A 61,744-nucleotide genomic window follows, 5' to 3' on the forward strand; every position below is an offset into this window, starting at 1 on the left:
AAATATTTGATATTTGAAGAAGGATCCGTTTGAAAATTTGGAAATATTTATTATTGCAACAGATGATCATTATCGAATAGATATAATCTAACATTGGGTTTAAACCCCGAACACAATGAAATTTAGAAATATTTTCTCGTCCATTTACTAATCGTGTTCCGAGAAAGTTCCTTTTTTATTTTAAAGGATCCACCTTTGATCCTTTTCAGTACCTAATCCTTTTTATAAACGTTCTAGGTGGCCCATAGTAATTGAGAGATACCCCTTTTAAATTTCGGTATCTTTAATCTCGTAATCCTTGAGCTTATCCTAATAATTATCTTGTAATAATACTACATATACATATATATATACAGATATATTAAATAATATATAATAAATATAAAAATGAAAGAGAACCTCGTAATGACGTAGCAAGCAGCAAAGACTGATAACAAGGCAGAAATAGCAAGTATGACAGCAGCAATGTGTAGGGGTCTTATCTGATGTCGAAAAATATCCTCATCTATGTTAGAATTTTCGTTGACAATTATCGATAACGAATCCGAATTCATCGAAATAATACGTTCTCTGTTACCTGAATTATTTGTTGATCGTCCATCCGAATCAATTGATTGTAGATGGATAGGATTATAAAATTCAATTCTACCTGACAATTGGGGACTGTTGTTAGCTGGTACATTTGTTTCTATATTTTGATATGTTATATTATTATGGCCATTCATTTTTTTAATAAAAAAGTCCCCTTCCTTTTCTTCAACTTCTTCTTCTTCAACTTCTTCTTCTTCTTCTTCTTTATCGATTTTATTTAATTTCTTATCTTTTTCTATTACTTGTAAATATTTTGATATGTCACCAAGATAATCAGCGTTACAATAATCTTGACTGTCGCAACACTTCAATCTTGGCCAGGACATTCGTATCCAAGGTATCGTTGATGATAAACGATTATTTTCGATAGTATCGTTTTCCTTATTCCCGTCTTTATTATCAAAAGAAGATGACGATAAAGATGACAACGATGGTGATAATTTTGACCTCGTGATCCAAGACTTTGTCTCGCACAACAATGGCGTCGGGCTTCTGGAAAATAGCAATATTCTATTTTTTTTCCATACATATATACGCGTGTGTATAAATGTATTATAATAATTAAATTGATTTATCATTCGTTAAACTATTTATACATTTAATTATTTCATCTAAATAATTATTCTTTTCTTCTTTTTCGAATATTATATTAAACGTGACTTCTCATTTTGTTTTTCTTTCTTTTTTTATTATACGTACGATCGAATAAAAAAAAGAAAAAAAGAACACACTCGCGAGTTTATCTTATTTCACATTTGACAAATATTTGAAATATTTTTAATCAAAGTTAAATATTCTTCTATTTCGATATAATATATCCGTTAACGTATTATATTTATGATAAAATCGAGAAATCGCATCATTAAAGTTTATTTTTATTATACATTAATGATGAAATCACTTATAGGCGAACTTTCTATTCGTAGCATTGAATAACTGTCATCTCTAAAAATGTTCTAAAGATAAGAACAAGGTGAAGCGTAGAAAAACGAATTATTCGAATTTTGTTGTTCGGGTTTAATTATCTCGTCATAGGTCAGAATAACGTTACTGAATTTATTATATGGCAATATAATATAACCAAAACCAGAAATTCGGCATAGAGAGAATCCGTTTTTCAATCCTTATTGTATATACTAGTTTAGTTTAACGATTTATTACCCAATAACGTAGAAAGGTCGAGAGTCAAATCTTAATTTATTCCAAATAAATTGATATTTTAATATACTAACGCACACTCTCGTATCGATTTGTGTGCGAGTGTTTTTCTCTTTCTTTTTTTTTTAAATATTTCTAAATTCAACGCGTTTCTATTTTATCATAGAAATATTCTCAAACATTTTTAGTATCTCAATTGTGAAATATTCATTGAAATTAATCCAAATATTAATCGAATTTGTATAATAAAAATATTAATTAAAAAAAAGAAAAGAATACGAACTGCGTGCATCCTCGGGTTGTTGTATTTTCACCAATCTTTCTATCACTTATCGGAATCAACTCGGTGTAACAAAAATATTTAGTCTCGCAGGTATTTTCTCCAGCTTCTTTACAATCCTTACTCGTGCACACACATTTTCTACCTGATGGGATTTACAACAACGTTAAATATTTATAAATAATTCAATAACAAGTTAAACTACATTTGTTCTATCACCATGTGACACGTATATCATTACAAAATAATAGTAGCAATATATTATTTGTGTTACAAGAGTATATAAATTCTCTAAATCTAATATATTTATAGAACACTTACCTATATAAATACACACACACACACATACACAAATATTGTTTACATAATATTCTTGTAAATAAGAATACACTTACCCTCGACACTGGTAATATTGATATTAATAATAACAACAATAATGATCAGAAATCTTCCATGATTCGATATAAGAAACATTTCGAATATATTTACAAGGTGGTTTTAATTGAATCCACACTTTTAAAAAAAAAAAAAAAAAAGAAAAAACACGTGTCATCGAACTTTCATCGATTATTTAATATCGATTAAACGTTATCTATCGATCGTTCGAAAAGAATTTTGTTATCTTGGTTAATTCGATGATTCATTACGAAGATGATTAAAATAATCGATATATCCGATCACTTTGAATTAGTTGAAATTATTTCTGTGGCACGTGTGTTGTTATAATATTATATTTCTAATCGAGAAACTATTTCTTTTTTTTTTTTTTTTTATTTTTATTTAATTATTATCACAAAAGACCCAGGGTGGTTGGATGAAACGCGAAAAACGTGTTATCTGTAAGAAGAACTATTTGAAAGTGTTCGAAAGAAGCTTCGAAGATTGGGACGGGTTTCTCATCGCACGGTCTTTTCTAATTTTAGTGCCTCCCACTAAAAGAGGAGAAAACTTCTGAAGAAAGATGAGGAAGACGTCAACGAAGAAGAGAAGAAGAATATATATATATATATATATAAAAAAAAGAAATAAAATATATACAATAAGAAAGAAGAAGGAGAGTAGGAATAAAAAGAAGAATATGCTTGTGTCCTCTTCTTTCTTCTCAAAAGAAACCCGACGACGACACCTCAATGACTCCGTGTCGTGTGCCATCATCTTTCTTATCTTTTTTTAGTATGGGGTTTTTTTTCTTCTTCTTCTTCTTCTTCTTCTCATTTCTCTCATATTTTTTTTCCTCACACATCTCTTATGCGATAATATATTATAGAAAAATATTTCAAATATATGTTATAATAATTATTGTTACATTGAAAATTTTCTATTATTATAATATATCAACGATTCAATTTCAATTGGATAAAATGTTCCTGTTCGAGATCCTTGAATTATTTATATTTAAATTGTTAATATAATTAATTTTTTTTTCTTTATATTATTATTTTTGACAACAATTTTGTTACCATCTAAATTTATCATAAATTTATTATATATGATTTATTTGTCTTCATTTTGAAGAAGACTTTGAATATTTTCCATTTTATCGATCCCTCTCTCTCTCTCTCTCTCTTTCTTTCATTCGTTCGTTTATTCGTTCTATCTTTCGAGTGACTTAATTTATTGAATTTATTATACTCGCACGATCTTTCGTCGAGGCGCCTCCTTTTTTCGTCGTCGGAAAGACGACTACGACTAAAACGACGACGAGAAACTCTTAAAGTCAACCGATTTATTGAAAGAACAACATCTTTGCACGGACGACAGGCGCCTCTTCCTCCCCCTCCTTCACCTCCTCTCCCCGATCCTCCACCTCTTCTTCTTCTTCTTCTTCTTCTGCTCTTCATACAACCCTCGAATATAGTAATACACTTTTCTTCGAATGTTTTCGACGCGAACGCGTTTTATCTCTTATAATACTTTGAAATCATTCCAAAAATTTTTCAAACGATCCAACAACAACACTAATCCAAAATATATTACATTCGGTTCAATGCTTTTATCATCTTCTTCTTCTTCTTCTCTTTTTAGTTTCTTGTAAATTATAATAGCTTCGTGGTAGGAATCGTTCAATCCATTTTTGGATATTGATTACTTGCTTACTTTGTTTTGTTTTGTTTTGTTTTGTTGCGGAATGCAACTTCTCGTTGCATTCGAACGAGATCTATTTTCTATGTATTTATTTATTTATTTATTTATTTTTCAATAACAGTTCGTAAGAAAATTTCTCTGAAGATAGCGACAATTTCTTGAAACATTAATATTATTCTTAAACATCGAATTAATGTACGTGAACGAACGAATGAAAGAAATATAAATAAATCATCAAATACGAGGATCGAATAAATGTTATTTAAAACGCGATTCTTCTCAGAGTTTTCTTCTAATAAGATTGCTTTCTACATTGATATACAACAAAGAATTACATGTAATATACGACATTATTATTTATCTATTCACAATTTCCAATTGGGGTGGAGGGGATGGATCAAGATGAAATTAAAATTTATTCGAATACGTTTCGATACGTAGGTAATTGTTCCTAGTAATAGTAATAATAGTAGTAGTAGTAGTAGTAAAAGTAAAAATAGAAATATAAATAGTAGTAGTAGACTATTTCAATGGTTTTCTCTCTCGAAGATTACTGCGATTTACCTTTTATCATGAGTAAGGATCTCGAGCAACTTAGGGTCTTGCAGTAGGGATAAGAAATCAAGGATAAGTGGAAGGAAGAGAAAAAGAAAGAGAGAGAGAAGGGAGAAGGAAGAAGAAGAGAGAAAATAAATGTATATACCTTGCCACTCACACAATTGTCCTTTTTAATTAGCTCCTATGTTCTTTTTCTATGTTTGTTTTTCTTCTTCTTCTTGAAATAAAAAAAAAGAGTACGTAAGGTAAGTATGTACCTAAGTAAAAGACTTGAATAAAAAGAGGACAAAAATAAAGGTGATTGAGAAGGAATAAAAGAGAGAGAGAGAGGGTTAAGAGATGAAAAGATTAAAAAAGGAGAGATTAAGAGAAAAATAGAAAGTGAATAAGAGATAGAGAGAGATGGAAATACAGAAATTCACGGAAGTCAAGAAAAAGAATGACAGAGATAGAAAGATCTACGAAAGCAAAAAGAGAGAGATAGAGAGAAAGGGATACAGAGAATTAAAGAGAAATGATTGAGATCAAGAAAAATGAAGAAAGGAAAAAAGAGAGAGAGAGAGAGAACTATATAAACTACGAAGGTAGCGTGTCTTCTTAATTGTTAATGGGAGTAACGCCCATCCGATCTTCCAACGTAAGAGAACGAGTTTTAAAGTAGCATGTAACAACTGATGTGAGAGCGAAGGTAAGCTTCTTCATCCTCTTCTTCGACGATGGAATTTCTCCTTTGCCGTTTAACAAATCCAGTATCTGTTCTCTTCAACGTGATATCATACTCTCTTCGAGTTTTCTTTTCTTATTTTTCTAATTTTTCTAATTTTTTCTTTTCTTTTTCTTCATAGAAAGAGAGAGAGAGAGAGAATATGACTTCTATTTATTTGATTAATATTTTTAGACATCTCTTCGATCAGCATTTTGTAAAATAATAATATTTATTACAAAATAATTTTTTCAATTATATCATAATTTAATTAAAAAACAATTCTAAATATTTTTTTGTTTTCATTTCAAATAATCGATCCGATAAATATCAATCAAATAAATAATACGTCGAATAAAATCTATGATAGTCGTCGCAATTATTTTAAAATGTTATTATTATTATTATTATTATTTTAACTCGTTAATCAAATTTTTCTCGATCTCTAAATTTATCTCTCTCTGAAATCTAAATTATTTATTTATTATATACGTCATACGAGATTGACAATGATTGAACATTTTTAGCTTTCTTATTCTTATTATATCCTAGAGAAATGTAACATTCACGTATCCAATTTGATATTCAAATCCGATAACGGTATGTAAACTATGACTTTCATTAATATTGTTTCTTTTTTTTGTATCTATTCTTGTTGGGGCGTATGTGTGTATTTTTTTTTTCTTTTAATCTTTACGATCACGATATTGTAGAATCGACCTCGTATCGATAACATTTATTTTTCTCTCTCTCTCTCTCTCTCTCTTTTTCTCTTTCTTTTTATTTTTGAATACTTAATACTTTATAATATAACTTGAAAGTCAATCTTCCAAGTTCGAAATAATTGTAAGAAAAATGAAAAAGAATTTAAAACGTATCTTCCATTAAATTGAACAGAATTCGTTCAATTTCTCAGCACAAGATCTCTTTCCTCATAATCATCGAACATTAAAACCGTCGTACTACCACATTATTTCAAAGATCGTACAAAATAATGCACTTACGATAAGTATACACATACGTCGGTCAGAGCAATAAAATGTCTACCTTTATACACTCCTCATCGATAAACGCGTCGACCGAGGTGTCATAGTAACCGTGCATTCATAATATTGAATATATTCAACCGTAAAAATTTTCTTTCTCAAACCCTCTCCTTCCTTCGATAATATTTTAAATTATTATTTTCTTTTTCTTTTCTTTTTTTTTTTTACGCTACGATCGGAGCTGCAACATATAACCAATTATTATAATAATAACTAAAAAATAAAAACAAAAATTAATATGTAAAATATTGAAATACGATAAATATATGCGTGCGTAAACACTCTGTTTTACTTTATCATTTATATCATGAAAAATAAATCGTAAATCGAAAGGTTTTGCTATTCTTTTTTCCTTTTTTCTTTTTTTTACTTAATCCACCGGAGTAGCAATTACCAGCTAATAAAAATCTCGATATTAACCACGACGATGAGTTAACAAAAGTAAGAAAAAAATAGATGACCTTGATTAAAATCTATAGTTAAACAATAATACCGCGTGGTAATTCTCCATGCATTAGAATTGATTAGATGAATAATTAAACGATACCGAATAAAAATGTCGAGAATGTGTGTTTAACGTGTTTTCTTACAAGTATAAACTTACTCAAATGAGCTATATTACTTTGTGTGGAAATCATGACCATTTTTTTGTGACCTGGTAGCAATCCAGATGTTGGGATTATGCTTATAGACACCTCATTTTGTGTTGGCCTATTACGATTTGCTCGTTGGTTTCGTCCGTTATCATTAATACGTGCATTATGTTGGAACGGCACACCTTGAACGTTATGCCTATAATTACTGACTACGTAGCTGCACACCTAGTTTTAAAATGAATCAGACGTAGGATAGTTTTTTCAAACGACGAGGCAACGCGTTCGGCCACCACGCTACCGTTATTGACTATTATTGTTATTATTATTATTATTATTATTTGGAACCTTAATTAATAATTTTCTATTGCGAAATAAGAACGCGTTTACGTTTATACGAAGCTATGATACAATTTTCTTGCTCTAACATTTTTTTTAAATTTTATTTATTAGAATATTTGAACACCCCCAATTTCTATAACTTGAAAATTTAAAGTAAATATAATACTTTATAAACGTACTGGGGTATTATGTTTATAGAGATGTGACTTAAATAATAAAAGAAAAATTAATAAGATAAAAACAATTAATAGATTCTGTTAGAACGAACAAAAAACATGTTTTATAATGTCAATTTTTAGTCAACTCAATCGGCACTCACCGAAATTAGAATAAAAACAGCCAATAATGCAACGCCCAACCAAAAGTACCAAGTCTCCCAAATGTGTCGTGGTGGACGTTTCTGTACTACGAGACAACACTGCCAATTGCAACAACAATAAGGACAATATTTGTCCGGTGGGCAAATGAATGGTTTTAATTCAGCATTATTGTATCCACTATCGTTCTTCAAATCGAAATTGCATTGATAATAAAAACGAGCCATTATACTATTAAAATAATAGTACTCGCTATCTTATCGTATTTCATAGTTAAATTTAAATTTATACAAATGATATTCATTTTTCACTCTGTTGAAATAAATTTTATCGTTCGTTTCAAACGCTATTGTAATTTGAAAAATATTTGTTCGTTTATCAAATGCAACAACAGACACGATTTTATCGATGAAGAAAAGAACAAAATGAAATCAAATTGGAATAGATTTTTCGAATAATTTAATATATATGTTTTCACTGTGCAACTTGTGTAGCAGTCGACGTACGGTGAGCCGATGATCTGCCGAATGTTTTCATCGACTTGCTTGAACAGACTCGAAAGGAATCGATAGAACGTGTGTATGGTATATCCTTATTTTCGTATAGTAAAAGCGGTCGATATTATACCAGAGTCTACATTAAAATACTCTTATCGCAAGTTTATCTGAACGATCAGTCACACTAGACTTTTCGCATTACGAATATAACTGTTCTATATTTTCAAAAATTTTCTCTATTCTTGTTACAATGTAAAATAATTTTCTTTAACTATCCTTGTTTTCTATATAACAATATATAAAGGATATCCCTAAGTAATATATTTTCCATAATATAAAATAAATGCTAAAATAGGTTGAATTAAAGACATAAAAAGAAAAAAGAAAAAAAAAAGAACTAATATTGAGTGGTATCATGAGGTGGTGGCGGGGGTGGTGGTCCTCGTGGTGGGAAGGGTGGTCTAAATTGTGGTGGGGGTGGTGGTGGAGGACCACCTTGAGATACAGGGGGTGGTGGTGGATGTCTCCAGCCTGGTGGAGGTCGAGGTGGAGGTGGTTGAAATTGTCCAAATTGTTGTGGTGGTCCCCCACTTGATGTCGGTGGTGGTGGAGGCGGGAATTGTCCCTGTGATGGTGCTCCACCAGCCCAGTGTGGTGGTGGTGGTGCCATCATTCTGTTTTGCGCCTGTTGTGCTTGAGAAGTTGGTATTGGCATAGGTGGCAGTGGTGGTGGCATTCCAGGTGGTAAAGGTGGATGAGCAGCCATTGACATTGGTGGTAATGGCGGAGGTGGTATGCTAGAAGGTGGAAACCCGCTTGATGGTGGTGGTGGCACTGGTGGTGGTGGAGGATGTCCCATTGGTGTGCCTGGTGTAGCTGGTGGTGGTGGTGGAGGAACCACCATTCCATGATGCATCACATGATGTTGAGGATGATGAGCCGCTGGATGAGGAACAGCATTTGAATTTGGCATAGGCGGTGGTGCCAAAGGTGGAGCATCGGCGAATAATTGATGTGGTCTGTCCGCTTGACTTAACGGGTTCTGAGCTGCCAAAAGTCTTTCCGCAGCACTTCCATGCCTCTCACCTTTTGCGTCACGTTTAAATGCATATGATACAGAAATAGGTCTGTTACATAGATACTGTCCATTCATTGCTTCTATACTTGCATCAGATGCATCAAATGAAGCAAAATTAATAAATGCAAATCCCTTCGAATTACCAGTTTCTGGATCTCTCATTATCTAAAATAAAACAGAATAAATGAGATCAAACTTCTTTTTTAATTTATACAATCAAACATCATGCCATATTATTATTTAATTATACGTACTTTTGGAGTTTGAAGTATAACACCGAATGCACTGAATGTATCATATAGTAACTTCTCATCTACCTCAGGATCAAGATTTCCAATAAAGATGTTTGCACCAACATCAAGATTCTTTTGATGAGCGCTTGCTTTATTGACTCTGATCGGTTTACCGTACAGCTTTATCATGTTCATTATTTTAATAGCGTAATCCGCATCTTCTTCACCCATAAATTCGACAAACCCATAACCTTGATGCATTTGTGTGACTCTATCCTTTGGCATATGTACATTTACTGAAACACATACACATATTATATTTTATAATTATTAATAACAAACATTTGATACAATATTAATTATTATATCTAAACTTACCCACTGGGCCAGACTGAACAAATAATTCCCACATCAAAGATTCTGTTACTTTATCATCTAATCCTCCTACATAAATTGTAGCATCTAAAAATATGTGAAATATAAATTAAAAATGGTCATACAAGAGTATGAAATAAAAAACCATTGAAAAAACTTATTGATAATAAATTAGAAATCATATAATTTTATATTAAAAAATTCTTTATTAAAATTAATTATAAATTACCTTGATTTCTTTCTGCTATTGGACCAGCTGCCATAATGTAGCTTTAGCTAAATTATATTATTAAATTGTATACACTTATATTATTCACAAAATAAAATTTTACGAAAGATGCAAGCAATACGAAGCCGGTGTAAACGAGGTTAGGTTTTCAAGAGCAGGCTTTGAACCTACCATCACGGAGCTTAGATTTGGTATAAAATGTGTCCCCAAAAACAGCATCAAATAACATGTACATATTTTCACCACCAGAGTAGCGCAACAGGCAAGTAAATCTCTGTGACGTCACAAAAAACCGTTGAGATGTTGCGGGTATGTAAGCATAAACAAGTGTAGGTTAAGTATAGCTTACTCTGTGTTATAATATTTTTAACCGCTAAATTTAAAAACTGGTTCGAGGCAGTTGCAGCGCACTCTGTAATGAAACTTTATTTGCTCTACTTTTCGGGGACACTTCTGATACTATACGTTCGTGCTCCTTCTATTAGGGGGACCGGAAAGTAATGTCGTTTCTGCGCATGCCAATACTTGATTGTCATTTGTCAGCTCATTGTTTGGTTCAGAGGCGTACCAAAGACATTGTGAGGTTATAGTGATTTCTTTACTTATAGACAATTGAATTACAATTTTTTTTTGTAATTTTGGGTAAAATGGCCAGCCAAATACCAGAAGAGGTACACATCCGGCATTGCATGCTCTTTGAGTTTTGCAAGGGAAATAACGCAACAGTTGCTACCAAAAACATTTGCGATGTTTATCCAAATGCACTGGACATTCGTAAATGCCAAAGGTGGTTTTCCAAGTTCAAATCGGGTAATTTTGATCTTTCCGACTCGTATCGATCAGGAAGACCATCAGCGTTAGACAACGACGTGTTAAGGGCGGAAGTGGAAGCAAATCCGTGTCAGACGATCGAGGAATTGTCAAACAGTCTCAACCAACCTTGGTCGACCATCCAAGAACATTTGAAGCAGATTGGGAAAGTAAGCAGAGCAGGTGTTTGGGTCCCGCATAATCTGTCCGAACAGAATAAGGCTAACCGATCAATCACATGCAACTTATTGCTTCAACGACACAACACAGAAGCGTTTTTTGATCGCTTGATCACAGGAGGTGAGAAATGGGTCCTGTATGATAACCCAAAACGCAAAAGGCAGCGGCTCTCTCCAAATGAAATCCCTCGGAGTACTGCTAAGCCAGGTTTACACCCCAAAAAAGCGCTTTTGTGTGTTTGGTGGAGTATTCGCGGCATTGTTCATTTTGAATTACTGAAACCTGGACAAACTGTTACTGCAGACCTCTACAGCGAACAATTGCAGCGAGTCAATCAATCTTTAATTGAAAAGTGGCCAGCGATTGTCAACCGAAAAGGCGTCATTCTCCAACATGACAATGCAAGACCGCACTGCGCAAGGCGAACTCTAGAAAAAATTAATGAATTGGGGTGGGAGGTGCTGCCTCATCCACCATATTCGTCCGATGTTGCACCATCGGATTTCCACTTATTCCGAGCGCTGCAACACTTTTTAAGTGGCAAAACATTTGCAAATTTGGATGATATCCAAAATGCCATCTCTAGATATTTTGCCGAAAAACCAATTAATTTTTATCGATCAGGGATTGAAAATTTACTCACTAGATGGCAAAAGGTTATTGACAATGATGGGGAATACATCATTGATTAAAAATAAAGACTCGTTAAAAATGTATGTGTTTGTATTTAGCGTAAGAAAACGACATTACTTTCCGGTCCCCCTAATATCTAAGCTCCGTGCCTGCCATAAAGAACCATTGTGATTGGACGATTTCAAATCGATGAGATTAAATTATTTTATATATAAATTTAAAATTGTGTGTAATAAATATTACAATAGTTAAAAATCTATTTTTTATGGAATATTATCAATATCTTTTATGATGTCTGATATAATATAAGGTTTACAATACAATAAAATATTTTTATTATTAAAGTACTAAATATATATACATATTTATGTAGAAAAATAAAGTTCAATCAATACTGTATCACTTATCTTCTTAAAAATACATACATAGCAAATCTTATTCCTTTAAATATTATTTGGATTGCGATATAATTAAAAATATATATTTTTTTTACAAAAATAATTATGATCCACATGAAAAGCAAGCATCTCCATTTTTAATGGAACACATCAATTTTGAATCAGTTTCATTATCATCCTCATCATCATTATCATTATCATTATCATCATTATCATCGATTTTTTTGTCAGTTTGCATTTTTTTATTTATTTCTTTAGCATTTATATATTGATTTTGTTCTTTTTTATTACTGTTAAGTTTACTTATGTCTGATTGTGTTCGCAAACAGTACATACCAGTTTTCAAACCCTAAAAATATTAAAATTTTTATTATAAATAACATATAATTAATATATATTTAAAGATTAAGATATGCTTACCATTTTCCAACCATAGAAATGCATTGAAGTAAGTTTATCAGTCGTTGGTTTAGCCATATAAACAGATAATGATTGCGATTGATCTACAAAAGGTCCACGTTCGGCTGCCATTTTAAGAAGTGTTTTTTGCGGTATTTCCCATATAGTTTTATAAAGCAATTTTATATCCATTGGTATGTGATCAATATTCTATAAAATATTATTATTATTATTATTATGATTATAAGCTATTATGAAACAAAAAAAGAATAGATAATAAAAAAACAAAATATAAATGAAAAAAAAATAACTTGCCTGAATCGAACCATTATTAGCCATTATATCATTTTTCATTTGTTCGTTCCAAAGTTTTAATTTAGTAAGTTCTCTCAATAAATGAGGATTAACTATTTGAAAATCTTTAGATGAAACATGTCTTATACAAACATTGCTTTTATATGGTTCTATGGATTCATTATTTCCTAGAATCAGTGAAGTAGATGATGTTGGCATTAATGCAATTAACAATGAATTTCTTAGACCAAATTTAGAAATGTCTTTTTTTAATGTATCCCAATTCCATAAATCTGTCGGTGTTACATTCCACATATCATATTGTAAAATCTGTATTTACACAAAAATGTTAACAATTAAATAAATATTCTAAATAAAATGATAAGAATTGAAAAAATTGTATGAGATTGATAACTTACGCCTTTACTAACAGGACTTCCTAAATACGTTTCATAGATTCCTTTTTCTTTGGCTAATTCGCAACTGGCTTCTAAAGCTCCATAGTAGAGAGTTTCAAAAATTTGTATGTTAAGTTTCTCGGCTTCTTGGCTTTCAAATGGATAACGCATTAAAATAAATGCATCAGCTAATCCTTGTACACCAATACCTGTAATGAAAATAAAAAATATGTTAGTAAATATTTAATATAATTTTATATATCATTTATAAGTAATACAATATATTTACCTATAGGTCGATGCCTAAGATTCGATGTTTTTGTTTCTGGAAGTGGATATTGATTGATATCAATAATCGTATCTAAATTACGTGCGACAACTTTAGTTATCATTTTAAGCTTTTCAAAATCAAATTTTCTTTCTTTAGGATCTACGAACATGTTAACAGCGATAGAAGCTGAATTGCAACTAGCAATTTCATCTGAACTTGAGTAAGCCATAATTTCGGTACATGCATTACTGGATTTAATAGTTCCTACATTTTGTTGATTCGTCTTGCTATTGCAGTGATCCTTATAAAGCATATATGGGCTACCAGTTTCTTCTTGCGATGCAAGTATGGCAGACCATAATTCTCTTGCTTTGATTTGTTGATTGTAATTTCCATTCTTTTCGTACCTTAACAATAATTCACGATTTAAAATATAGATTACAATGAAATATTTCGTTACAAACTGTGAAGTACAAATTACTCGATATATAATTTTTCAAAATCGTCTCCCCAAACGTCAGCTAATCCGGGAGATTTACAAGGGCACATTAAAGACCAAACGTCGTCTTCGAGAACACGTTTCATAAAAAGATCTGGTATCCATAAACCGTACGACATATTTCTCGCTCGATTTTCGTCCTTTCCTAAACAAAAATAATAATCGATATTAATATATTAATGTTGTAATATAAAATTGATAAGTCGAATAAAATTAAATTACCAGTATTTTTCTTCAAATGTAAAAATCCAAATATATCTGAATGCCATGGTTCTAGATAAATGGTAAATAATCCCGGTCTTTTACTTCCATCTTGATGAACATATTCTGCTGTATTATTATAGACCTTTAACATAGGAACTAAGCCATTGGATACTCCAAATGTGCCAATTATTCGTGTGCCTCTTGCTCTGATACAATGGACATTTAATCCAACTCCACCACCAGATTTACTGGTCAATGCGCATCTCGTTAAAGTATCACAAATTCCTTCTATACTGTCTGAAGACATTGTCAATAGAAAAGAACTACCAAGAAAAAAAAAGTAATAATATAATAATTTTATCGATTATAATATATAACATAATTTATAAACATACCTTGACATTTGTTGTTTTATGGAACACGCAGTAAAAAGAGTTGGAGAACCATGTATAAAATAATGTTCAGATAATAAATTATATGTTTCAATAACTCTATCGATATCTTCTTCATGAATTCCAACAGCAACTCGCATTAACATACACTGCGGTCTTTCAACAATTTTATTTTCAATTCTGAGCAAGTAATTTTGCTCAAGGGTCTTGAAACCAACATAATCATAATGATAATCTCTTTCGTGAACAATAGCATTATTTAATTTAGTTGCATTTTTTTGGATAATGTCGAAGTATCTCTCAGAGATGAAAGAAATATTTTTCCCACTGTGCATGTTCTTCGCGTTGTATAAATCAGATATTACTTCTGTGAAATGAATAATTTATATTTAATACAATTATTTCAATAATGACTACATATATATAAATATAATTTTGGTAAATGATTTTTATATATACCGCTAAAGACACTGTTAGTTTCTTTGTGAAGATTAGATACTGCAATTCTAGCAGCTAACAGAGCATAATCTGGATGCTTAGTACCCATAATTGCTGCTATCTCAGCAGTAAGGTTGTCTAATTCGGATGTAGTTATACCCGCATATAAACCATTTAAAGCTTGAATAGTAATTGCACACTAGAAATAATAATTAAGATTACTTAATGCACTTATTGTAAAAATGTATTACCGAGTAACAGTATAAATTATTTTTAAAGACATAGATAGAGAAATAATTTAAATTATATTTTTAATTTATACTTACAGGATCAACATATTCCATATCCAATCCATAACATAATTTTTTAATTCTAGTTGTTATTTCATCAAAATGCACATCTTCCACCCGACCACCTTTATTAAACAAAAATATATTTAAATTTATAATTATGAAAAATCATTTATCTTTATAAATATTTCTTTATTATTTATAATTACCTCGATTAATTACATGCAATTTCTTTGATCCAATCATTTCTTGTAATGTTTATAATAACGTTTTATGTGCATAAAATCTTCTATTTTAGCGCGTAACGGAAACGGAATGATATAAAGTAAATTCAAATTACACTTACTACATTACTTTTTATTAACCTACCATGCATATCAACCTTTAATAATGTTAGTTCATAATCAGCGTTAAAAAATATTTAAGCATTATTTGCACGTTCATTAAATCTGCTTGCATGAGTATTACTCACTTATGCATCATTTTCAACTTTTGGACAAAATTAGGGCGCGTTTCTAGTAATTTAACCTGATTGGTCTAGATTGATGTAATCTGATACTGAACTACAAAATATAATAGACATTAATTATGGATTAATAATTTGTTATCAATATAATAATATATAATAATATATATATATATATATATATATAATTATATATATTTTATAAATTATATACAAATAAAAAAAATTAAATTTACATTTAAGGAATACTTACTGTGATTTCTTTTTAGAAACAAAAATTAATCATTTTATTTACATGAATAATAATATATAAATAATTTATAATTTTTCATCTATGGAATGGATAAAATAAAAGAATCTATCGCATATAAATCTAGAGAACCAAAGCATTTATAAATCTATGCTTTTAAGATGATCCTGCAGATTGAGTTTCTTGTGTAGCTAAAAAAGAAAAATAATAAAATTGAATTAATAAGAATATATGTAAATATATTCTTATATATAAGTTATTTTTTAAATATTCATACCTTTGTAAGAATATTCCAAGGCAGTGGCAATCGTTCTCATATCACCTTCTATGCTTCGAGCCCAATTTTCTACATCGCCAATTTCTTTCAAGGCACTTGAAAATGATTCCACTAAATTCAACCAGGATTGCGTTTGTTTGGCAAAATTGGTAGCACTGTGTTGTAATTGTTTAGCTTCAGCATCAAGCTTTTTTTGATTCAAATATGCCTGCGCTACCCTAAATATACATTAAACAATATGTAGAAAATTTATATTTACAAATTAAGACATAATACTTACCCAACATTTAAATGATCTACAAGTGCTTGAGTTAAATTGTTAGCAGCTTGAACAGCCTCCTTACGTTTCTGTTCTGTTAAAAAAAATCATTATTTTAAATATGATTCTTTACATTATAATATTAAAGTATTAACATGTTCGCTGTATCAATTTCTATCAAGAGTTTAATGTAACACTTTTGTGACAATAATCAATGCGCAAAATAAAATCTATATTTGATGTAGTAGCAAACATGTTTAAATAACATCAGAAAGAATTATAATACCTTGTCTTTCCTTTCTCGCTGCTTGTTTACTTTGGTGTTCCTTGACAATCGATGATAACATGTTTGATTTTATTTTTAACAGCGTTCTATGTTCTATGCATACAAAAATATTTGAATGTTTTAATTATTTAATTTATTCAATATTACTTCTACTTAAATTAACAAATGAGTAATTATAGAGGTTATTATCAGGATATTGTTCATTTGTATTATTAGGAGTTACTACTTACATGTAAAATAATGCTACTTGCAAGTATCAATATGTGTATTGTTAACCATTGATTGCAGAAAATATTAATGTAATATTTTCATATAAAAACAAAAGTATTGATAAAAGATTATGCAAAAATAAAAATTAGTATCGCACAGGTAACCCTGTTTTATTGATTGTTGTTCATTTTTAGTTTGATTATTGGTACGAGTAGTTAGTCGACCGAGTTGTTTGTAAACAACGATAATCGAACATACAAGATTCCAAAATTGAGGTTGCGTTAGGGTTGTGTTACAATGTTAATTATCGAATTATCGAAGTTATTATTCTTAATCGATTTTTCAATTTAAAAATGGTAAAATAATAATCAATTTAGCATATGTATAGTAAAAGTAGTTACATTTTTCTCTATTAACTTGAAAATTTGGATAATCTGATTGGTTTAGTTGAAAATTTCTTCGTATCATAGATAGCGCTGATTTGAATTTCTTTAATTTTCCTTTTTCGAGATAACGATGATGGCGTCCAGTTTTCGATGGTGCTTAGTTGACCTGTTGATAGTCAGATTGAAATAAGCTTAGAAAAAAGAATAATAAGATTATTGTGAATGCCGATAAGTTAAACAAATGCTTCGTCAAAGTTGAAAAGTGAATTATTATGATCGTCTTATGTGACGATCAATATTTTATCAGAGATAATTATTTTTAACCGCACAATGCTTCAACATTTAGTGCTTATGAAAATTATCAAAGAAGTATTGTTATTGCGTATGCGTTTGATATAAATTGGCGCGCAATGATTCCTATCGTTACACATGTTCATTGAATAATATATATATTCAATAACGAATATTCTTCAAGCAGTTTCAGTCACATTATTGATGATATATGAAAATGTAATGAGATTTTGTGATTGTCTGTGAAATTCAAATTTAACATTTACATTTTTATTATTATTATTTTTGTTTGAAAATATATATTTACTATTTTCTCTAAGAGAGAATGGCAATTCGACTTACACTGGAATGTGGACATGTATCAATATTACGTGAGCGTATATCTCCTGAAGGTTTTACTCATGACTGGGAAGTTTTTGTACGAGGAGTTGATAACACAGCCATACATCACTATATTGAGAAAGGTAATTTGTTGTTTATACGAAGATTAACATTTAACTAAGTCACTTTCTACTTTTACTTTAACAGATTGTTATTTATTTATTTTCAGTTGTGTTTCAACTACATGAAACATTTCCAAAACCTAAAAGAGTAATAAAAGAACCACCTTATGTGGTCAAAGAATCAGGGTATGCAGGGTTCGAGATCCCAATTCATGTTTATTTAAAAAACAAGGATGAACCAAAAAGATTTCAAATTCTTTACAAACTTCATTTACAACCTAGAGGAAGGATTATTAATAAAGTTATACGTCATATTGAAATAATAAATAATCCATCGGAAGAATTTAGAAGAAAGCTTTTAAAAGGAGGCGGTGTTAGTATATCGAACAGTTTTGTTTTACCTAATAACGAAGTTGTATAAAAATGTAATGCATATCTAACATGTTATTTAAATTTTGTATTTATAGTTTACGATACCCAGTACGGAGAGTACATCAGACAGAGGCGAGGTAAAAACTCCCGTTATGGTTGGTAAACCAAAATTATCTATTGGTGGTGAGTCAAAGAAGTATCGCCCAATAGAATCCAAGACATCTAACTCGTTCGCTGAATTATTTGGACCTCCTATAAAGACGGCGAAAATATCTCCTGAAAGTAAAAAGGTAATTCCATCTGATAAAAGTAATACTGTCAAACCTATAAGTATATCTGAAAAGGCTGATAAAGTAGATAAAATAACTAAAAGTAAAGACAGTCCTCATAAGGATACGAAGAAAGATAAAACAGAAGAAAAGAAGGATAAAAAAATCAAGGATCCTTCAAAGGAAAAAAGCAGAAGTAAGGAGAAATCAAAAAGACCTTCTAGTCCTGCAAGCAAAGGTTATTCGAGTCCAACGAATAAACGACTTTCTCCCGCTCCAGTAAAAAGGCCCCGTAGCTCTTCACCTCCATCTTCTGTTAAAAGGTCGTCGCCACCGAAGTCTAAAGAGAAAGATATAAAGAAATCTGTTCAAGAAAAGGAAAGAGAGAAAGATAAAGAGAAAGATAAAGAGAAAGAAAAAGAGAGAGATAAGGATAAGGACAAAGATAAGGATAAGGTAAAAGATAATTCTAAAAGTTCCTTGGATGTAAATAAGACTGACAAAAAGAAGGAAAAGAAGAAATACAAGGATGACAACTATAAAGAGAAAAAAGAAAAATACAAGGAAGGTGAACGTTCTAGTGTTAAGGAAGCTCAGAAGATAAGTGATAAGAAATTAGAAAAGGCTGATAAAGAAAAAGAAAAATCTCAGGATTATAAGTCATTAAAGGATGGTAGAAAATCTCCCAAAACCATTAAAGAAAGCGATAAGATTAAAGATGATAAATTATCAAAAGTCGATAAATTGGAAAAAAGTGAAAAGTCGGAGAAGGTTAAGGAAAATAAAAGTGATAAAGATAGGACAAAGCATAAGCACAAGAAGAAAGATAAAAAAGAAAAGAGAGATAGCAGTAGAGAAAGAGAGAAAAAAGAAAAACGAGAGAAATCCAAATCGTCTGCAGAAAAGCAAAATAATGTGCCAGCGTCGTCTAATCCTCTTTCTATGCTTTTTGCATATATGCCAGAAAGAGATAGTAGCGATTCAGCACCGTCCGTAGATGAAGAGTCTTTTAATGAAAATAAAACAATAAATCTGAATGTGAGAAAGGAATTGGACGATACAGTACCCTCGACTGTTTCAACGGATCAAGCAACAAGACCACCTTCGCCGCCACCTGTAAATGAAGTAAAGAAAGATAAAAGTGATCGTAGTAAAAGGGATAAACCAAAAAGTAGTAGAGGAGAGGAAAGGGAAAACAGGAAGAGAAAACGAAGAAGTGAGAGTAAAGGTGATGACGAACATAATCCTAAGAGGGAAAAGGATAGGAGTCATTCGACTTCACCATTGTTGGAATTAGTATCTTCTAGTCAGTCACCAGTTGTGGTGGATGGCGATTCTATTCGAGATATTGTAAAAGAAAAGAATGATCGTAATATGATAGAACAAACGAATAAAAAAGAAGGAGAAACTGACGGGGAACAAGTGGCACCCGATTCTACCAATTGTACTTTGGTAGAATCCGACTCTGGGGAACCTCCTGTATTTTCCGAAGATTATGTGTCACAGTTGAAGGAGTTACAACACAAGATAATGACGTTACAAGATAACGATGAATTGCAAAGAGTTGTTCGTGTTATTGAAGAGACAGGTCAATACGAAATTACTAAGAAAACATTTGATTTTGATTTGTGTGCTCTCGATCGCAGAACAGTACACCGTCTCCAACAGTTTTTTTCTTCTTCATGACTATCTGTAATATAAAACATGACACTTTTTTTTTTGTTAAATTATATATATATTGCTGTATGCTAAAGTCACATTTTAAATCATTGTCGATTTATTAATTATTTCGCTATGTGATAAAATGTCTATCATATAATATTCTAGTAAAAAACTTCACTACTTTTAATTATTGGAAAAGAAGAAATAATTTTTATATTAGAATTATATACATTACATTGTTTTAACTGCAATATATTTAAAACATTATAATACAGTTTAATTCAGCCAAATGAATCATCCATATAACGTAGGTAGCATAAAGAAAGTTATGTGTATTGGACTATATGTATATATATATTGGATATTTTTCATCCATTGATTTTAATGATAATTAAATGAAAGTGATAAAATCGTATTATCTTTCACGAGGATTTTTTTTAAATCTAAATATATTTTACAAAACCTTCGATGATCATAACGTAAGATTATTTTATTAGTGACACGAAGAATATGAAAAAGAGAAATAAAAAAAGAACAGAAAAATAATATTAAAAACTCAAACGCAACATCTATATAGTTAATATTTTTATTTTCTTCTATAATCCAAAAGAGAATAATTATAAATATTTATTTCCTAATCGAAACGCGTAAACAAATAATTATTGTATATATATATATACATATATGTATACAGAGTGTCTTGTAATTGATGATGTAAGCGAGCAAGGAGTGATTATACATGAAAATATGTAAAAGAATTATTATTTTATGTACAGGGTGTCTTGTAATTGATGGTAAAAGTGATCTACTTCTCGACTGACAATGAGTTTGTCGTGTAGAATATACCTGATACCCTGTATTATACCATATGTTTATGTACTGATCGATAAATAATTTCTGGGAAATTTTATTTATGATAACTATAAATGGAGACTGTAAATATACATAGATATATTACGTATTTACGAAAATACACGATGTATAATATTTAACAAAAAAAAATAATAACAAGGAAACAAAATGCTGATAGGAGAATTTGATATTTTAGTTCTATCATTTTTTAATAGTAATCTTTCTCTTTTTGTTTTTTTTTTTTTTTTCATATAGAAAACTAAATGGCATGGCATCAAATGTAGAGAGCATAATTTTTTTTTTTATGGACATTATTTTATCATCGTTAGTTTATTAGAACTGAAATGTAATGAATATTATCTCCTATCTCATTTATCATTCGTTAAAATTATATTTAAATTATGCATAAAATGTTTTTTTTCAGGGGGTTTTGTAGAATATCATTGAAAATATATGCATTTATTCTAACAATCTGAACAACAAGTACAACTACATCATGTAAACAAAAAGAGAAACATATAATATAAATATTTAATTCGCGATTTAATTTTATAATTAATTTTAGGAAAAATGTGTGTTTGTAAATTTTTGGTTTTTCGAATTTCTCCCCTGAAAAGTTGCCTATAGAATCGTTTTTAAGATAATCTTATATGTATTCATATTTAGAATATATAATAATGTTGTATAAGAGTGATATTGCAAAACGAATAATTCATAACAATTTTTTTTTTTATTATTAAACAATGTTAATAATTCTATCTGTCTAAAGGTGCTACAATAACGAACTAAATTGAATCTATTGAAATTGATTTTGCTAATTAATTGAAAACAATTATAATTTGCATATAGAGAAATGAATAAAATAAAATTTTTGCAATACGCTTATACTTACATTTGATGATTTAATATGATATTTTGTTGTAAATATTTTGGATCGATTATGAACTGCTCGTATTCAAAGTCTCGATATTACTATTTTAATATTTGTAATATCTATTTCCTTAGTAAATTTATAGTAACACATTTGAAACAAAAGAAGAACATTTTAATGATTATTTTCGATAATATTTATCAAAATATTTAAGATTATTTATAAATTAAAATCAGATCATGTTAATTCTTAGATTATAAATATGAAAACGAAGAAAAAAAATTGTAATTATATATAAATTAACGCACTTTTCAAATATCATTATGAAAGTCATGATGTTGCGTGCAATTGAATACACCAAATAGAGAAGAAAAGAAAAAGAAAAAGAAGAAATAAAACTAACGTTTTGATATTATTAGAATAATAATATAAAATAAAAGAGTGTATATATATATAAACGAATAATGCATAAATTAAGATATGCCGTGTATAGTTTTACAGTGTGTCATTTCATAAAAGAAAAATAAATTATATTATAATATAATTATATATATAATATATTATATATATTTTATATATAATATCGATTATATATAATATATTATTATACATATATAATATATAATATTAATTCATTTTTTGTAGTGCTGCAAAAAGATGTGTGGTATTCGATTTAAAAAAAAAGAAAGAAAAAAAAGAGAAAAAAAAAGAAGAGATCGCGATAATACAGTTAAGCCTATGAAATATTTATATTTGAATGAAAATTTTCTTAAAAAATATATGCCAGACGAAGCATTTATATTATACGTCACTCGTAATTTTTGAAAGATTAAAATTAATATATTAAACTATATTGGATAGTGATGTGTCTTCTTTCGGTTTTTTTTTCTTCTTATTGTAACGTTTGTTTAATTTTGTTAAATTTTATCTCTATTAACGATCCTCGATTATTATATTATTTTTTTTTTTATCGAATGAAGTGAGAAATATGCATATATATATGTATGTATATATATATACGAAGAAGAAGAAGAAGGTAATGCTCTATTTAAATTAAGTATGATATTTTGTAAGATTTCGCGAGTCGATATCGTATAATATATATTTAAAGAAAACCCCTTATTAATAAAAATAATCGATTCTTTTTCATTTTTGTTAATTATCAACTTTTAATCAATTTTATATATATATATATTAATTAATATATGTATGTCTGAGATAAATTTCATTAATATAAATTTAATTTATTTACTCAAAGTATACGTGTGATATATACATACCTACATAATATGTGTATTTTCTTTTTTTGTTTATAATTATAAAAATTAGGAAATTATTTAATTATACGATTTTATCTGTCTCTTCATGTGTAAATACACGTGATTATAATTTGTAATAAATACATATACAGACACACATATGTACACAAATATGTACACAAGCTCATCGAATGCATAATAATTTGTTAAAACATAGAACGAAACTAAATACGCATAATATTGTAAATAGTAGTTTTTTAAGGGAACTTTCAAAGATACAGTACAAGGCAGCATTGCAGTTTAAAATACTATGCCATTCGATGAAACATGTCTCATTCTGTGTATATTATTTACTCTCTAAATATAATAGAAAATAAAATATAAAATATCTTATACGTAATTGTGCCTATCACAAAGTTCAATCCTCTTTTTTATCTTCTTTCTTTCTTTCTTTCAAAAATATAATAATATATATTTAATAAATAATATATTGCACAATTCGTGTGTGTGTTAAATGAAGTTATACTTACCGTTATTTAATATTTTTTACATAACAACACTCTTATTTAATATTTTTTCTTTTTTATCATCATATAAATCAGGACTTTCTAAAAAGTGCAAGTTTGACGACCCCCATGTGTCGTTAAAATATTCATTTATTTTATATTCGCGAATTTTAAGTTATATCGCTATTATTATTATTATTATTATTATTATTATTATTATTATTATTATTATTATTATTATTTTCTTAAATACGTAAATTTCTACCATATCTTATTACGGTAGTTTATTAACATTGATCGTGTTACAGTTGCTTATTACATGATACTCTTTCTTAATAATTTCTTTTTCAACAGAATAAAATTGAATTAGCTGTCCGTGACGAGATAACGTAAAGAAATGATTATGGACGCTAGGATGATCGTTAATTGACCTTTAACTCAATCGCAATTAGATCTTTCAGCCCTTTCTTCCTTCCTTCCTTCCTTTTTTTTCCGTAATTGTGTTTTTCGTGAGAAAATTCGATTGATTTTTCAAAAGACGAGTGAGAGAGTGAGCTGAGCGAGTGAGTGAGAGATAATGTGAGAGAGAGAGAGAGAGAGAGAGAGAAAGAGAGAGAGAGAAATAGAAAGAGAGAGAGAGAGAGAGGGGGGGAGAGAGAGAGAGATAGGAATTAGGGTAGAATCGAGAAAGAATTAGCAGAAATATATAATAATTATAAAGATGAAAATCGATCTAATATCCTGCCAATTCGGCGAACGTGGAGTCCATTTCGTCGGCGAGTGATTTGTATCTGTCCTTGTTGATACCAAGCTCATCTGAAAATAATAATTAATTAAATTATAATTAGTATCGAGAGAAATTTGTTGAAGTGAAAACAAAAAAAGAAAATAAAAACCAACAAAATAATTCTAACAAGATATACCCCATCGTGTGTGTGTGTACGTATAATTAATTATCTAATTATCTATATAATTATCTACTGCTACAACAAGTAAGTCGTCGTTTAAAAAATATAGAAACAAGAAAAAAAAAAAGTAACGTTCAAATCGTTGCGATATTTCTTTTCTTTTTTTTCCTTTTTTTTCCTTTCTTTCTTGTTCTCGTCTGCGAAGATAAATAAATTGTTGGTGAAAAATATACAAGTAATATATACGTCTAGTAAAAAGAAAAAAAAAATTGAGCTTGCGCGAAAGCATGATCGAATGAGATTTAGTTGGTATTAGTATTATTAGGGGGGGGGAAGATTAGAAAGAAAATTATTATATTATTTTATTTTAATCAGGATACACCATATACGGAATATATATATACATACATGTATATTATTTAGTATAAACATTTCTTTTTTAATATATTATTTTGTATTTTAACAATTAACGATAATTTATCTTCATAGAATATGTTCAAAATGAGAACTCTGTGAGAGATGCATATATATATATTTATTCCGTATAAAGATCAAATTGAAATTATATTGGTGATACCAAAGAACAATAAAAAAAACATTGACAAACAAATAAGAAAAGAAAAAGAAAATATTAAACATAATATGTATAGCAAGAGAGCTGGTGGTAAAAGTACCTGAAGTACGACGGTCCACCCTCGGGTAAAGTTGTTAAGCTTTTTATTTTTTTATCTTTTTTTTTTTTTTTTATCAAGCTGTCAATTGTGTATGTATTTTTATGCGTGAGCGCGTATTAATTATAATATTTTGATATATGCTTATAGTAAATTAAAAAAATAGTAACACAGACAAAGACAAAGGACAAAGAGAGAAAAAAAAAACAAAATTAAAATAAAAGGGACGAGTTACGTGTGTTTTTTTCTTTTTTTTTTTATCCAATTGGATTAAAAGCACATAAAATTCAAGCAAAACAATCCAAAATCGGACAAAAACGATTAGAGTAAAATAATCACTCTTGTAAAGACAAAAATTAAAAAATGACTAATGGAATAATGAAAAAGAAAATAAAATAAAAAGAAAAAAAAAATATTTTGCAAAAAAAGCGCAAACAAAGTTTTTGTATTCACGTATATGCGAAAGAGATAATCGAAAAAAAGATATCGAGGGCAGATTATGAAGGGAAATTAGTAATGAGCAATAAATTTAGATAGATAAGAGTGTGAGGAGGTATTTTTGTTCTTTTTTTTTTTTTGTTTTTTTTTTTTAGTAGCCAGAAAGCTCAGCGAACGTCTTGTCCAATTCTTCGCAAACAGTTTTGCGTTTGTCCTTCTCGTGATATAAAACGTCTGCAATGAAACAAATCAATTTGCATATTCAAAGTTGCATCGATGAGAATATTTTGTTTAAAATAGTTCTCCCTTTTTAATTATCCTGTTAAAAAACAAAGATATTAGAGATATTATTTATTTCTTTATTTAGTAAAAAAAAAACTCTATTACTATTTATTTATTTCTTTCTATAGTAAAAAAAAAAGAGAAAAAGAATAAATGAAAGTAATAATTCGATAATATAATAATTTAATATTGCAAATAATATCGTGTGTGAATTATAATATGTTCTTTAATATTTGGCAACAAGTCAACAACGAGACTTACTTAATTTCATTTTATTTATTTGTTAACTCTTCAAGCACACAGTTGTATTGTCAATTTGCCAAATTATGTCACCTTAACTCTCGTAAGGGGGGCAAGGGAGGGAAATTTCGAAGCAGCGAATATCTCGAAGTATTTCTAAAACGTTGCCAAAAACGTTTGTATGTTTCACGTATACGATAAAAGAACAATAAGAACAATTCCTTTATCTTCTTCTTCTTCTTCCTCCTCCCCTCTACCCCTCCTTGCTCAAAAAAAAGAGATAATTTTTCATAAATATTCATAATACCGAGTACGTTTAACTTACCCTCAAGCCTGTCAACTTCCTTCTGGAGTTTCTTAACCGTCTTCTCAGCAAATTCTGCTCGAGCTTCGGCTTCCTTCAGTTTGACGGTCAACGTTTTCAATTGGCGTTTGAATTCTTCGACTCGTTGATTAGCCTAATTTTGAAATAATATAATAAAACGAATATAATCTCTCCAAAGTTTTTCGTCGAGGGAGGGAGAGGGTAGGTTGGTTTGATTTGAAACAAATTACCTTTTCCTCGGATACCTCCAATGATTTCAAACTGTTTCCGACGACCTTCAATTCTTCTTCCAATTCCATGATCTTTCTGAAATATTTTCAAAAAGGAAAAAAAAACAGTAGAAGTAAAATTTATTTTTATCTCATCAATGATAAAAAAGAATTAATATACTAAAACATTGTTTTCTCGTCGAATTAAATCAATCCCTTAATTAAATGTTAAGTTAATTGATGTGGAATGCAAAAAAAAAAGAAAAAGAAAAACTATCTAAAATTTAATATTAAACGTCGTGTACAATGACACATCGATAAAAACACGAACGATTGTCAATTTTTTGGAAGGGAAATTTTGTTACAAATTATTGTATTTCTATTTGATGAGTCAAAAAATTCTTATTGCATAAATGGTATTATTTTTTCCTATAAAGATACGTCGTAAAATATATATGACTTTTTTAAAGATGAGTCTGATTTGATTTGCTGTTGTTGTTGTGTGGTAGTTTAGTGTTAAATAATAACATTAGAAAGAGAATAATCGTTATAATAAATGTATGCTTACGCTTCACCAGATTTGACACGATCTTCAGCAACTTCCAACTCGTCTTCAACGAAGGCCAACTTGCGTGATACTTCATCTGATTTTCCATCAGCATCTTCAGCTAAGAGACGAGCTTCCTTGAGCTGATTCGTCAGCTGATCCATCCTTTCCTCATCCTGTTGGGCACGGTTCTCCAATACTTTGCACATACTGTCACAAATCGTAATCATAAATTATAAACGATAAAGTATATAATAAATATTAAAAATATTATTAAAATATATTTATCAAATTAATTTAATTAAATGAATGCGAGAACACGCAAGGTCTAAATTGATTGATTCTAAAATCAAATTGTTTTAAATTAATGTATAATCAAACAAACAAACAAACAAATAAAATAAAATAATAATTAGGGAATTGAGATATTATAAGTTATGTTTCTTTATATACCGGCTAGATTCATCAGCAGCTTGAGATGCTTCAGCAAGTTTAGCAGTTGCAGTGTTTAGACGTTCTTCAGATCGTTCTAAATCCTCTTCAATCAATTGGACTTTTCTATTAAGAGCTGCGACCTCGGACTCGGCCTGAACAATGCGATAGTATGTAAACCATGACATAGAAAAAAAGAAAATAAAAAATAGTTTTCACTTGAAAGCTTTTTTTAAACTAAAACTACATCTGTTTTGTTTATGTTAAGTGTAAAGATATCGGTTGGATCCTATCCAAAATGAATTAGACCAAGGACACGTGAATTGTTCGAAATTCGATTTGATCGATCAAACTTGATCTTTAAAAGATCTATCTATCTATATATGTAGAAGATATTTCATTATTTAACATTTTTTTTTATTATAAATATTTAATATTAGGCTGAACCAAAAGTTCGTGCATTTCAAAATTAATATTTCCAAAGTAAACTTTTACAAAAAAAGAAAAACAATGCATTATGCGGTTTATAACATAATTTATGACACAATAAATGCACGAACTTTTGATTCGTACTAATATATAATAATAATATAATATAATTAATGAGAATGGCGGGGGGGGGATATTACCGATCAGATAAAAAAGAAAACAATTGGAATTATTTACCGCTTAATTAAGATTAACAACAATTATATAACATACGTTGGTAAGTGATTTTTCACGTTCCTCGAGATCCTTGTTGGCCTGTTCGAGATTTTGTTTATTCATTTGTAAATCACTCTCGACTTGGGCGAGCTTTTTCGTAAGATCGGCAACCTCCTCGAGGACCTTGTCTGCACGCAAATTAGCTTCCTTAGCTTGTCCTTCGCAGGTATCAGCTTTGTCCATAGCATTGTCCTTCTCAAGCTTCATAGCTTGCATTTTCTTCTTGATCGCGTCCATGATTGCGACCTTTTTTCTCTCCTTCCGATATTAAACCTCACGAAACGACTGGCAAATCTGTCAACGTAAAAAAATAAATCATCGAGTACTTTTATTCTGTTCAAATTTTTCCTACAACAATCAAGAAATATATCAAAAGTACGAGTGTGATTAGCGTTTTCAAATGATTTCTAATATATTCAATTAATTAAATACAACAATAACAAAATAGAATAAACAAATTATTCAACGAAATATAATGTAATAGTAATTGTAATATTCTTACGTAAAATGGGATGAATGTGACATGTTGACAAAATTATCGATACGATATTAATAATAAATAATTACTAGTTACTGGAACAATTTCAATTAGAGAGAAACGGAAACTTCTTTTTTTACTTTTCTTCCCTTCGTATTGTAAGATTTGTAATTTAAATATGTATGAATATAATATAATAATATATATATATTATATGAATATGATTGTGTGTGTGTGTGTGCGCCTAACGTGCACGGAAAATAGCACATCAGGGTGTCCACGGAAATAGCATCTACAGCCGGATTCTATAAATATAAGTGAAACGACGTCGATGGCACGACGAGAAGAAGAGGGCAAAAGCAAAACTAGCATAATGTAAGCCAGAAGAACGAGCTTTACTTGGCTGCCCACAGACGACCGACATTCGATCTAACTGACGCTTATTAATAGCATTTTACCAAGCTTTTAAACAAGAATCCTGCGAATATCGTTGGATTCGAGTATTATTTCTCTTGTGAATAATTTCCCCCCCCCTTCCTAATTTTTACGATCAATTTTTTGATTACCTTTAATTCGAACTATCGAAAGCACGGATAATGTTCTGTTGTATCTTGTTTTTTCTTTTTTTTTTTTTTTTCATTTATTAATAACAACGTTGATTAAACGTTCGAAAAGAATCTTACGAATGTTCATTTATGTTCTTCCTTTTTTTGTTGGTTTTTTTTCTTACGCTAATATTTTCTTTCTTATTTTTCTATTATTATTATTACTCTCTATATATTCTTATCGTGTGTTAATATTAGAAAAAAAGAGGTGTTCCTTATTATTTATAAAATATTTTTCTTAATATTAGAAAAGTGTATTAATATAATTATTTTTTGGAAAATCTATTTAACGAACACCTGATCGAAATACGTCAAAATGACACTTGCGAAATACATGTCGTGTGTTTCTAATCCTTCCAGTATTTTTAACGCGAAAGAAATAAAAAAATAGATAGATAGAGAGAGAGAGAGAGAGAGGGAAAGAGAGACAGAGAAAATGTAGATTTCAACGAGAGCCACGAATTTCTCACGGACGTCGTTTTGCCATTCGCGTTTATTTATAAAGATCCTCCTAAGAGTCTGGAATTAGAAAATCATTTCACATGAGTACTTTTCTAAGCATACTTTTTCCTCCATTCGTTATGTTTTTTTTCAACACTCATTCAAATTTATTATTATTAATATTATTATTATTAGTGCTATAGACAATGTTAGGACAATGTGCACGTGCAATGATTAATAATAAAACAAACAAACAAATAAATAAATAAATGGTAAAATAATGAAATTGTTAATTAAGTAAATCCTTGATCGATATAATATACACTAGAGGATATTAGAAATACTACTTACGACATATTTCACGCTATGTTACACGTCCAAAAGCAAATAATTCTCGTTCGTTAGTGTAGCAGCATTAGCTTTTTTGATTTTGTTTTTGTTTTTTTTGTTTGTTTAGCGATATTTGGCAGCGGTGTTAAAGGATCTCACGAAGAAGAAGAAGAAGAAGAAGAAGAAGATCGTAGTTTCCTCCTAAAGCAAATATTATCCTGTGAAATGATGATAATAATAATGATAATAAAAAGAAAAAAGGAATCTTCCTTTGCGTATGTCATGCAAAAATTATAAAAAGAATAATAATAAAGAAAAAATAGAAAAGTTCGATCGTATGAAATGAAAAAGAACAAAATGAAAAGCCAGCTTACTTAACGTGCCAAGGGTAGAAAAGATGTGATCATTATTATTAAAGAAAAATTTGATAAAATATTTTTCCTTGATAATTCAGAGAAAGAAAGAAAGAAAGAAAGAAATAAAAAGATGTTTCCCATCGGTAGGTTGAAAATAGCATACAAGCGGAACCATCGAATGTTAGCAACCGATTTATTTTCGTCGCAAAGTGAATCACGAAAATTGAATGATCAACTCTGGACACACACGATAGTTCATATCATTTCATAATATTCATTCAATTCGTCTAATCATTTTTTTATTGTTCGTTCATTCGTTCATTCATTCGTTAAGATTCAATTTATAAGATTCTCATATTTATTATTTTTTTAGAATTTTTCTTTTTGTTTTTTTGATAGTCATACATCGTCAAATCTTTCTTTCTCTGTATAAAAATTCGAGTAAGAAGTTTAGAAAAAAAAAAATAAGGATGTATATATGTCACGCAGCAAAGCAAGCTTTTAGTTAATTCTACTTACAAGCATCCTTCGTATATATAAGCAACGCTTTTTGTTCTTCGAGAACAAAAAAAAAACAATTAAAACCACAAAAGCACCTGCAAGCTTAAGCGTAGCCATTCTTTCTCATTTTTTTTTCTTTTTGGTTTCTTTGAATATTTTTGTACAAAATATTTTGATCGTTTCGTCGTGGTAGAGTAGTAGTAGTAGTAGTAGTAGTAGAGTAGTCGTTGAACGTCTTCACGAATTCACGAGATAGATGTGATTTGATTGTCTTTTATTTAATTCGATAGGAGAGATCGAATTCGATCCAATCCGAATCGATTCCATTTTTCACCGTGTATCCTTTCCTTTTCTTTTTTTTTTAATTTTTTTCATTTTTTCTTTTAACAACACTCGCGTTCATCGTTCGTACAAAGATTAAGATAAAGATATTTGAAAGCAACTAAAAATAATAAAATAACAGAAGGAATACACTTTGACGAAGAAGAAGAAAAAGAAGAAATGGAAGTAGAAGTAGAAGTAGAACTAGAAGAATAAGAATAAGAAGAAGAAGAAGAAGAATAAGATGATATTGTCTTCTTCAATGATGACATTTCTTCTTCGATAAATGTTGACAAACTTATAACAGGAAACTTACCTAACTCGAGCGAGCTGAACGGCACGAGTTGAGCGTCTGAGAGAATCGGGAAAGCAAGCTTACACGAAAATTACTAACGGAAGGAAGGATACGAATATCTACGTTGGTTCTGATTGGTGGGGGAGCCCCAAAAATGGCCCGTCAAGAAACCTTAAGTCGGCGGGGGTGGGGCCCCCAAAGTTTATTTTCTGCTCTAACTACGTCCACGAAGAACATATTATTATACTTATCTCACCTTTTCGACACGAATATCAAAAATTGTTATCGTATTCATTTCATTCTACATTATTTTTATTCACACTTTCGTATCGTATTGTTTTCAAACAAAAATCGTTCAACGTTCAACGCTAAACTTTATTATTATTATTATTATTATTATTATTACTATTAGGCAAGTATGTATTACTTTTTTTTATTTTCAATTAATATTCAAATTCATCGTCATTATATATATATATATTATTTTAATTTATGACTTGTAAGTATATTTTATAATGAAGATATGCGTTAATATTTTTTTCTTAATTTTTAATTACAATTGGTTTGACTTTTAATGGAATTGTAATTATAAATATTGTTTTATATGTTATTTAAATAAAAAAACAAGTAAATAGTAACGAATTATTGCACTTGAGGTATATGAAAGAAAAATAAATTTACGGTTTAGCGTTGAAATGAAATCAAATTATTTCTTTTATGAATGATATTAATAACGAATAAGATGAACTTTGTTGTAATAAATAGAAATATTGAAATTTAAGAACATTTTTCTTGCGAGAGATTCAAATTTATCGTCTGACCACTGCAATTTGACTACATACATATACGCCTTCACAATCATTGTATAACGATAGAGAGAAACTATTACTAGATGATCACATAGAATTGGCCAAATTTCAAGATTCTTGAAAGATTGTATAAATATTTGAAAATTCTATCGTTTTTCTTTTTCTTCTTTTTTTTTTTCGATTTTTTTTTAAGTGAATCTTATTTAATATATACAATTACACGTGTATAAAACAAAATAGTTTATCGAGGAAAATACGAAGAAACTTTTTCCCCTATCCTATATATATATATATGTATGTATATTCTTGCATACACGTATGTAAATAGTTATAATGTTTAAACAAATATCATTTCCTATTGTTTATTGCGTTTTTTGTAGAACATTGTACGTCGAATACGAAGTTTTTATTAACTGTAACAATTATTTAAAAATATGTATTCGAGAGAGTATTGAAAAGTGAATGATTAAAAATAAATCTCGAATGGGATCCATACTACTTACGTTCATAAATGTATCGAGGTTGACGGTAATAAAATATGCGCTAACAAATTCAATAGGTTTAGCAGCACGTTGCATAACTATTAAAATAAGTTTCTTTGAATGATTATTAAGGGACGTCCAATCCGATTCGGCAAATGCAACAGCAACGTGACTACTCTGAAAACGAAGGAAAAAATATGTTTTAAATTTTCTTTTTTTTTATATTTACCATAACATCATTTACTCGATTAACGAACCTTCAATTTAACTTTATTACCGTACCAACAGAAAATATAGATTTGTACCAACAACGTCGACAAATATATTACCAGTGCGAAAAATTCTATACTTAGTAGATCATTTTTAAGCAGTTCAAACATACTCAAACAAAGTACTATTGAACTGATGAAGAATTGAGCGAATATCGTTAAAGCAAATGTTTCATTCACTTTATTTGCGATTCTAAAAACAAAACAAAATAGAAACATTCAAATTAATGTTATATTAAAAAATATACGTTTCAACGTACGCACAAAAATCTTTCAAAAAGAAATAAATAAACATAACGAAAAGAAAAGAAATAAAAAGTAACTTACTGATAAATTTGATAATGATGTCGAATGCATTTTCGAAGATCATCGAAACCGTCACCACTTAAATGTTTCAAACGACACTTCAATATATCTATTTGACAACAAATTTGTAATAAAAATCCGCAAAATAGTGCGTCTATTGCGACGTGAAATAGTGAACAGGCTGTCATAGATATCATTTGATAAAAATAAGTCAAATAAAATACGATTGTCGATGAACAACAATCGTAAGGTATCCAAGATCTGAATGGCAAAGTTCTTGCTTGCAAATCGGTTAATAAGGAATTTAATATGCTCGATAATACTGACGTTTCGATCATGATGGCATAATAAAGAGTATTAATCCTGAAAAAAAACAAATCATATCGTATATAATATTTAAACAAAAAAAGAAAAAGAAAAAAAAAAAGAAACAAATATATTAAACTCACCGAATAGTTCGATCATATTTCTTTTGAATCATTAATTCTTCCGTATCGTTAGATATGCATGTACCATCGGTTAGTATGTCAACCAATTTGACAATTTGATCCCGTGCCATCAATACGTTAACTGCTTTACAAAAACCGATAACCATCGTCAAAAGCATGTGAGAACTTTCGGTGAAATCGTTCATATTGTCGACGGTTATCATGTCGATCATTTGTGAACATAGAAATGTATAGACAAAAAATATCACGAGGAAAGTGTAAATACCATAAATGATATTTTTACTTGTTGTTTTCCACCCTATTGGTTTCCATATACCGCATAATGTTAAAATTTTAAAAGCCAACGTTAATATACGCATTATTATTCAAATAAAAACTAAACAAAATTATTTTTATTTCTTCCTCTCTCTCTCTCTCTCTCTCTCTCTCTTTCTTTCTTTTTTCCTTTTTAATTTTAACGATTTAAGTTCCAAATTAATTTCAAAAGAAAAAAAAAGAAAAGAAAGAAAAGAAAAAGAAAAAGAATATAAGATAAAAGAAAATATATTTAGGAATTATTTTGTGAAATATCAAAATCCGTTATTCACATCGCAAGATCTTCGAGAATTTTGTCACATGATCGTACTAACATAAGTTATACTGTCCCTTATAACTATAGTGTGCAATACTAAAGAAAAGATATCGTATCCGATGCATTATTTCTTCCTCCCCCTTTTTTTTCTTTTTCCGTTTTAAGTTAATGGTTGCTTAGGTAGAAACTACCGTTTATCCTAAAGGTATTCCTCAAAACACAGTGATTTTCATTATCGATGATTTGTCAAATGATAGGGGAATTGTTGTAAATATACAAAGAAATAATATTCCCTATCTTTTAGGGAAAGAAAAAAAAAACAAGGAAATACGGGATGGGTTGACTATTTCATTGCACGTAAAATATTTTATTTCTTTTTCTTTTTTTCTTTTTTTCTCTTTCTCTTTCGCTGTTCCCTATATTTTGAAATACCATTAAGTATTAATATTGCGAATGAATTATTTATACAAACACTGATATGCATATGCACGTGCAACGCATACACCAGGATGATAACAGTGATATCCGTTTTATTTCTTTTTCCCCTCTCTTATTATTTTCTTTTCTCGATATTTCGTTTAATATGATTTCATTCCTTATTATTTTGTTTCTTCTCCTTTTTAATTTTCATCCGTCTGTTGCAAGATATTATATGCCGAGTACGAAGTTTTAAGTATCTAACAAATCAATGAGAATGGTCAAAAGTATGGGGGAGAATCGATTTTACAATATTTTATGGGATATTATATGAAAAAAAAATATATATATATATATATATATATATATATATACTAACATTGACAAAAGAATCGAGATTGACGGGAAGAATTTTCATTACAACTAAGATGATTGGTTTCATCGTACGTTTCATCATAAACAATAAACATTTTTTTATATCGTCGTTTAACGTCGTCCAATTTATTTCGAATATTTTCATCGGAATTTCTTCGCTCTGAAAAACAAATTATTATTATTATTATTATTATTATTATTATTATTATTATTATTATTATTATTTCATTTTGGTGTGAAATGTTACATATAATATAATATTTATATATAGTTAGGATATATTTATTGTGTAAGTATTTGATGAACAATTTATAATGTTTTATCAAACCTTTGTGGCAACATGATTTCCGTACCAACAATAGAGATATATTTGTGTTAATATGCAATTCATGTAAAGTATTATTTTTGCTGATTCGAAAGACAGTGGTGATACTTTCGTTAATTGATACAATGTAAAACATACTGTCGATGTGGTAACGAAAAATTGTATAAATATCATCAACTCGAACATATTATTAACGTTATCGGCAAATCTGTAATTTTGTTTTTAAATAAAATCAATCGACGAAGAAAATTTGTTGATTTTGTCCTAGGCTCAGAACTTTTCAACCAACACTATTGGATTTGCGATTAAACAAAAATTATTATAAAATCATAATAATAAACTAACTTGCGTATACAGTCGTAATGACGAATGCATAATCTTAAAAAAGATTTATTATCGTTACTGATCTTCGTCAGACGATTTTCCAAAATTTGAATTTGACAACAAACGTGTATAAGAAAACCAAAGATTAAACAATCCAAAGCAACGTGAAGCATGGCTCCTAAGATAAGTGCTATCATTTGATGTACGTAAGTTAAATAAAATATAAAATTATTCGTGTTATTATCGAACGGCAACCATGCTTGAAAAGTTAATTGTTTTCTTTTCAAATTAGTCAGTAGAGAGTTTGACAAGAAACAGGAGACGGATAACGCGATTAAAAACGAATAACACTGTGTGTTCAATCTACAAAATAAAATCGAGAAATATTAAAATATATTTCATGATCGAACAAAATAAAGGTAAAAATAATACGAGGATCATAACGAAAAGTTTCAAACACCATAAACAACGACATCTAAGTATACTTTTCCTTCCTCTCAATCCCATAAAATTAAATAATTTATCTAAATTGAATTATATATTAAAACATTGAATAGATAAATAATCTAAGAAATGATTGTGTTATTACAGACCTTGACCAATTGTCGAATTTCATTTGTATCCTGGTTTCCACATCGTTAGATGGTTTGTATGGTTCTTGCGTTAAAGAACTAATTAAATTAACAATGTTATTACGATTAATCAAAAGACTTAACATTTTAAAACAAGATATGGCTTCAGCGAGAAATATGTAAATGTCGTCAGAAGAATCATTAGAATCGTCCTCGTTTAGGATAACTGCGATTGCTTGTGACAACGAAAGGGATGATATTAAAAAAGCTACAAATATCGTATACAAATTATATGCGAGACGTTTGGAAAATGAAATCGACCAGGACGATGGTATCAAGCATCCACAAATACTCAAAACAGTCAACGTAAATGCTAGGATAGTCATTTTGAAATTTGATTAATTTTATCTAAATTTTTTTCTATGTCAAAGTATATAAAATTTATTTCAATATTTGATTATTTTTAATTGCGAACACTTTGATCATTTTAACTTTTTCAACTATTTACCGATAACACGACACGGTTGTTCTTTTTTTCTTTTTTTTTTAAACGAACTATAACGTTCTGATTTATTACATACACTGAAAGAAAATACATAAAGAAGTAGTTATCTATTTTATTGATATTTTGTAGTCTCCCCCTTTTTTAGTGACACACACTAGGTAATTCTATACTATGTAATCGAAGTATGTTATCATTATAATATCAAGTATGAAAAGATGGGATTATTTTAAAATGGTATTTTATTATGTCAATCATTTTCTTTTCTCGTAGAAAACTACGACGACTCTTCGATGTTCTATCCAATATTATTGATTATTAATTATTCCTACGTTCTACCGAGTAGAAACACCGATGTAACGGGAAGAGAAAGAAAATGCGACAAATGAAATTTTTATAATATCCATCAGTCATTCTTTTCCAAAGGTACTTATTTGTGACAAATTACACTTTTCAGCAATGAAAATTTCTATTTATTTTCTATTATCTCTTCGATAATACTTAATTTTATTTCAATTATTTATTACTAAGTTCTTAGTAAGTAAAAGTAAATTGTCTAGCAATTTCCAAGACGATTGAATTTTATTTCAATCTCGTTCATGTGCATTACGAAAAAAAAAACGTTTTCAACGTTTCGATTAAAATCATCTTATATTTTAAAATATTTTTATTAAAAGTGTCTTTCTAACTATAATAATACTAATTACCATTATATTTTATTCCCTTGTTTTGTTTTATTCTTATTCTTCTTGCGTTTGTGCCAAAAAATTGTACGCCGTGTATGCAGTCTTAAGTATCTAAGAAACAAAATTATATGATCACCATAAGATTTTCGAATAATTATAACATTTTTTAATTGATCACGAGAATACTGACTTTTACGAACGAATCAAGATTCAGGGGGAAAAGATTCATAACAATAAAAACAATTGGCCTCGTAGTACGATTCATCATAATCAAAAGACATTTCTTCATGTCGTCGTTTAGCCCAACCAAATTTGTATCGAAAATTTGATGTACGATTTCTTGGCTCTGCCAAAACAGACAAGATTATTTTATTTTTTAAACACGACCATTATTTGAATAAATAATTACAATTAGGATTATATTTGTTTAGAAAAATAAAATGGTATACGATAAGAAACCACATTAAATTTCCGACTAATACAAGTTTTTTCTATTCATTTTTAAAGTTATTTATCACTGCACAATGATATTAACGTTCATTACGATAAAAATGATTGATAATGATTTAAACGATTATTTATTTTTTAATCAGCAGACCTTAACAGTGACTAAATGCCCATTGGAACAGTAGAGATAAACTTGTAATAATATTCCGCATATAAAAACTGTTAATTTGATAAATTCCAATGAAAATATTGACACTTTGGTCAATTGGAACATTGTAAAACAGACTGTCAATGTACTTGCCAAAAATTGCATGAAAATCACAAATTTAAACGTTTTATTTACTGATGCAGCATACCTTTGAAAATAAAAGAATTCACAAATCATTTAATCTTTTTTTTCAGTTTACGTGTGGAAAGTAGTACAAAACAACAATTTAATTATTATATTAAATTTACTTGTATATAGATTCATGATGACGAATGCAAAGTTTTAAAATATTTTTTCGTTCGTTCGTTATTTTGGTCAAACGATTTTCCAATAATTTAATCTGACAGCAAATGTTTATTAAAAGATTGCAGATCAAAGAATCTAGAGCAACGTGAATGCCTGCTCCTAATGTTAACGATAGCATTTGATGAACGTACGTTAAATAATATACAAGTGGTGTCATGTAAGCATCAAATGGCAACCATACTCGAAAAGTTAATTGTCTTTCTTTAAAGTCTGAAACCAATGAGGAAAATAAAAAGTTGCTCACCGATAATGAAATCAAAAATGCATAACTGTGAGTGTTAAACCTGAAAAAGAAAAACGATTCCACATTTTTATGATATCATAATAATAATATTTATTAAAAATAATTAAAAAGTATATAAATATATTTAATTTATTTATTAATTAATAGTCATTCTCTTCAAGTTTTTTATGTGTAACAAAAAAATTTTCAATCAAATCTCGTAGATATAATTAGACGTATCTATCTTATATAAAAAGTATTACTATACAGTTTTAGTTTGTTTTTTGTCGAAGCTCAGAAATTTTTAATACACCCACGAATGTATTAATCTTTGCACTGATTTAAAAACCTTTTAGAAAGAATGACTAAAAATAAATAAAATTAATATAAATATAAATATATTTATAATTTATAATAAAAATAATTCTATATATAAAGATATGTATTTTATTATAAATTAATACTTATACAACATGCAAATATGAATAAAGAAACATAATAAATAATACAAACCGAGACAATTCGTCAAACTCAGTTTGAATTCTGGTTTCCACTTCATTCGATGGTTTGTATGGTTCTTCTGTTAAAGAACTAATTAAGTTAACAATATTATTGCGATTAATCATAAAATTAAACATTTTAAAACAAGATAAGGCTTCGGCGATAAATACATAAATGACGTCGGAAGAATCATTAGAATCGTCCTCGTTTAAGATAACACCAATTGCTTGTGACAATGAAAGGGATGATATTAAAAAAGCTACAAATATAGTATACAAATTATATGCGAAACGCTTGAAAAATGAAATTGACCAGGAAGGCGGTCTCCAGCATCCACAAATAATTAAAACAGTCATCGTAGATGGTATGATAGTCATTTTTTAACTTGATTAATTTTATCTAAATTTTGTTATATGACAAAATAAAATTTATATCAATATTTGATTATTTTTAATTGTGAATCCTTCGATCATTTTACATTTTCAACTATTTACCGATAACACGACACGGTTGTTCTTTTTCTCTTTTTTTTTAAACGAACTATAACGTTCTGATTTATTACATACACTGAAAGAAAATACATAAAGAAGTAGTTTTCTACTTTATTGATATTTTGTAGTCTCCCCCTTTTTTAGTGACACACACTACGTAATTCTATACTATGTAATCGAAGTATGTTATTATTATAATATCAAGTATGAATAGATGGGATTATTTTAAAATGGTATTTTATTATGTCAATCATTTTTCTTTTCTCGTAGAAAACTACGACGACTCTTCGATGTTCTATCCATTATTATTGATTATTAATTATTCCTACGTTCTATCGAGTAGAAACACCGATGTAACGGGAAGAGAAAGAAAATGCGACTAATGAAATTTTTATAATATTCATCAGTCATTCTTTTCCAAAGGTACTTGTTTGTGACAAATTACACTTTTCAGCAATGAAAATTTCTATTTATTTTCTATTATCTCTTCGATAATACTTAATTATATTTCAATTATTTATTACTCAGTTCATAGTAAGTAAAAGTAAATTGTCTAGCAATTCCCAAGACGATTGAATTTTATTTCAATCTCGTTCATGTGCATTACGAAAAAAAAACCGTTTTCAACGTTTCGATTAAAATTATCTTATATTTTAAAATATTTTTATTATACGTGTCTTTTTAACTATAATAATACTAATTACCATCATATTTTATTTCCTTGTTTTGTTTTATTCTTATTCTTCTTGCGTTTGTGCCAAAAAATTGTACGCCGTGTATGCAGTCTTAAGTATCTAAGAAACAAAATTATATGATCACCATAAGATTTTCGAATAATTATAACATTTTTTAATTGATCACGAGAATACTGACTTTTACGAACGAATCAAGATTCAGGGGGAAAAGATTCATAACAATAAAAACAATTGGCCTCGTAGTACGATTCATCATAATCAAAAGACATTTCTTCATGTCGTCGTTTAGCCCAACCAAATTTGTATCGAAAATTTGATGTACGATTTCTTGGCTCTGCCAAAACAGACAAGATTATTTTATTTTTTAAACACGACCATTATTTGAATAAATAATTACAATTAGGATTATATTTGTTTAGAAAAATAAAATGGTATACGATAAGAAACCACATTAAATTTCTGATTAATACAAGTTTTTTCTACTCATTTTTAAAGTTATTTATAACTGCACAATGATATTAATGTTCATTACGATAAAAATGATTGATAATGATTTAAACGATTATTCATTTTTTAATCAGCAGACCTTAACAGTGACTAAATGCCCATAGGAACAGTAGAGATAAACTTGTAATAATATTCCGCATATAAAAACTGTTAATTTGATAAATTCCAATGAAAATATTGACACTTTGGTCAATTGGAACATTGTAAAACAGACTGTCAATGTACTTGCCAAAAATTGCATGAAAATCACAAATTTAAACGTTTTATTTACTGATGCAGCATACCTTTGAAAATAAAAGAATTCACAAATCATTTAATCTTTTTTTTCAGTTTACGTGTGGAAAGTAGTACAAAACAACAATGTTATTATTATATTAAATTTACTTGTATATAGATTCATGATGACGAATGCAAAGTTTTAAAATATTTTTTCGTTCGTTCGTTATTTTGGTCAAACGATTTTCCAATAATTTAATCTGACAGCAAATGTTTATTAAAAGATTGCAGATCAAGGAATCTAGAGCAACGTGAATGCCTGCTCCTAATGTTAACGATAACAATTGATGAACGTACGTTAAATAATATACAAGTGGTGTCATGTAAACATCAAATGGCAACCATACTCGAAAAGTTAATTGTCTTTCTTTAAAGTCTGAAACCAATGAGGAAAATAAAAAGTTGCTCACCGATAATGAAATCAAAAATGCATAACTGTGAGTGTTAAACCTGAAAAAGAAAAACGATTCCACATTTTTATGATATCTAATAATAATAATATTTATTAAAAATAATTAAAAAGTAATATATAAAATATATTTAATTTATTTATTAATTAATAGTCATTCTCGTCTAAGTTGTTTTTATGTGTAACAAAAAAATTTTCAATCAAATCTCGTAGATATAATTAGACGTATCTATCTTTATATAAAAAGTATTACATATACAGTTTTAGTTTGTTTTTTGTCGAAGCTCAGAAATTTTCAATACACCCACGAATGCATTAATCTTTGCACTGATTTAAAAACCTTTTAGAAAGAATGACTAAAAAATAAATAAAATTAAATATAAATATAAAAAAATATTTATTAATTTATAATAAAAATAATTCTATATATAAAGATATGTATTTTATTATAAATTAATACTTATACAACATGCAAATACGAATAAAGAAACATAATAAATAATACAAACCGAGACAATTCGTCAAACTCAGTTTGAATTCTGGTTTCCACTTCATTCGATGGTTTGTATGGTTCTTCTGTTAAAGAACTAATTAAGTTAACAATATTATTGCGATTAATCAAAAGACATAACATTTTAAAACAAGATATGGCTTCAGCGAGAAATACATAAATGACGTCGGAAGAATCATTAGAATCGTCCTCGTTTAAAATAACACCGATTGCTTGTGACAATGAAAGGGATGATATTAAAAAAGCTACAAATATAGTATACAAATTATATGCGAAACGCTTGAAAAATGAAATTGACCAGGAAGGCGGTCTCCAGCATCCACAAATAATTAAAACAGTCATCGTAGATGGTATGATAGTCATTTTTTAACTTGATTAATTTATCTAAATTTTGTTATATGACAAAATAAAATTTATCAATATTTGATTATTTTTAATTGTGAATCCTTCGATCATTTTACATTTTCAACTATTTACCGATAACACGACACGGTTGTTCTTTTTTTCTTTTTTTTTAAACGAACTATAACGTTCTGATTTATTACATACACTGAAAGAAAATACATAAAGAAGTAGTTATCTACTTTATTGATATTTTGTAGTCTCCCCCTTTTTTAGTGACACACACTACGTAATTCTATACTATGTAACCGAAGTATGTTATTATTATAATATCAAGTATGAATAGATGGGATTATTTTAAAATGGTATTTTATTATGTCAATCATTTTCTTTTCTCGTAGAAAACTACGACGACTCTTCGATGTTCTATCCATTATTATTGATTATTAATTATTCCTACGTTCTATCGAGTAGAAACACCGATGTAACGGGAAGAGAAAGAAAATGCGACTAATGAATTTTTTACATTATTCATCAGTCATTCTTTTCCAAAGGTACTTATTTGTGACAAATTACACTTTTCAGCAATGAAAATTTCTATTTATTTTCTATTATCTCTTCGATAATACTTAATTATATTTCAATTATTTATTACTCAGTTCATAGTAAGTAAAAGTAAATTGTCTAGCAATTCTCAAGACGATTGAATTTTATTTCAATCTCGTTCATGTGCATTACGAAAAAAAAACCGTTTTCAACGTTTCGATTAAAATTATCTTATATTTTAAAATATTTTTATTATACGTGTCTTTTTAACTATAATAATACTAATTACAATCATATTTTATTTCCTTGTTTTGTTTTATTCTTATTCTTCTTGCGTTTGTGCCAAAAAATTGTACGCCGTGTATGCAGTCTTAAGTATCTAAGAAACAAAATTATATGATCATCATAAGACTTTCGAATGATTATAATATTTTGTAATTGATCAGGAGAATACTGACGTTTACAAACGAATCAAGATTCAGGGGAAAAAGATTCATAACAATAAAAACAATTGGTCTCGTAGTACGATTCATCATAATCAAAAGACATTTCTTCATGTCGTCGTTTAGCCCAACCAAATTTGTATCGAAAATTTGATGTACGATTTCTTGGCTCTGCCAAGACACATAATATTACTTTATGTATTAAACACGAACATTACTTCAATAAATTTTAACAATTATGATTATTTTTCTATTCATTTTTAAAGTTATTTATCACTGCATAATGATATTAATGTTTATTACGATTAAAATGATTGAGAGATAATGATTTAAACGATTATTTATTTTTTAATCAGCAGACCTTTAGAGTGACTAAATGCCCATAGGAACAGTAGAGATAAACTTGTATGAAGATTCCGGATATAAAAACTGTTATTTTGACAAATTCCAATGAAAACGTTGACACTTTGGTCAATTGGAACAATGTAAAACAGACTGTCAATGTACTTGCCAAAAATTGCATGAAAATCGCAAATTTAAACGTTTTATTTACTGATGCAGCATACCTTTGAAAATAAAAGAATTCACAAATCATTTAATCTTTTTTTTCAGTTTACGTGTGGAAAATAGTACAAAACAACAATTTAATTATTATATTAAATTTACTTGTATATAGATTCATGATGACGAATGCAAAGTTTTAAAATATATTTTCGTTCGTTCGTTATTTTGGTCAAACGATTTTCCAATAATTTAATCTGACAGCAAATGGTTATTAAAAGATTGCAGATCAAGGTATCTAATGCAACGTGAATGATTGCTCCTAATGTTAACGATAGCATTTGATGAACGTACGTTAAATAATATACAAGTGGTGTCATGTAAGCATCAAATGGCAACCATACTCGAAAAGTTAATTGTCTTTCTTTAAAGTCTGAAACCAATGAGGAAAATAAAAAGTTGCTCACCGATAATGAAATCAAAAATGCATAACTGTGAGTGTTAAACCTGAAAAAGAAAAACGATTTCTCATTTTTGCGATATCCAATATTAATAATATTTAATAATAATAATTAAAAAGTAATATATATGGGCAAGAGAATTGCTAATATTTAAATAAAATAAATATAAATATATATATATAGAAAATTATAAATTAATACTTATAACATAAATAATGATAATGAATTATAATAGATAATACAAACCGCGACAATTTGTCGAATTTCATTTGAAGATTGGTCTCAACGTCGTCCATAATTCGATGCGGTTCATTTTCCAATGTAACAATTAAGTTAACAATATTATTACGATTGATCACGAGTGTTAACATTTTAAAACATGATACAAAATGTGCCAGGAACACGTAAACGTCGTCGGAAATGTCGTCGTTTTCGTTAGCGTTTAAAATGATACCAACGATTTGAGTTAATGACAAAGTCGTTACTAAAAAAGCTATAAAAATCGTATACAAATTATAAATATGACGTTTATAAAACGACAGTGACCAAGACATCGGTCTCCAGCATCCACAAATTCCAAGAATAATAAACGTTGATTTGACTACCGTCATTTTTAAGCAAATTTCATTTATTTTTTATAGTATAACTTTTCTATCATCTTTCATTTAAATGTTTCACTTTGACTTTACATAAATCTTACGATCATTTCACGATCAAAATTTATTGATAACAATTAAGAATTATATTTTTTTTTCTTTTTTAAGAAAGTATAACCTTTTGAATTCCCATATACTATACTGAAAGAAATACTAACAGAATACTTTTCTATCTCATCGATATTTTGTCTCTTCTTCCCATACCCCCTCCCCATAAATGATACGGTTCAATGTAATTCCATACTTTAGAAAATCTAACTATGTCATTATCCTAATATCAACTGTGAAAAGATACCGACTCCTAAAATAATATTTTATTATGTAAATAAGCTTGCTGAATGAAACGACGACTTTTGCACTGTTCCTATCAATATCGATTATTTATTATTCCTATGCAGTATTCGATATCAACAACATATGCACGAAAGAAATACTTTGCTAAGGTAGCTATTTGTGAATGATACAATTTTTCTTTTTTCTCTAGTAGAAAATAAAACGTCTTGGAATTTTTTATTTTGGAAATTCATACGAACGATATATTGCAGGTAAATCGTACGTTCTCATTTTTGTTCATATTATTTTTATCTAACTTTTAACGTATATGTGTATATTAAATATCGTGAATTATATATTATTATTCGTAATTAACAATTATTTATTGAGAATTATCATCATCCCTGTGTTTGTTGCAAAAGATTGTAAGCTGAATAGGCCGTTTTAATTATCTGAAAAATAAATGTAAATTAAGTATCAAATTGTGTAATCATGATTATTATATCATTTAATGATGTTAAAATACTAACACTGATAAACGAATCGAGATTTAATGAGAAAACTTTGATAACCACCATTGATATTGGTTTGATCGTACGATTCATCATAATTAATAAAGATGTCTTCATGCTATTGTTTAGTATCGTCCAATCAATGCCAAAAATCTTATCGATTATTTCTTTACTCTAATAATATATATTCAATATTATTTTATATGTGATTTATATATATTATTATTATTATAATTATAATTAACATTTTTTGTTAATAATAATTTTGTTCGCCGCTTACCCTTAAAGTGATTAAATTTCCGTACCAACAGTAAAGATATATTTGTATCAACATGCAATACATGTAAAGTGACATTTTAGCATATTCAACAGAAGCCGGTGATATTTTAGTTAATTGATACAACGTAAAACATACTGTTAATGTGCTGCCAAAGAATTGAAAGAAAATGATCAAACCAAAGATTTGATTTACGTTATCAGCGAATCTGTAGATTTCGATAAAATTATTCTAACTTATTGAATATATTTTGTTTTGAAAATTAAAATGAATAATTCGTTAATTTCAACGTGAATATAAATTATATAATAATTAAATTCAATTTTTTTTATTATAGAAATAAAATGTTTGTAATAATGTACTAACTTGTATATGCATTCGTGATGACGAATGCATAATATTAAAAGTGTCTTCCGTTCGTCGGTAATTTTCGTCAAACGATTTTCCAAAATCTTGATTTGACAACAAATATGTATAAAAATTCCGCATATCAATGAATCCAATGCGACGTTTAAAAATCCGGCTAATGTCATACCTAAGATTTGTTGAGTGTATATTAAATAATATATAACGGGTGTCGTACTATCGAATGGTAACCAAACTTCTTGAAAAGTTAATTGTCCATTTCTGAGATCATTGATTAATGACATAAATACGAAACTACTAACTGAAAATCCTATCAAGGACGTATAACCATTTTTATTATACCTAAAACAAAAAATAAATAAAATTATAATATAATTTATATAAATACACACGTCATACGTCACAAAAGTTGTTTTTGTGGATATTTCCACAATGGTAATGATTATATTGTTTTAACAAAATACTTGTTAATTTCAAACAATACATTGTTAATTTCCCCCACCCCTTCAAAAAAAAAAGAAAAAGAAATTCGTACGTAATAATATTAATTACAAACCGTGCTAATTTGTCGAATTTCAATTGGATCACAATTTCATCCTCGTCCGATGGCACGTACGGTTCTTTTTCGTTTAATGCGTTTATCAATTCGACGACGTCGTTGTAATTAATTTTAAACGTTAACATTTTCAAACAAGATATTGCAATGGTCAAAGATACGTAAATGTCTTCGGAAAGATCGCTTGAGATGTTCAATGCGATACCAATGATTTGTGATAACGATAATGTCGATACTAAAAAAATTACGCAAATAGCGTAAAAATTGTATAAACAATTTTTGTAATACAAGAATGACCAGGACGGTGGTTTCCAACATCCGCAAATACTCAGAATCGTCAGAGTTGATTTTAAGATCATTTTTCGATTATATGACACGCAACACACACTTTTGTCAATTTTTTTTTCCTTTTTATTACTAATTATAATTTCTTTAACATCGTATTAAACGAAACTTATGAATCAAATGTTCAACTTATATACAACACGAATATTATTTGTTCATTAATCAGATTTTGTTTTTCTCTTTTATCGTTGGATACGTAAGCTAAGAAATTTGTTCACGAACTGAAATGATTTTACTTTATTTTATTCATACTTTTCTTTACCAACCCCCTACGCCCTCTCCCCTCTCCCCCCGCTTATAAATCGTACGATCGATGTATGATTCTACTTTTCCCGAAACGAAATCTATCATTATTCTAATGTCAACTTCCAAAATTACATAGACGAAATAATCCATCTGGACAAAAAATTACGATGACTTTGCAATCATCTCTCTTTGTGATTTATTGTTATTTATTATTCTTATGCGTCGTTGAAATAGCGAAACTATGACAGAGGAAATTGTTTTTACTGAAATGAATTTGTATGGTCGTAACAGTCATTCGAAATATTCATAAAATCGTATTGAAAAACGAGAATTGAAGTATTTCTTTAAATATAAAAATAAAACGCAAAATGAGATACACAGAATGATTGAAAAGATTGGGAATGATTATCCGAAAAAGTAATACTCGAAGTAAGTTGATTATTATTATTTTGAAAATTGAAAACACTTAATATACCTCGTTTCCTATATATATATACTATCGAATACACAAAAATATCTACATTTCTATTTTGACTATAATTGTTTGCACGAATTCAATCATTTCGATCGTTATGAAGAATTTTGCAAAACGTTAAATGCCGAGTACGATGTATTCAGTATCTGTAATTAGTTTAAAACACATATGCAAAAATAAAAAAAATGATATTAATAATTAAAGAATATATATTTAACACAAACAATTAACTTACGCTTGTAAATGATTGAGCAGACAATACTATAATATAACCGCTTCTCATTTCTATGGGTTTTGTAGATCGTAACATTATTATAGGAATAATTTTAACTATGTCATTTTCCAATGACGTCCAATCCATTTCATAAAACATATCTCCGATTTGCATACTCTATTAAATAGAATTAATAGGTAATATAATATTATATTAATCATTATGCAAAGAACATACAAAAAAATGAAAAAGAAAAAAAAATAAATTGAATCTGTTAATTGACCTTTAATATAACTTCGTTGCCGAACCAGCAATAAAGAAAAATTTGCATGAACATGGAACCAAGGTAAGAAACTCCCCAAATAAATTCCATACTTGCGATTTCTGCCTTGGACATCCTGTAAACGGTCAAACAGAGTACAATCGAGCTTATAGAAAATTGCAACATGATCATCGTCGTAAATACGCTGTTAACTTTAGTAGCAAAGCTAAAAAAATCAACATAAATTTTGATTTCAAATATATATATTCAATTCTAATATGTTTTGTCTCGTTGTTGTTTTATATTTTATATGATATAAACAAAATTGTTAACCTGTAAATGTAAAGATGATAATCAATTAATTCACGAATTATCCTATTCTTCTCTTTTTCCCATTGAACGATGTATTTGCAATTTTTTTTTGCTATTTCCAATAACGTTGGCAATGTTTTAATTCGATGACTAAATATCTCAAATTGTGCACAAATTTGTATCATCAATCCAGAGATTATTGTTTCGTGTCCAACACTCGAATTTGCTACTACCAAAAGTGCAATTGATTGATATATCAAGGACAACCAAAACATTATTTCCGATGAGTGATCGTAAGGAGTCCAATTTCCAAATGGAAGTACATGTCCCTTTATGCCATCTATGATAGCAAATATCACTGTTGCTTCGTTTAAAAATTCAACATAAATTGTGATCTTCCTAATGAAAATTAATTATATAAACAAATTGTATTAATCTATATACGAATAATTCTCTAAATTAATTATAAATTACTTATACGATATATTTAAAAATTTACACGTAATTTCGTTTACACGAGATTAATTGATAAATTGATGTATTTTAAAAAAGAAAATTTACTATAAAAAAAGAAACAAATAAATATATAAAGCTACGTTTTATTATTATTGAAAATAATAATTTGCTTTGTTAAATAAAAATGAAAAATCGTAAGTATTCCTAATAATTGATATGCACGTATAACGAACACACACGTGTTATTTAATCTTTGATTAATAAAACATGAATAGAGAAATAATTTGTTGTCGGTCAATTTGTCTGCTAATGTCATTGACGAATTCTACTTAAAATTGGTCTGACCATATTCAAGTAACTACTACTTAAAAAAAATAATTCACCTTGCGTCCTCGTCAAATTTTCCCTGTACATTTCTTTCCTCCAAATTCCTTGGTAAACAAAAATCTTTGAGAAGCATATCGAACAACGAAATAATACTTTCCCTTTTTAATGTAAGATTAATAATTTTAATGCACACTGCTACGACCGATATTGTAAGGGTAAACTTTTCTATGAATGTGTTAACATTTTGATCGACGTAAGCATCTACGATATTACAAAATGCGAAAGAACATATTACAAATATCATAAATAGAGTGTAAAGATTGTATAAGTAAGATTTGATTGAATTTTTTGACCAATCTTTTGGCCGCCAATATCCGACGTATGTGAGCAAAGCAAATGACACAGGCCAGCCGTGCATTTTCTAAGAGATTTGTATTACGTTCTTTCTATTACAATGAGGATTTGTATTTTTTTCTTAGGGTAAGTAAGAATGTACGGGATCGTAGGCGAGAGATTTTCTTTTTCTTTTTTTATCAAACTATTCTCCTTTCATCAAGTATAACGTTGTTCACTAATTATTCATACATTTTTTTTTCCTCCACCTGTTCATTAAAACATCTTTCATTTTTATTACGACGTATTGTCGATAATTATATCACCCCGTCTATACAGTCAGTAAATTTTTATAACTTTACGTTCTCTCTGTACAATACTTTAAAAAGTTATTTCTATTATATTCTAGAAATGATTTCTCTTTTTTCTCCGATATCCGAAGACTAATTAATGTTAAATAATTTATCGTGAATTAACTTTACATCGTGAAGTTCTCTCATTCTTCCGCCTGTAATTAAAAACTTTCTAGATATTTTTCTCGATAAGTTTTTCTCTTTATCTTTCACATTATTACTTCATTAATAATTGAAAATGATTCTATCTACTAAGCGTAAGTATAATAACTATAGTCAGTGATACGTATAGACGAGTTATGAGTTAAATCTATCAAGTTCTGCTTTGACATAACGTTTCTATTGTTTTTTATATTTTTTCTCTATTATTATTATTATTATTATTATTTATTTATTTATTCCGATGAATTTTATGAAATATCAAACAACACTTCTGACAATGATTTAAGATATTGAATATGTAACTACACTGTCAAATAATATTTGTATTTGTAAATGTAATAATTTTATATTACGATGAGGTCTGTAAAACATTATAAGCAGAATATGAGACTTTGATTATCTGAAATGAAATCATTAAATTAATAATATTCAATTATTAAAAAAGGAATAATCATTTTTTTCCTTATATATACATACTTACAGTCATAAATGATTTAGCTGAAAGTTTAACTATGTGTAAACTATTCATTTCAATGCTTTTAGTTGTTCTTGCCATTATTATAGTTAAACTTTTAATTACTCTTGTTTTTAATGATATCCAATTCATTCCGTAAAATGCATCTCCAATTTTTTTACTCTTAAAAACGAGGATTAAAAAGCGCAAAAGTCGTAAGATAAAAGAATAAAAAAAAAGGTGAGAGATTATTTTTTTTTTTTTTAATATTTACCCTTAATGTAACTTCGTTACCGTACCAACAATAAAGAAATAATTGGACGAGCATACAAGCGAGATAACAAAATGTCCAAAGAAAATCAAAACTTATCAAATCCTTAGTCGATAATTTATAAACGCTCATGCACAGTACGGTAGAACTTAAAGAAAATTGCATGAATATCATCAAGGTGAATACGTCGTTGACTTTTTGGGTGAACCTAAAATCAAATATTTAAAATTAATTAATACAAATTAATGTGATATATATATATATATATATTAATAAATAAAGTTTCAATGAACAAATGAGAACGTTAATAAATCTAACAAAATCATAATTTTAAAGAATGAAACCATAGTATATTATTTTTACTTATAAACGTAAAGATGATATTCGACCAATTCACCGATAACTCGATTTTCAAATCCTTAGTCGATAATTTATAAACGCTCATGGACAGTACGGTAGAACTTAAAGAAAATTGCATGAATATCATCAAGGTGAATACGTCGTTGACTTTTTGGGTGAACCTAAAATCAAATATGTAAAATTAATTATACAAATTATAGAGATATATATATTAATAAATAAAGTTCAATGAACAAATGAGAACGTTAATAATCTAACAAAATCATAAATTTTAAAGAATGAACCATAGTATATTATTTTTACTTATAAACGTAAAGATGATATGCGACCAATTCACCGAGAACTCGATTTTCGATTCTCTTTAAATCCTTTTCGGAGGAACAATGTTTCTGTTCTTTTCTGAGCAACGTTGGTAATATTCTAGCCCGATGACAAAGTATTTCCAATTGTGCACAAATCTGTATCATCAGCCCAGATATTATAGTCTCATGAGCAACACTTGAATTAGCACACACCATCAGACAAAAGGTTTGATGAAATAAAGTTATCCAAAGCATAGTATTCGAAGTAAGATCGTATGGCGTCCAATTGGCAAGTGGTAAAGTACGAGTTTCTATGAATTTACCAAATTGTGCTACTGGTTCAAAGAACACGGTTGCCTCGTTCAAAATTTCGCAATAAATTGTAATTATTCTAAAGTAACATAATTTACATTTATTTTTTATATACATATATGGAGTGTTTCGTAATACGTGGGACCCTACTTCAAATATGGACAGAGGATACAAGAATAATAAAAATAAGTTAATATAAAAATGTGTTCTGGTCGATTTTGTTTTAAAATTATAATAGTCAATTTTGTGTTTCAATAATTACCCTCGGTTTGTGACCTCTGAAATAGGTGACATGTATTACGAAATATCTTGTATTTAATTAATAATAATTAATAATTTTTGTAACTTTTCTAAAATAGGTGGATATTAAATTTAAACGTAATAGATGTCTGACCATACAAGAACCTTACTACTGGCGTCTGATTACAACGTACAATATCTACTTTATCATTAATACTCACCTGGCATTTTGATCAAATTTCTGTTTAATTGCCAACTCCTCCGAATCGCGAGGAATGCATTCCTCATTTAAAAGCATATTAGTAACAGAAATAATATTCTTTCGATTAATTAAAACGTTCGTCACTTTGATACACACACCGATTACGGATATAAATAATGAAAATTTTTCAAGTAAATTATCCAAATTATGATCAATCAAAGCATCCATGAATCCACAAAATGTGAATGCATAAAGCATGGATACCATGAAAATCGTATAAATGTTATATAATAAATATTTAAAAGAATTCGGTGACCAATTAACTGGCCGCCAAAAACCAACGTAAGTTAAAAGGGCAAAAGATAATGGAAGAGTATGCATTTATACAATTAGTTTATATATTGTTAATTATTTTCATAGATTAATTCTTGGCTTTGTAAATAACACGAGATGGTAAAATCAAAATGAAATTTATATTCTAAAAATGATTCATCTTCGCATTGATGATAGAAAATCTAAATACTAGAAATAGTAGATAAAAGTGTATGCAAAATATTTGTCGACAATAGGAATTCTATATCTTCCTATTTTTATATTTTATTCATGGATACGTATGTCTTTGATTTTCTTTGTTAACACCACAAGAAGGGTTTCTTGATTCATATAATAAATGCAGGCTGTAGTTATATCATCGTCTTATTCTATGTACTGTATGGTTTACATCATAATGTACAGTCAATAATTGTCCGGTCTTTCGTTTTTTTCTCTTTCTCTAGCTATACCATCAGTAAATTTTTTATACATTGCATTAGAGTCAAAATTTTATTTTCATTCAATTTCTTTGCTTACTTGAGTATATCGCGTATAATTACAATATTATTGTATAAATAATGAAAAATATATTTAAAAATTGATAAACTTCTTAGGAATGGCTTCATTATCGTTTAATAAATTTTTCTATTCGTTCTTGCTTTCTATTTCCGTATACCCTAATATATTTATACAAAATAATTTAAAAATGCCAATAAATACGATAAAATAAGAATGAACGTTAATTAAAGTTTTCACGTTAAAAAGTAGTTTTGACCATGAATTGCTTTTTTTCGTAAATACTAATTCGTGATAAAGTAACCATCGTGGAAGTTCTTGGAAAAGTGAACTATTCGGATGAATGGATACCGTTTGATGTAGTTTCGCTGTTTTGTAATGTCCACCTTTCGACAAACGTGCAACGTGATAAAAATAACCTGCAGTGATCGCCTAAAATATATTTGAAGAATAAATGTAATAAAATAATTTAAAAATTATCTAGATTAACAATAAAAATATTACATACTTTTCGAATATTAATTGTTTCCGTAATACCCGATACAAGTTCCATTTCAACTCGTTGCATTAGGCCAATTAATTGTTCCCTAACGTCTCTAGCTCGTTTCATCGATCTAATCAAACAAAAATCTATTGTCAGAACGATGTAAAGAAAAATTAAAAAATGAGAAATACAAATTCAATACGTTCGTACCTATGCTGTATAAAATTTTCGTAACACCAATGTGTACTAAAATCACTTTGTTGCCATTGATTATAAACGTTGAGTAAAGTAAGATGATCGCCACCAGGCACGTGAAAATTTTTTCTCGCTGTATCCGCGTGTATAATTTTATCTTTAGGTCTGTAAAAAATAGCTCCGTTAACGGAAAGCATAGCAGCTATTGTAGCTACTTCTTCAGAGCAACGATAACGTTCACTGGCTAATAACATTTTAGCCATCATCGGATCGAGCGGAAATTCTGCCATTCTTCGACCAAGTTTAGTTAATTCACCACGATGATTTAACGCACCCAAAGCATAAAGTTGTTCTAAAGCTAATACTAATGTTTCATGGGGTGGTGAGTCGAGAAAATCAAAGTGAACCAGATCATTAATACCTAAAGCTTTTAACGTGAGTACTGCATTACCTGTAAAAGTTATCATTAAAACATTATTATTATTATTATTAATAATAATGATGAAAGTAATTTCATATAAAATTATAGATTGAATACAGACCAAGATTTATCCTTTGTATTTCAGGTACAGTATTATCTTCCAACTCGTTTTGATATGCCCATGCCGTATAAAGCCTGAAACATTTACCTGGTGCTACTCTCCCAGCACGACCTGATTATATTTAATAACGTTAAAAAGTTTTATAACACTTGCATTAGAGTAAAGATTTTATTTTCATTCAATTTCTTTGCCTACGAGAGTAACGTACCTGCACGCTGCATCGCAGAAGCTTTACTAATCGGAACAACCATTAAACTTTCCATTCCTGTTCGTGCATTGAAATTGTTTTGTTTCGCAAATCCAGGATCTATCACGTAAACGATATTGTCGATGGTTAAAGACGTCTCTGCTATGTTAGTAGCCAGAACCACCTATTGATAAAAATAATATGAAAAGTAAATTCTAAAAATGACACGAAAATAATAAAATATAAAATAAAATAAAATACCTTTCTAGCACCAGCTGGAGTAGGTTGAAATATTTTGGCTTGCATATCACTTGGTAAATTGGCATAGACAGGTAATATCAAAAGTTCAGCCAATTTACTTCCCAGCCTTCTAACTCTTTCTTGTAACATTTCTTGACAGGTCTCAATTTCGTCTTGACCTAATCGACATTTTTTCAAATTACTAGTTGATTTGCAACTGTTTAATTTCACGAATATTTTAATTGGTACTTGTATCTATTCATATAATCTATTAAATAATTCTAATGATTAACATTGAAAGCATATACTTACCAGTTAGAAATACCAGTACATCTCCTGGTGGTTGCGTTGCATGAATTTGAAGAATAGAGACTACGCATGCATCGATGTAATCTGCTTCAGGTGCTTTCGTATAATATATATCTACAGGAAAACGACGACCAGGTATACGAAAGATCGGTGCGTTGTCAAAGAATTCACTAAACTTAGTTGCATCTAATGTTGCAGAAGAAATTAACAATTTCAAGTCTGAACGAAATCTTGTTATATCCTTAACCAAACCAAATAAAATATCGGTATGTAATGTACGTTCATGAGCTTCGTCGATTATCATTACACTGGAAATAAAATATACTATTGTTATGTATAGAAATTGAAAAATATTCTTTTATAAAACTATTTTCAAATATTACCTATATGACGCTAAATCAGGTTGGCTAAGGAATTCTCTATGCAATGTACCATCAGTCATGTATTTTATACGCGTACGATGAGATGTACAATCTTCGAAACGAATTGCATAACCGACTTCGTTACCAAGTTTGACAGCCATTTCATGAGCTACTCTAGCAGCTACAGACATTGCTGCTACTCTGCGAGGCTCACTACAACCAATTATTTTATCGTTTTCTGCGAAACCTGCCGCATATAAGTACTGTGGAATTTGTGTCGTTTTTCCTGAACCTGTTTCACCTTCTATTATTAGAATCTAAATTAAAGATATTAAGTTATTTATCATTAATTAAATATTGTAATATAAAATTGTTTTGTTTCAAATCATAATCAATGTAATACCTGATGTTCTTTAATAGCTTGAATAAGATCATTCCTGAAAGGATATATTGGCAAGCTCTTTTTGGTTTCTTGTATCGTTTGTAAAATTGTAGCCTGTGGAGAAGGACTTGGTTCACGTTTAGAACTTTTTTTTTCACTTCCAGGTATATGCAGCCCCTGAATAAATTCTATTTCATCCTCCAATATAAGATCATAATCTTGTTGAGCTGTAATTAAAATATATTATTAAAAATTATTATTAAATATCAAATATATTAATAAATCAGGAAGATGATTAATTAGAATAATTATTATTATACCTTTTCTATCTTTGGCTCCAAATCTAAATACTGCAGATGACATCTGATCTGATTCCCATTTACTTTGTTCGGATTGCGGTGGTTCTGTATCACGTTGGGTTTCTTCCGCTTCCAATTTCTTCTTTTCCAATGGCATATGATACCTTTGCACTCTTTCGAGTTCTCTTGCCTTTTCATGTTCCTTTGCTAATTGTAATAGCTGTTTCTTATGTTCCCTCTCACGTTTTTCACGTTCTGTTAAACTATAAAGAAAAATATTTTGTAAATAATTTAATTTAATAATAATACTATCAGATTATAAGTATAATTAATAAATTACATTTCTTCTTCGAAGAGGTATTCATCATCAATAATGTCTGCTTCTAATTCTGCCACCTTATCCTCTTTACGCTTCTCTAAATATTTTCTACGAGATTCCACTCTTAGTTTTGGAACAAGCTTTTCTCTCGCATCAGTTTCCATAAGTTTAAGTCTTTTTGCTGCCTCGGCTAGAAAACAAATATATTTTATGTTAATGTTAAAGAGAAGAAAATGCTTTAAAAAATTGAAACAATATGATCTTACCTGCTCCGGAGCCAGCAGGCATAGCAACTTTGCGTGTCTTACTATCATCCTTAGCTTTGAGACGGTTAGCGAATTCATCTCTCTCTTTGATATCTTTCCTACGTCTTTCTTCTTCACTATTACTATCCTCACTTGAGGAATCTTCTCTTCTGTATTTGCTCATTATAAATATTTTAAGTAGATTATATTAAACTTAGACCTATATGAAAGTAATAACAAAAATTCTAAATATATATACATATATTTAAAAACACATTACTATTAATTAAATGATTAGTATTATACAATAATTTAATTTATTTAATTAAGAACAAATAAATTATTAATAAAACTAACTCAAAATGTCACTTTTCTATTTCATAGGTTATGTTTTGGTAAACCGCGAACACTACTACCACTGTATCACACACACACATACGTTACAACCGTAAGGACATCTGACGGATTAAATGACAATTATTAATCGATATTATTTTCGCGCTTCTCGAATGTGTCCCGTTCGATATTTTTAAATTTCTACTTGTTACGTAAATTTGAAAAGAAATATTTTAAATAACAAATATCATGGATTAATTAATAATTATAATTAAAAACAGATTATTGTGATGTTCATTTTTATACGTTGATATTTCATTTAAATTATTAAATATTCTAACCAGAGAAAATAAATGTTAAGTATCGTAATAAAGAAGTTAATGAAATATACAAATTACATTTATATTTGTTCTAATGTAAAGAATTAAAATTTAAAAATGAAATATTATCGAAAGGAACGTGTCGACGACATGAATTAATACGTTTACGGATAGTTGATAGTTAAATATATTTTTTCGAAGCGTATATTATCTCGAATATATTTTATTATACATACATTAATGAAAATATATACATGGTAGACTGCAGCTCATAAAAGCAGCAAAGTATCAATATAGTCATCAGCTACAGTATTCGTACGCGGATCTGTTTGAACGACGTCCTCTCGATAAAGTCGATTTTTTTTATTTATATTTTTATTTATTTATTTATTTGTTTTATCGACATTGTGTAAATCGGGAATTTTTCGGGAGGCACGTGTAGGCCGACACGTGTAGACCATTGAGTTTCACGAAATTAATCTTTTCCCGTTTCACTATAGTTTATTTTATTCATTACTATTTTTTTTCTTTTTATATTCCTTTATGAACATTCTCGACAGACACGATGATCCTGTATCGCGTGACGGCAAAGTCCTTTTTTAAAGGACATAAAAACGCGTTCCTGAGAATAAGAATGACGATTGGGCAAACAGATATAGGAATACTTTCACTGATCTTCAAATAACATTTGAATCTTATTCTCTTTACTTTCGCACCCTTTTTCTCTTTTCTCTTTTTTTTTCTTTCTTTCTTTAGCTCTCGCTTTGTTTTTTTTTTCCTCTAATTTTCATTTCGCATATTTCTATAATAGTCTCACTCATTGTTTATCTCTTGCACTCTTTCGTAATTCATTTTTCTATCTTTCTTCCTATACTACTGCACAGCCAAACACTTACTTGTTCGATCACTCGACTTCTAATTCATTATGCATTTTCCCCTCTATTTTTATCTCTTTTCATTTTATTCTTTTTAAATTTAATATCGTTTAAAACATGATTGAACGATGTGTGATGTTTGCGATAATTAGGATATTTCAACGGTTCGATAAAACCGTATTTATATTTTCTTTTTTTCCTTCATTATTATTATTATTATTATTATTATTATTATTATTATTATTATTATTTTTGTTTCGAGTTTCAGGCGTATTTTCTGCGTGTGTGTTATTTTTCTTATTTCTTTTCAATTGATTCCTTTTTACGGATTATTTCATATCGATTCCAGTTACACGCACGATCGATTCGAAGTACCGACAGACACTTAGGTTCTTATTATCTCGCTTTTTGTTCTTTTTTTTTCTTTTTTTAAATCATAGTTATTTTATTTAGGTCTACGTATTCATTGTAATTCGATCATTTTTATGTTTTTTTTTTTTAAATCGAATTGAAAAAATAACCGCGTCGTCTCGTAGATTACATTTGTACTTCGTTCTAAACCTTCATTTCCGAGCTTTCACAATCCAAGGATTACATTATCGTTCGTGTGTTATTACAATTCTAAAAAATAATTCTAAGAGACACAGAGCAGAAAATGCGAGATATTAGAAACCTTAGGCTTCTTTTACGTCTATTAAATATTAATAATAACGTTTTTAAATATACAAAAAGAAAAACGTTATTATTATTATTATTATTATTATTATTATTATATTAATGCCTATGTTTAAGATCGGCATTGAAAATACGAGGATGGGTTGACAAAATTTCGAGCATGTTCTTTCTCTCTCTCTTTTTTTTAAAACTTTTCAAACTACGTTGAAAAATAAGGGCAAGTTTGTCCTGATGCTAGAACAATTCAATTTTTTTTCTACGTTAGACTCGAAACGTTTTCAACCCATTAACGACGTATACATCATTCTCAAACGTCGCTTAATTTAAAATTCGTTTTTTTTTTTTTAAATCGAACCCCTTTCAATTACGAGACATTATTACACAATGATCACATTAGTTTTTGTTTTGTTTTTTTGTTTTTTGGTTTACTAAAGATGACATGCAGCGTACAAAACATATCTCATACATATATTTATATATTTATTTATATATATATATATATGCATATATGTATAATATTTATCGTTTAATTTAATGTTGTATTATTTTCTTTTCTTTTTGTTCTTTTTTTTTTGTAATTTTTAATTTTTATTCTTACATTTTACCGATTTTTTTTACCCCCACTGTAATACTAATCGTTTCCATTCGTTAGTTTTGTCATTTATTATTATTGTTACACGCTATATTTTTTAAATATATATTGCGTTACGATGCTCTTAATAATATCCTATTCGAGGAATTATTTTAAAACGATATCGGTACTTTTTTTTTACGCAACGATACACACACGGTGGCATTTATTAAACGAGCCAAGTACGCACAACGAACGACGACACTACGCCATCATTTTTTTTTTTATTTTTGTCATTTTTGTCTTCTTTCTTTGAAATTAAAAGAAGCGTTACGTACCATACACAAAACAAAAGAAAATTCCGATTATAATCAAATGGCGCGAATGGTAACGTTAATAATTATAATTAATAATAATAATAATAATAATAATAATAATATAATAATAATAAAAATTATTATTACAATAATAACAACAACAATAATAAAAAAGAATAATAATAATAATATTGCACGCATGGTTAGGGTCCCGTTTAGTTTTTACGCACGAATTCTTTTTACAACACGACACGAAAATTGCAACAGCCCAAAAATATCACGAATATATATATCATCTTTCCATCTCACACTTAAAATACTTTTCTTTTCGTGTTATAAATAAGAATCGAGCGTTATTTTATTTAAAAAAAAAAAGAAAAGAAACCCAATTTTCGTTAAGTGCCGCTACAGAATGAGAGGGAGAGGGCCATAAAAATAAAAAAAAAAAAAAAAAGAATTCTAGAAATGTTTGTCTGTCTTTTGCGATAATTGTTGGATGAAAAAGAAACATTAAAAACAAAACGAAATAAAACCACACAATTGAAGAAATTAATTACAAAAATTGATCAATCTAATGAACGTTTGTTCATAAACGTATTCAAAAGCGTTCCGTCATGAGAACTTTGTTTTTTTTTTTTTTCATAAGAACAGACAATATTCAAATCTAATCGACGTTTTATGGTGTTCGAAATGTTTTTTAGACAGTCAATTAGGGGACGAGTGGGGGTGTTAAATTTATGCATATTAACACTATGCACATGTATAATTTACACTATTTTTTATCTTTTTTGAAATTTTGTGTGTGTATGTGTGTGTGTAATAAAAGATATTATCGGGGACGTAATAAAGATGACGATAAAAGAAAAAAAAAAAAGAAAAAATTTGTTTTCTCTCGGAAAAATCATCGGCGACAATTCGAGTCGTCTTATACAAAAAAAAAAAAATAAAAGAATTGAAAAACTATACAATAAACTTAATCGTTTTGGATTTCGATAATTCGACAG

At 28.6% G+C, this 61,744-nt stretch overlaps 14 protein-coding genes across 18 annotated transcripts in view; 2 read left to right on the forward strand and 12 right to left on the reverse strand.

Moving 5' to 3' along the window:
- Positions 1 to 2,753, reverse strand: part of LOC122514312 — a 5,037-nt gene extending 2,284 nt beyond the window's left edge. The window contains exons 1-4 of the mRNA XM_043631042.1: positions 2,425 to 2,753; positions 2,033 to 2,174; positions 792 to 1,083; positions 400 to 734 (exon numbers count right to left, since the gene is read on the reverse strand). Coding sequence (XP_043486977.1) covers positions 400 to 734; positions 792 to 1,083; positions 2,033 to 2,174; positions 2,425 to 2,503 — 848 coding nt within the window. The 5' untranslated portion in view covers positions 2,504 to 2,753. The remainder of the gene's footprint in view (positions 1 to 399; positions 735 to 791; positions 1,084 to 2,032; positions 2,175 to 2,424) is intronic.
- Positions 2,754 to 6,027: 3,274 nt separating this feature from the next.
- On the reverse strand, positions 6,028 to 7,901 carry LOC122514118. The gene is made up of 2 exons (XM_043630777.1): positions 7,676 to 7,901; positions 6,028 to 7,242 (listed from the first exon to the last, which is right to left on the reverse strand). The coding sequence occupies exons 1-2, from the start codon at positions 7,898 to 7,900 to the stop codon at positions 6,958 to 6,960; spliced, it is 510 nt and encodes a 169-aa protein (XP_043486712.1). The 5' UTR covers position 7,901; the 3' UTR covers positions 6,028 to 6,957.
- Positions 7,902 to 8,115: 214 nt separating this feature from the next.
- On the reverse strand, positions 8,116 to 11,062 carry LOC122514116 (splicing factor 3B subunit 4). The gene is made up of 4 exons (XM_043630775.1): positions 10,086 to 11,062; positions 9,860 to 9,943; positions 9,503 to 9,777; positions 8,116 to 9,413 (listed from the first exon to the last, which is right to left on the reverse strand). Exons 1-4 carry the CDS (start codon positions 10,117 to 10,119, stop codon positions 8,568 to 8,570), a joined length of 1,239 nt encoding a protein of 412 aa, XP_043486710.1. The 5' UTR covers positions 10,120 to 11,062; the 3' UTR covers positions 8,116 to 8,567.
- LOC122514313 (histone-lysine N-methyltransferase SETMAR-like) lies at positions 10,733 to 11,767 on the forward strand. Its single transcript, XM_043631043.1, has one exon. The coding sequence runs from the start codon at positions 10,733 to 10,735 to the stop codon at positions 11,765 to 11,767; it is 1,035 nt and encodes a 344-aa protein (XP_043486978.1).
- Positions 11,768 to 11,974: 207 nt separating this feature from the next.
- Positions 11,975 to 16,045, reverse strand: LOC122514114 (ribonucleoside-diphosphate reductase large subunit-like). 2 transcript variants are annotated; one of them, XM_043630773.1, is made up of 13 exons: positions 16,011 to 16,045; positions 15,661 to 15,854; positions 15,501 to 15,580; positions 15,328 to 15,416; positions 15,023 to 15,200; positions 14,567 to 14,930; positions 14,190 to 14,494; positions 13,950 to 14,112; positions 13,487 to 13,875; positions 13,219 to 13,406; positions 12,821 to 13,129; positions 12,527 to 12,715; positions 11,975 to 12,455 (listed from the first exon to the last, which is right to left on the reverse strand). In XM_043630773.1, exons 3-13 carry the CDS (start codon positions 15,535 to 15,537, stop codon positions 12,210 to 12,212), a joined length of 2,457 nt encoding a protein of 818 aa, XP_043486708.1. In that variant the 5' UTR covers positions 15,538 to 15,580; positions 15,661 to 15,854; positions 16,011 to 16,045; the 3' UTR covers positions 11,975 to 12,209. The 2 variants fall into 2 exon arrangements, with proteins under 2 accessions (XP_043486708.1, XP_043486707.1); XM_043630772.1 differs by having other exon boundaries at positions 15,501 to 15,854.
- An 88-nt stretch (positions 16,046 to 16,133) lies between these two features.
- LOC122514117 (biogenesis of lysosome-related organelles complex 1 subunit 1) lies at positions 16,134 to 17,350 on the reverse strand. The gene is made up of 5 exons (XM_043630776.1): positions 17,060 to 17,350; positions 16,830 to 16,922; positions 16,565 to 16,637; positions 16,285 to 16,502; positions 16,134 to 16,198 (listed from the first exon to the last, which is right to left on the reverse strand). Exons 2-5 carry the CDS (start codon positions 16,888 to 16,890, stop codon positions 16,164 to 16,166), a joined length of 387 nt encoding a protein of 128 aa, XP_043486711.1. The 5' UTR covers positions 16,891 to 16,922; positions 17,060 to 17,350; the 3' UTR covers positions 16,134 to 16,163.
- A 193-nt stretch (positions 17,351 to 17,543) lies between these two features.
- Positions 17,544 to 20,960, forward strand: LOC122514115 (protein AF-9). The gene is made up of 4 exons (XM_043630774.1): positions 17,544 to 17,935; positions 18,037 to 18,180; positions 18,267 to 18,532; positions 18,627 to 20,960. The coding sequence occupies exons 2-4, from the start codon at positions 18,042 to 18,044 to the stop codon at positions 20,484 to 20,486; spliced, it is 2,265 nt and encodes a 754-aa protein (XP_043486709.1). The 5' UTR covers positions 17,544 to 17,935; positions 18,037 to 18,041; the 3' UTR covers positions 20,487 to 20,960.
- Positions 20,961 to 24,639: 3,679 nt separating this feature from the next.
- LOC122514178 (tropomyosin-1) lies at positions 24,640 to 32,161 on the reverse strand. Of its 2 annotated transcripts, none has more exons than XM_043630847.1 (7): positions 32,056 to 32,161; positions 28,705 to 29,001; positions 28,024 to 28,157; positions 27,592 to 27,780; positions 27,045 to 27,120; positions 26,815 to 26,947; positions 24,640 to 24,766 (listed from the first exon to the last, which is right to left on the reverse strand). In XM_043630847.1, exons 2-7 carry the CDS (start codon positions 28,942 to 28,944, stop codon positions 24,684 to 24,686), a joined length of 855 nt encoding a protein of 284 aa, XP_043486782.1. In that variant the 5' UTR covers positions 28,945 to 29,001; positions 32,056 to 32,161; the 3' UTR covers positions 24,640 to 24,683. The 2 variants fall into 2 exon arrangements, with proteins under 2 accessions (XP_043486782.1, XP_043486783.1); XM_043630848.1 differs by lacking the exon at positions 24,640 to 24,766 and adding an exon at positions 26,090 to 26,201.
- A 1,030-nt stretch (positions 32,162 to 33,191) lies between these two features.
- Positions 33,192 to 38,069, reverse strand: LOC122514314 (odorant receptor 46a-like). Its single transcript, XM_043631044.1, has 9 exons — positions 36,955 to 38,069; positions 36,041 to 36,245; positions 35,717 to 35,872; positions 35,545 to 35,597; positions 34,350 to 34,709; positions 33,922 to 34,263; positions 33,583 to 33,787; positions 33,347 to 33,502; positions 33,192 to 33,256 (listed from the first exon to the last, which is right to left on the reverse strand). Exons 1-9 carry the CDS (start codon positions 37,317 to 37,319, stop codon positions 33,206 to 33,208), a joined length of 1,893 nt encoding a protein of 630 aa, XP_043486979.1. The 5' UTR covers positions 37,320 to 38,069; the 3' UTR covers positions 33,192 to 33,205.
- A 93-nt stretch (positions 38,070 to 38,162) lies between these two features.
- Positions 38,163 to 40,528, reverse strand: LOC122514375. 2 transcript variants are annotated; one of them, XM_043631166.1, is made up of 4 exons: positions 39,819 to 40,528; positions 39,327 to 39,366; positions 38,312 to 38,467; positions 38,163 to 38,232 (listed from the first exon to the last, which is right to left on the reverse strand). In XM_043631166.1, exons 1-4 carry the CDS (start codon positions 40,181 to 40,183, stop codon positions 38,176 to 38,178), a joined length of 618 nt encoding a protein of 205 aa, XP_043487101.1. In that variant the 5' UTR covers positions 40,184 to 40,528; the 3' UTR covers positions 38,163 to 38,175. The 2 variants fall into 2 exon arrangements, with proteins under 2 accessions (XP_043487101.1, XP_043487103.1); XM_043631168.1 differs by lacking the exon at positions 38,163 to 38,232 and having other exon boundaries at positions 38,335 to 38,467; positions 39,214 to 39,366.
- Positions 40,529 to 41,008: 480 nt separating this feature from the next.
- Positions 41,009 to 43,354, reverse strand: LOC122514374. Of its 2 annotated transcripts, XM_043631165.1 has the most exons (4): positions 42,694 to 43,095; positions 42,186 to 42,225; positions 41,171 to 41,326; positions 41,009 to 41,091 (listed from the first exon to the last, which is right to left on the reverse strand). In XM_043631165.1, the coding sequence occupies exons 1-4, from the start codon at positions 43,056 to 43,058 to the stop codon at positions 41,035 to 41,037; spliced, it is 618 nt and encodes a 205-aa protein (XP_043487100.1). In that variant the 5' UTR covers positions 43,059 to 43,095; the 3' UTR covers positions 41,009 to 41,034. The 2 variants fall into 2 exon arrangements, with proteins under 2 accessions (XP_043487100.1, XP_043487099.1); XM_043631164.1 differs by lacking the exons at positions 41,009 to 41,091; positions 41,171 to 41,326 and having other exon boundaries at positions 41,827 to 42,225; positions 42,694 to 43,354.
- Positions 43,355 to 43,879: 525 nt separating this feature from the next.
- On the reverse strand, positions 43,880 to 47,987 carry LOC122514315 (odorant receptor 59a-like). Its single transcript, XM_043631045.1, has 11 exons — positions 47,945 to 47,987; positions 47,629 to 47,863; positions 47,073 to 47,414; positions 46,710 to 46,854; positions 46,448 to 46,603; positions 46,318 to 46,369; positions 45,235 to 45,481; positions 44,693 to 45,034; positions 44,388 to 44,607; positions 44,042 to 44,197; positions 43,880 to 43,962 (listed from the first exon to the last, which is right to left on the reverse strand). Exons 1-11 carry the CDS (start codon positions 47,985 to 47,987, stop codon positions 43,906 to 43,908), a joined length of 1,995 nt encoding a protein of 664 aa, XP_043486980.1. The 3' UTR covers positions 43,880 to 43,905.
- Positions 47,988 to 48,699: 712 nt separating this feature from the next.
- LOC122514316 (odorant receptor Or1-like) lies at positions 48,700 to 53,635 on the reverse strand. The gene is made up of 11 exons (XM_043631046.1): positions 53,274 to 53,635; positions 52,502 to 52,891; positions 51,842 to 52,046; positions 51,595 to 51,750; positions 51,467 to 51,513; positions 51,076 to 51,106; positions 50,322 to 50,686; positions 49,504 to 49,881; positions 49,192 to 49,396; positions 48,930 to 49,085; positions 48,700 to 48,840 (listed from the first exon to the last, which is right to left on the reverse strand). Exons 1-11 carry the CDS (start codon positions 53,633 to 53,635, stop codon positions 48,790 to 48,792), a joined length of 2,346 nt encoding a protein of 781 aa, XP_043486981.1. The 3' UTR covers positions 48,700 to 48,789.
- A 556-nt stretch (positions 53,636 to 54,191) lies between these two features.
- LOC122514317 (pre-mRNA-splicing factor ATP-dependent RNA helicase DHX16) lies at positions 54,192 to 58,197 on the reverse strand. The gene is made up of 14 exons (XM_043631047.1): positions 58,004 to 58,197; positions 57,668 to 57,866; positions 57,423 to 57,591; positions 57,104 to 57,345; positions 56,805 to 57,010; positions 56,423 to 56,718; positions 56,043 to 56,347; positions 55,752 to 55,909; positions 55,512 to 55,674; positions 55,304 to 55,414; positions 54,777 to 55,212; positions 54,591 to 54,696; positions 54,342 to 54,514; positions 54,192 to 54,243 (listed from the first exon to the last, which is right to left on the reverse strand). Exons 2-14 carry the CDS (start codon positions 57,828 to 57,830, stop codon positions 54,192 to 54,194), a joined length of 2,580 nt encoding a protein of 859 aa, XP_043486982.1. The 5' UTR covers positions 57,831 to 57,866; positions 58,004 to 58,197.
- Between the last annotated feature and the right edge of the window lie 3,547 nt (positions 58,198 to 61,744).

Source organism: Polistes fuscatus, unplaced genomic scaffold (assembly GCF_010416935.1).
Source record: "Polistes fuscatus isolate 324 unplaced genomic scaffold, CU_Pfus_HIC Scaffold14, whole genome shotgun sequence".
Classification (NCBI taxonomy): domain Eukaryota; kingdom Metazoa; phylum Arthropoda; class Insecta; order Hymenoptera; family Vespidae; genus Polistes; species Polistes fuscatus.

Excerpts from the sequence above, each read along its gene's own strand:
- LOC122514317 (XM_043631047.1), bottom strand. The coding sequence starts at position 57,830 with ATGAGCAAATACAGAAGAGAAGATTCCTCAAGTGAGGATAGTAATAGT. Across the intron at positions 55,415-55,511 it reads TTCTGCGATGCAGCGTGCAG|GTCGTGCTGGGAGAGTAGCA; the intron begins GTACGTTACTCT and ends AAATATAATCAG. Across the intron at positions 54,244-54,341 it reads ACGAAAAAAAGCAATTCATG|GGTATACGGAAATAGAAAGC; the intron begins GTCAAAACTACT and ends TAAATATATTAG.
- LOC122514114 (XM_043630773.1), bottom strand. The coding sequence starts at position 15,537 with ATGATTGGATCAAAGAAATTGCATGTAATTAATCGAG. Across the intron at positions 15,417-15,500 it reads ATTGCATGTAATTAATCGAG|GTGGTCGGGTGGAAGATGTG; the intron begins GTAATTATAAAT and ends TGTTTAATAAAG. Across the intron at positions 13,130-13,218 it reads GAAGTCCTGTTAGTAAAGGC|ATTTTACAATATGATATGTG; the intron begins GTAAGTTATCAA and ends GTGTAAATACAG.
- LOC122514375 (XM_043631166.1), bottom strand. The coding sequence starts at position 40,183 with ATGACTATCATACCATCTACGATGACTGTTTTAATTATTTGTGGATGC. Across the intron at positions 38,468-39,326 it reads CATTTTTGATTTCATTATCG|AGCCAAGAAATCGTACATCA; the intron begins GTGAGCAACTTT and ends CTGTTTTGGCAG. Across the intron at positions 38,233-38,311 it reads ATCTTGATTCGTTCGTAAAA|ATACTTAAGACTGCATACAC; the intron begins GTCAGTATTCTC and ends TTTGTTTCTTAG.
- LOC122514316 (XM_043631046.1), bottom strand. The coding sequence starts at position 53,635 with ATGCATACTCTTCCATTATCTTTTGCCCTTTTAACTTACGTTGGTTTT. Across the intron at positions 49,397-49,503 it reads TATCATCTTTACATTTACAG|CTTTGCTACTAAAGTTAACA; the intron begins GTTAACAATTTT and ends TGATTTTTTTAG. Across the intron at positions 49,086-49,191 it reads GCAACGAAGTTATATTAAAG|AGTATGCAAATCGGAGATAT; the intron begins GTCAATTAACAG and ends TCTATTTAATAG.
- LOC122514116 (XM_043630775.1), bottom strand. The coding sequence starts at position 10,119 with ATGGCAGCTGGTCCAATAGCAGAAAGAAATCAAG. Across the intron at positions 9,944-10,085 it reads AATAGCAGAAAGAAATCAAG|ATGCTACAATTTATGTAGGA; the intron begins GTAATTTATAAT and ends ACATATTTTTAG. Across the intron at positions 9,778-9,859 it reads TGTTCAGTCTGGCCCAGTGG|TAAATGTACATATGCCAAAG; the intron begins GTAAGTTTAGAT and ends TATGTGTTTCAG.
- LOC122514118 (XM_043630777.1), bottom strand. The coding sequence starts at position 7,900 with ATGGCTCGTTTTTATTATCAATGCAATTTCGATTTGAAGAACGATAGT. Across the intron at positions 7,243-7,675 it reads CTGTTTTTATTCTAATTTCG|GTGTGCAGCTACGTAGTCAG; the intron begins GTGAGTGCCGAT and ends TTTTAAAACTAG.
- LOC122514117 (XM_043630776.1), bottom strand. The coding sequence starts at position 16,890 with ATGTTATCATCGATTGTCAAGGAACACCAAAGTAAACAAGCAGCGAGA. Across the intron at positions 16,638-16,829 it reads AGCGAGAAAGGAAAGACAAG|AACAGAAACGTAAGGAGGCT; the intron begins GTATTATAATTC and ends TTTTTTTAACAG. Across the intron at positions 16,503-16,564 it reads GTAGATCATTTAAATGTTGG|GGTAGCGCAGGCATATTTGA; the intron begins GTAAGTATTATG and ends ATGTATATTTAG.
- LOC122514315 (XM_043631045.1), bottom strand. The coding sequence starts at position 47,987 with ATGATCTTAAAATCAACTCTGACGATTCTGAGTATTTGCGGAT. Across the intron at positions 46,604-46,709 it reads GAAATTTAATCACTTTAAGG|AGTAAAGAAATAATCGATAA; the intron begins GTAAGCGGCGAA and ends ATATATTATTAG. Across the intron at positions 44,198-44,387 it reads GGCATTTAGTCACTCTAAAG|AGCCAAGAAATCGTACATCA; the intron begins GTCTGCTGATTA and ends GTGTCTTGGCAG.
- LOC122514313 (XM_043631043.1), top strand. The coding sequence starts at position 10,733 with ATGGCCAGCCAAATACCAGAAGAGGTACACATCCGGCATTGCATGCTC.
- LOC122514115 (XM_043630774.1), top strand. The coding sequence starts at position 18,042 with ATGGCAATTCGACTTACACTGGAATGTGGACATGTATCAATATTACGT. Across the intron at positions 18,181-18,266 it reads ACATCACTATATTGAGAAAG|TTGTGTTTCAACTACATGAA; the intron begins GTAATTTGTTGT and ends ATTTATTTTCAG. Across the intron at positions 18,533-18,626 it reads AGCTTTTAAAAGGAGGCGGT|TTTACGATACCCAGTACGGA; the intron begins GTTAGTATATCG and ends TTGTATTTATAG.
- LOC122514314 (XM_043631044.1), bottom strand. The coding sequence starts at position 37,319 with ATGACTATCCTAGCATTTACGTTGACTGTTTTGAGTATTTGTGGATGC. Across the intron at positions 35,873-36,040 it reads GAAATCATGTTGCCACAAAG|AGCGAAGAAATTCCGATGAA; the intron begins GTTTGATAAAAC and ends TTTGTTTTTCAG. Across the intron at positions 34,710-35,544 it reads TTGCAACAGACGGATGAAAA|AATGCGTATATTAACGTTGG; the intron begins TTAAAAAGGAGA and ends TATTTGAATAAT.
- LOC122514374 (XM_043631164.1), bottom strand. The coding sequence starts at position 43,058 with ATGACTATCATACCATCTACGATGACTGTTTTAATTATTTGTGGATGC. Across the intron at positions 42,226-42,693 it reads GAGTTTGACGAATTGTCTCG|GTTTAACACTCACAGTTATG; the intron begins GTTTGTATTATT and ends TTTCTTTTTCAG.
- LOC122514178 (XM_043630847.1), bottom strand. The coding sequence starts at position 28,944 with ATGGACGCGATCAAGAAGAAAATGCAAGCTATGAAGCTTGAGAAGGAC. Across the intron at positions 27,781-28,023 it reads GCTGCTGATGAATCTAGCCG|TATGTGCAAAGTATTGGAGA; the intron begins GTATATAAAGAA and ends GATTTGTGACAG. Across the intron at positions 27,121-27,591 it reads CGTGTCAAATCTGGTGAAGC|AAAGATCATGGAATTGGAAG; the intron begins GTAAGCATACAT and ends AAAATATTTCAG.